This window comes from Argiope bruennichi, chromosome 6 (genome assembly GCF_947563725.1).
Source record: "Argiope bruennichi chromosome 6, qqArgBrue1.1, whole genome shotgun sequence".
In the NCBI taxonomy this organism is placed as follows: Eukaryota; Metazoa; Arthropoda; class Arachnida; order Araneae; family Araneidae; genus Argiope; species Argiope bruennichi.
The window spans coordinates 99636874-99708962 of NC_079156.1; the positions used below are offsets into that span (position 1 = coordinate 99636874).

The 72089-nt window shown below is 30.5% G+C and overlaps 2 protein-coding genes across 3 annotated transcripts; both read right to left on the reverse strand.

Annotated features, from left to right (window-relative positions):
* Nucleotides 1-18018: 18018 nt before the first annotated feature.
* Nucleotides 18019-18736, reverse strand: LOC129972492 (multiple coagulation factor deficiency protein 2 homolog). The gene has a single exon (XM_056086637.1). The coding sequence runs from the start codon at nucleotides 18655-18657 to the stop codon at nucleotides 18205-18207; it is 453 nt and encodes a 150-aa protein (XP_055942612.1). The 5' UTR covers nucleotides 18658-18736; the 3' UTR covers nucleotides 18019-18204.
* Nucleotides 18737-28583: 9847 nt separating this feature from the next.
* Nucleotides 28584-58162, reverse strand: LOC129972294 (uncharacterized). 2 transcript variants are annotated; one of them, XM_056086380.1, is made up of 5 exons: nucleotides 57898-58162; nucleotides 39233-39312; nucleotides 37698-37912; nucleotides 33459-33661; nucleotides 28584-31733 (listed from the first exon to the last, which is right to left on the reverse strand). In XM_056086380.1, exons 2-5 carry the CDS (start codon nucleotides 39296-39298, stop codon nucleotides 28816-28818), a joined length of 3402 nt encoding a protein of 1133 aa, XP_055942355.1. In that variant the 5' UTR covers nucleotides 39299-39312; nucleotides 57898-58162; the 3' UTR covers nucleotides 28584-28815. The 2 variants fall into 2 exon arrangements, with proteins under 2 accessions (XP_055942355.1, XP_055942354.1); XM_056086379.1 differs by lacking the exon at nucleotides 57898-58162 and adding an exon at nucleotides 50502-50596.
* Nucleotides 58163-72089: the final 13927 nt, after the last annotated feature.

Consider the following 72089-nt stretch of genomic DNA (forward strand, 5'->3'; position numbering starts at 1 on the left):
CATATGAAGTAAAAATGAGTGAAAGCAGAACCAATGGCTGGGCTGAATGATTGGTTCCTTTATTTTAAATATATAGATGGTAGAAAAGTTTTCACGATAATTAAGCTGTTATCTTCGAAAGAATTAATTTTAATTAGTGGCTTAAAAATTATAATGTTTTATCATATTTTCCGCTACAATACTTAAGTCATATTTCAAAATGGTAATGTTGTTAGCAGGCTGGCATAATATTATCTATAAATTGTGCCATACTGCAGGGATGGTGGAACAATCTTCCGAAGAGCTCTAAAAGGTATATTATTGTTTCTAAGAGTAAACAAACTCTAAAGGGTAGATTGTTAAAGCTTCTAAATTTAACATATGTGTCTTTTTCTATCATTTCTGTTCTTCATCATTTTAGGACCAGAATACAATATTCTTTGCATTTCCCCATACTCAATGGAAATTTGATCTGGTCTATATGCGTTCGACTATCCTTAAAGTTTGTACTATAAGTTTTGAAATACCCTGTTACATGACTTCTTAAATTGAATAAGCGATGTAAAGAAAATTAAATCATGCATATTAATATTGAGGTTTCGGAAACATTTGAAGTACTTTCTATTCTTAATTTCGTTAACGTACATAGACAACCAGCGGAAGTAAGCCCCTCTTGACTATCTTGTACACTTAGATAATGTAGCACTTTCTTTACTGTTCTTTTTCTCCCCTCTTCTGCATCAAACATATTGCGTGGGTATATGGAAAGCGGAAAATACTCGAAGATTATTGCAATCTTCGTGAGTGCTCTCTTCTTGACTTTGGCATGTAAATAAAGTACAGGGTGGTTATAATTAAACTCCCCCTATAAACAGCATCATACTACGCAAACGGATGAACGGAATGGAGCTAAATTTGGCATATAGACTATATACAGGATGCGCTCACGGAATTTCGAAAAAAAAAGTTTCAAAATGCCTACCAGAGGATGCTTTTTCTGGAAAATCATTAATTTTAACACAATAAATGACCAAAACGGAATACAGAAACACTATTAACATTTATTGACCAGTTTCTGATCACCTTGTCATCGAACCACATTAAGTAAGGGCAAGGAGAAAAATAACAGCACGCTGTTTGATAGAAAAAAACCCGTTCAGTTTGTAGAAACAAGAACATATTAGGACGAAATTGCACAAGAGGAGCAGTTGTTAATAATGTCCACTAGGATGTAAGGTAAGGTGCTCCATGTGATCACCCTCATTCACCTGCAAGTCGACACCTGTAAGTCGATGGACAGCGCTTTCAACAGCAGATCTTAACTGATTAGTTGTGATGCTTCTCACATGGAGTGTTATGGAGTTCTTCAATTCATCCAACGTCGCAACAAGATACCGTCATCATTACAGCTGAAAACCTTGACAGAAAGCATGACAACTTCTGTGAAACGTTTCTTACCCTAACCTGTTTTGCATGCTTTCTCTTTTTCGCAAGCATGCAAATCTCGACATTTTTTTTTCCCCTTGAATTGACAGCTTTTCGCAGTTTTACATTTTGTAATTTATAATTCTTGTTCTGGTTTGTTAATATTGTTTCTGTATTCCGTTTTAGTCGTTTATTGTGTTACATTTAATGTTTTTCTGCAAAAGGCGCCATCTGGTGCATATTTAGAAACTTTCTTTTTTAAAAAAAAATTCTGTGAGCGCATCTCGTGTATAGTCTATATACCAAACTTCACTCAAATCCGTTCATCCGTTTGAGTAGTATGATGCTGTTTATAGAGGAAGCTTAATTATAACCACACTGTATATTAATGCGCGTTTTACATTATTTAATACAATGAAGAAAACTGCGTATATATTTTTTTTTGCCTTCATTTCCAACGATTAGATCCAAAATTTGACATAGAACTGCAGTTTTAGCCATAAAATCTCGTATCAAAATTTATTCATCAAAGTCATTGCGCTTTTGAGCTATCAGTATAGACGCGCCCTCCCATGACAAATTTGATCCAAAATCTTATACACATAAACAATTCCATTTATAAATCTACATACTGAATTCCATCCATATATCTCTAAGAAGTTTTGAATTATCGTATTCACAGAGAAATATACATTTATGTACGGAGTTGCCACCCCAGCACCGTGCGCGAAGCACATCGTTGGTGTGTATGGTGGAACCCGAGTATTTATCTATTTGAAGCTACCACAGAGGTCTTCACCAAGGGACACACCCAACCCACCCGTTTGGCAGAGCAAACATCGGCGGCTAGTTAGAGCCTAGGAATGTGGTTGTTTATCCACGCGATTATTTGGCGGATAATATGCAAGTTGTGAGGATCTTTAATAAGATGATCTTTATCTTGAGCATTTTTTATTTTTTGTCTTAGTGAATGAGTGTGAATGCACTCGTAAATATAGTGGTCTGGTGTTCCAACTTTGCCACAGTCACAGAGTGGATCGTTGGTGATACCAAATTTGTTGAAGTAATAAGGAAATCTCCCATGGCCCTAGAGGAATTGAATCAGGAAAGGATGAAAGGATTTCCTTTTAGTAGAGACAATTGGAAAGTATTTGTGTGTCTGAGGACCTTTTGAGCTATAGGCCCATTCTTTTTGCCATTTTGCAAGAGAAATATACAGACGGGAAAATTGATTTGCCTTCAACACTTTCGTCTGTGACGATTCCATTGAAGACGATTTCAATGTTCATGTGATGTGCAATTTGTCACGTAGGTACTTTAGTGTGGAACGTAATGACACACAGAAGAAGTAGAGCTAAACCAATTTATTAACTCAACTGAGAACACAGTAACTGACAGATCTTCTGCTTTTATACTAACAGGGAAAGTTCCAGAATTCTTTTCTGGAGACAGTAAGAAAAGTCCAGAACACTTGTCTGGTAAACTAAAGAAATGTCCTGCATCTTCTGGAACATGAAATAAAGGGAAACATAAAATCAAGGAATTAAATATTTACACAAACTGTGAACCGCATTGTCTCTAGCGCCATTCGAACTTACGATCTCTTGATTATGAGATCAGTGCTATGACCATTCGGTCATGGAGAGTCGACTACCCGTTTTCAAATGCGGCAATATATACGAATAGGCATATAAACATAGACAGATAGGAAAATTCAAGGTATGATACACATTTGTATTGTACTCGTAAAAAAATGTATCGAAATTCCGAAATGTGCTTCATTAAGTTTTCGAATTATCGTGTTCATATGTATAATGCTGAACACAAACAACTCTTAAATGTATTTCAGCCAAAACTGAAAAAAATGTCCTTCATTTAGATTGCAACGTTTCTGAATTATCGTATTCGTAGACAAACATGATTCAAAACATCTGAAATGTGTGAATAATCAAAATCATTATGTGGGGTTTTTTGACGATTACAATAATCTTTTCTTAGACACTTCTTATATATGATAACTAAAATAGATTTAAATCAAAAATATTTTTTTAAATTAGGTTAATTGTTTCACATTTATTTTTATCATAACCATATACCATTTTCAGTTTGTTTAGTTTAGATACATTAACGTCCCGTTTTAAAGCAACACTAGGACAATTCTGTAATTCTCGTAATTTTGAACCGTGGTCAGATGACCTGAGCTGGCATCCCCCTCTCCACACCACACCACACCAGAGGGAGGGCATTTGGCCTGGACGGTTTTAACGTGTACCAGACCCACTTACACGACTGCTCTTCGGCGGAATCGGGTCAAGCACCTGAAGCCTTCCAGTTCCAAGATCTTACCATTAGGCCACAACGACCATACCCTTGTCAGAGTTTATGTTTTTAATATAGTGGCTAATTTGTCCCATAATTATTTTCTATACAAATAGAAGCATCATTAGAATAAAAAAAATTATGAAATTAAAGAATTATGTAATAATAAATCTTCTTAACTTTTTCAGTTTAATATATATATATATATATATATATATATATAGCTACCTTCGACGATCAAATTGCAATCATCCACCATAATAATTTAATAATTTCAAAAAAATTTAATGAGCTACATTGCAACACACCAGATCAATGAGAATATCATTTTAAAATATAATTACGCACTAAACATCGAACATTTTGATTGCTTAGATAGGCCAAAATTGATCCCATTTTTAAGTTTGGTGATTTTGTCTATTATTTATTTTGAATGGAAGAAAACAGAGGACAGAAAAGGGACGGAGAAACAATCATTGATGACAAAACTTAAAGTCATAAACTTTCATACGAAATAAAAGTGTAGAAATCGGTGTAATGATTAGTGACTATATTTTGTTTTTTCTAATTATTTTGAACATGAATTTTGGGCAATATCATTCACTCCCCTGACATTTTTTTTTTCATTTTTAAGAATTGGATTCATTTTTTCACCCATAGAATTTTGTTATCAATTTTTTCACATATTTTAAAAAGGCAATACAAATCTAGAAATCAATAAAATTGTAATCTCCTTACCACAAAATAATATTTTCTTAATTTGATTTATAATTAATTCCTTAATTTTATTTAGTTTCGATTCAAAATGGGAAGTTAAATCTGTCGAAAACAAATTTGAAAAATATTAGTAAATTGTATTTACTAAGTAAAAAAGTATTCTAAACTAATTATAATAGTAAATTATGAAATGTATTAAAATAAAAATAAGAAAATTTTTAAGAAAGGCGCCTTTATTAATGCATTAAAAGGTAGAAAATTATTTCTTAATAAAAATATGGAAATCTAAATGAAAAGTAAGAAGAGAAAACTGCTGATATAGAACTTAAGAAACTGACAGCTTAAAGAAGATATTAAACCACAATGAATATTAAAAGAAAGAAAGTTCATTAATAATCATAAAAAATCAATTGTATTATGAATGAGAATAAAATTACAATTCATTTAGAATATTTATATTATTGTCTTCACTTCTACTATCTTAGACTTCTATAGAATTTTTTCTTTTTCCAAGAAAATTTTTTTTTATTTTTATTTTTTTCAGTATTGAATAAAAGCAGTGGCAATTTCCTGCTAAACAGCATCTAATTAGTAGATGCTTCGAAAAAGTGTATCTTTATTGTCAAAATTTTATAACTAAATATGTTCTAGTGATATTTCTGACCTCCAGCTATACCTCCCTTTGATTTCTCACATTCTTACTTAACATAATTGCGCTTTATTCTTCGTTGTAATGCGAAGAAAATTTTATATTAATTCTAAAAGTATTTCCTTCAGCAGAAGCGACTCTAATACCTGGTACTAATCTGCAACTTTGGTGTTAAAACTTTATATAAAATTTCATTCAATCACTAGTAAAAAAAAGTATATACTTAAAAATAATATTTAAAATTCATTTAAATTAGAGAAAAGGCACGGAAATGTATTAGAAGAAAATTTAAATTTTTGAATTTTAAAATGGAATCAAAATTACTTTTGGGCTTGCCGGCGTCCTGGCATAGGGGTAGCGCGTCTTCCTCGTGATCTGGGCGTCCTGGGTCCGAGTCCCGATTTGGGCATGGTTGTTCTTTCGTTGTTCTATCTGTGAGATGTGTGAATGTGCTCTCCTGTAAAAAGGGGTTGTGCAAGAGAATGAGTGATGCGTGAGTAGCAAAGTCGTACTCTTGGCCCTAGTTGGCGCTACTATAAAAACAAGAGACGCTTCCCCACAGGCTTAAATCGCTGTCTTCGAAACAGCGGGCTTGTCCATGGCAAGTGCCATAAGAAACAACAACAGCTTTTGTGCTTAATATGCTCTGAAACTATTGAGAAAAAATTTATTAGTTTGGTTAATTTTTAATTAAAGTGTTCAATACCCTAAACTAATGTGTATTTTCCATTCATTAATGAAATAATAAATTTCCCAATATTGTAGCTCTATGACCAACGAGTTTTCTTGTAGGTCATTTTGAAGAAGTTTTGCATCATACAAGATAAATGTCGAATCACACAGTTTACAGTGTTTATAAAGAACTACATGCAAAAAAAGATTTTAAAAAAGCGGAAGTGGTCTCTCCTGAATTTTCTCGAATACTCACCAATAAAAGTCTTATTTCCTTGATTGTATATAAAACTGTGGATCTCGGAAAAGGTCACGGATACCTTGCATAGCGTTGGTGAAAGGTAATTAAGAAATATAGATATAATATTTTTACTGAATCTATACATGAATTTTGAACGCCTTTTCGCCGGTCGATTGACATCAAAATGAAACTACAGTTGTGATCACAAGTGAACACGACGAATTTCAATGATCTAAGTCATTCCTTTTATAAGTTATTGCGTTTACATGTATTCAGAAGACAAATGATTAGCAGTTAGACAAATTTGGTACAAAATTTGAAAAAATATTTATATTTCATATATTAAACCTGTGCATCAAATTTTATTCATTTAGCTCTTTGCATTTTATAGTTATCAAACAAACAGACAGACAGACTTTATGTGTGAAAATTTGTGAAAAATTTATAAATTTTTTCGTAATTTCGTATACCAATTTTCATCCCTCTAACTCAAAGCTCAATAGAGTTATCGTGGAATAGTTACGTATAGACAATATGCTAAAAATGTGTTTCCCAGAATCGGGGAAGTTTGAAACGTGGAAATCTGTGAAAATCGAAAATCTCGAGTTTGAATTTTTTTGATGTTTACAATATTTCCTCTATGCATTGGGTATGATAAAGTAAAAAGGAAATAAATAAACGCTTGCTTGATCCTGACGTGTACGTTGATTTACAATGATTTTAGCCGACATAGCCTTTAGACTCGCGATACAAAATCGACTTGTATATTTAGATATAATTCGTGATTTAAAAATAATCAAAAAATTATCGTCAAAATAATAATAACAGCAATTAATTGCCAATTGCTATTATTATTAACTTTATTTAATTTTAAAATCACGTATTATATCTAATTAATATAATATTAAAGGTCAATTTTAATATAAATGCTATTATTTAAATGTATTAAATATTAACCATAGATACCCATTACTAACTAGTAATTCGGAAGTATGGGGAAAATAGATCATGGTTTCAACTTGAAGGTCAAATTGTGAGTAGCCAAGATATTTGAATTTTTTACTTACTTTTAATTATATAAAATTAATTCCGAATAGGTAATTTAGATTAATTGCATTAACATCGCTTTATAAAACGAAGGCTATTTGTGAAACATAGCTTATTATTCTGTGCGAAAACGAAACTTAAACAAGCTAGGCATCTTGAGAGAGACCGTGTTTCAATCTTGGAAACAAACAATACATAAAGATTTTTTATCTTAAAGCTCTGCCCCTTCAAAACTGTATTATTATACCCAAGAATAAGATAATCCTAAATCTTAGTATTCCTAAATTTCCAAATTTTAATATCATATGGAAGTATTGCTTGATTCTCGTTAACCCTTTAAGGGACCATTTTTTTCTAGTCATGGTATATAAAAATATTTATAAGATTGAGATTGGTTTAAGATAAGTGATTCATTTAACTTAGTAGGTAAATTTAATTTGATTAATTAATTAATTTGGTTCATTAATAATTAAGCAGCAAATCAAAACACGGCATTTTGTGCGAGATAAGGAACTGAAGCATCTAAGTTTCTGTCTAATTGAAAAATGCGTCAGAACTTATTCCAATCTCTATAATTTCATTCAAAGATTGATAAATTTGGTGGGAAGCATACTTCCCATGACCCTGGAAAGGGTTAATTAAAACTTGATAAACGGTTATATGAAAAGCTATAAAATCTTTTTATTGTGAAAATTCTCTCTTTCCAGTCCAATACTTATTTTTAAAAAGAAAAAAATAGGTGGCAAATATACGAATTAATTCACGAACGTACGTATCCATTGCTGCATCCATTCTTGAAAGGTTACCAATTCTTATGACATCACAGTATCACCTACAATTTAACTACATGTTTGTGTCTAATGTCATAATGTGATAACGTTTATAAGCTTTTATGCTAACTATAAACTGCATCCAAATAAATAAAATATCGTTCAAAACTATTTGTAGAGAAAACTTAACCATATTTGGCATTTAATTATAGTAGGTACACACTAAGAATTAATGAAGAACTAATTGAAAATTAATGAAAATGCAGTCATTTCTACTCATTAAGTTTTGAGCATACTAGTGCATTAAAAACTTATTTTACACCACTTTAAACTCTTATTAATTAAAATATTTGCGCATGTATGTTTTACATTGTTATAATAATTTTAAATGCTTGAGTTATTATGTTCATATCCATACAAATTGTCATGACATTAAATATATATTTTTTTATGTATGAAATCATTTCTATATAATTTAGAGTAAATTTTAAAATAAAAAATCGATAAAGAAAAAAAAATTAAACCTCAAATTTTATCATGCAGCAATCTTACGAATTAGAAATTCAAATCATCTTTAATTTAATTTACGACTTTTTTCAAACTTTCAGAATTTTTCAGAAAAATATAAACTAAACAATGCCATTATCACGGAATAATGCATACTTAAACTCGCAATTAAAGAAATTAAAAACTCTCTAATTAATCATAAAGCATTGCTTAAATGACACATCAAATATCTAGACTCTACCGTAAGTTCATGCTTCTGTCGCCATCTATTAGTCATACTTAGAACTACTCTGAAAGTTTTACTTTTATAAGGTTACCTTTTGAATATTTTTCCCCCCATAATGATCCGTTTGCTTGCACTATTTATAAAAAAATATGTTAGAGAAACTGTAATTTGGGAAATTCTTGATTTTGAATTCGTAGAAAACTATGTAAATGTTTGACTGTTAAATTATCATAACTGACAAACTTTATTCTGCTGCCATCTATCGGTTGTTCAGCGTACTATATCATTTTTCGGTTATTTCATATTTAACAAACTTTTATTTTATTTGCTATATTTGATGAAACTTCGTAAACATAATTGAAATAAACAAGGCTATAATTAATACAGAAATTGAATAATACAGGATATAATTTATATTTTTACACTTTTAAAAATCTTATCTGAAATTTCGAAATTACAAAAAAGACTGATTAACATAATATTGACAATAATTAAAATTAAAAAGTCATCTAATTCCTATTCTAATATGCCCTTGTTTGTGAACAGTTTGAGAAATTTACATCTATTTTTACAAATTTGTTTAGGATAAAATAAAAGAAGTATTATTCAATGCATTAAAGAAATATTAAAAAACATAATTAACAATGAAATTAGAGCTGTTGTTTTCGGATATTGGTTGGTAAGATTTACAGAAGAATATTTTCAAACTATATTTTTATTCATCCTTTTAAAATGCCTAAATATGCATTGTTTTAAACTTCATGAAAAGTATACAGCAGTCAAAGTTCATTCTGATCTGTTAAATCATTGCTTAAACTTTTATTTTATCGCATGCTCAAAATTTAAGCATACCAAAAAAGAAATATACTTTAAAAATGAGCGTTTTTGGAAGTCGGTTTTTATTTTTATCTTTATACATGAATAAATTACACGGGCGAAATTGGTCCAAATTATATAGACGATATGGAATGCGCATGGATAAATTAAATTACTGAAGCTGTAAATTAGTACAAACAAAAAATTTTGACATTTCACTTATATATATATATATATAAAGTAATCAATCTAAAGTAAGAAATATTTTGAAAACGAAACTAAAGAGAAAACGAAATATTTTCAGAATCGCAACTAAAAATTATTCCTTATTCAAACTAAAACCAAAAAAGGAACAGGAAAAACATCATAGCATTTAGAGAGCGCATATGCAGCTAATTCGAAAACACAGATGAATAAAGACAAAAGTAATAAAAATCAAGTTAATAAGAAAATCAAATTAAACCAAATAAAAAAGAATCCGGCCGGAAGACTTTTTCAAGGGTCACCCTCAGGCAGGGATTCAAAAAAGGGATTTTTTTCTGTGAAGAAATACAGACTAGATAGTCTAATAATGATTCCTCGTGACCCGAAAATCCCCTGAAATTAGGCCCAAGAGATATACCATTTTAACAAAAAGGAAAATATGTTGTTTATGCATATATATATTAGATTCACCAAGATTCACCAAAATGCTGAATGTTGGTGACTTACATTCCATTTCAAAACAGGGAGGAAAAAACACTTGAAAGTGAAAAAAAAAAAAGAAGTAAAATCAGAGATCACCAGAACGTAGAAACTCAATGTTTTGCAATTTAGAATATAGGAAAACGAGTAACAATAAGAAATTAAAACAGAAAATAAGGAAAGTTTGTAGACTGTTATAATTTGCTGAGCGTTGAATCGCAGTGATCTGCAAATCAGAACTAAGGAAAAAAGAAGACGACGAATTATTAAAAAAAAATAATGCAGAAATAAGTAGCACCAAAACGTTGAATCTCTATGATTTGCAATTCAAAACATCGGAAAATATTTAACAAACCCTAAAGGATTAAAGCAGGGAATAGAAGATTAGTAGTCATAAGAACATTAGAATCTATTATATCCATAGATATAAAAAAAGAATGAAAATAAAAAATATATAATAAGGAATAGAGGTCATTAGTACATACATGACTCAGTCAGAATCGTGATATATATTAACTTCTACATCATTTAAATTCCTAATTAAATGGCTCACATCATTTGCAGAATCTACATTTGTTGCAATCCATAAAACAACATAAAAGACATCTGAGATTACTTATCGAATTTTCGTAGAAAAAATAATCGCTACTTTAAGTTAAATTACAAATTTAAACAAATAAAATTTTGTAATTTGATACATAAATCAGAAACATCAGTGAATAAGAAGGGATTATTTAAAAATATCAACGCTATCAGAATATGATAAGTTTTAACTTAAGTTTTATCATAAATAACCAGATATCAGTTTTTTGATGAATATAAATGAAATTATGCAAACGAATGATATTTAGTCATATTTGAAACATCCAATTTTCTATAATCTGACACCTACAATTCTCGTATGCAACTAAGACTCTGAAGTGTCCTATAAACGGTGATTTAATTTTAAATGATGATTTTAATTCTGAATAAAATAAAGTATTCTGCCTTTCTAAACCTCTATCTTCTATACTTATAATAAAGCTCAATGTGTGTGTGTGTGTGTGTGTGTGAGTGTGTGTGTGTGTGTGTGTGTGTGTGTGTGTGTGTGTGTGTGTGTGTGTGTGTGTGCGTGTGTGTGTGTGTGTGTTGGCGCTCTACAGGTCAGGTCATTTGACATAAAGCTACCAAATTTGGTACATGTATACCTTAGAGGTCGGGAATGTGCACCTAGGGTCCCTTTTTTTGAAATTTTAATTAGAATTTTAATTATTAATTAAAAACTAACTTTCCCGCCAAAAAATTCTTCCATTTTCACCACCGCCAAATGAGTAAGGCTTTAGTTGTTGTTTTTTCTCCCAACAGTAATAAGGCTAGGGTTAACATTTTACGGCGGATTATTTCAAACGATTCTGTTTATTTTCTTAATGTTTTATGCATTTAAAATTAAACATTGTTAATTAATCCATGTTTCAGATTCATTCTGAAGTACTTTTGAATTAAAATAACACAGAATAAAGGAAATTAAAAATGTATAATCTGCATAGCGTTACCCCAACTGGCGTAGAAAAATTCACGCATTTGCGTTACCGTAAAAGGCGAAGAAAATTCACGCATGCGCACTGTGTTCTGATTGTTGGCATGGCAACCATTATGAACGGACGATTTAAATTACTTCTAGGTTAGTTGTATGCTTTTGTAAGTAAATTGTATTTATGTTAGTTATATATTTTTTGTATATGCTTATAGTTTTAAGTACATCGTTTTTTAAGTAGTTTTTTAAACCTGTTTTCAATGATTTAAATTATTTTTAGGTTAGTTGCATGCTTTTGTAATTATATTGTATTTATGTTAGTTATATATTTTTTTATATATGCTTATAGTTTTAAGTACATCGTTTTTTAAGTAGTTTTTTAAACCTGTTTTCGACCGATTATTTTAAACGATTCATTTTATTTTCTTAGTGTTTGATGCATTTAAAATGAAACATTGTTAATGAATCGATCCGTTCATGATGAATCTGAGAAAATTTTGTTGACAAATTCTTGAGATATTACATAAATTAAGAAAGATATTCTTTAGTGGCCATAAAGTTTAAAAGCTCAGTGACTCTATTATCAGTAATCATATTATTAAAAAAATGCTTTGTTTCAGTAAAAAATATTATTATATTAATTGCAGATTAATCCTTTACACTTTAATTTAAAGCATAAATTCTACGAGGGGTAACAGAAAATTAGAGAGATACATATCACGTTATGACTGAAGGCCTTTATAATATTATGAGTGAATTATATGACTATCAAAATTTGAAGTTTTAAAATATTTTGCTGAAGAATCTATTAAAGTTGGAATTGCATAAAATATTTAATTATTAAAATTTTAACGAACATAAAGATTGGCGAACCGGCTGGTCGCCAAAGGCGGCTAGTTAATAATAAAGATGAATGTGTGTATAATGGCGCTCTACTGCCCAGATCGTTAAATCTACATATACCAACTCCGAACTATGGTGCGAATTTTTTGAAATTTTGATTAGAAATTAAGTAAAAATTAAACTGAATTTTGGTATTTTTTTCCACGGAAACTTTCAAAAATATTATTACACAAAAATAAATCTCATGCCTTTTTAAAATTTAAAATATTGTCTTTTTAATGATACTTATTAAATAGTCATGCAAATTTCTTACATTTTGGCAATTTTTAAAAATATTTTTTTGAATGACGAATTAGAAAAGGAAGTCACAGTATCGCGAAATTTCGAAGACAGATAATTGGTACGTTTACGTTTCCAATAATGTTATAAGCCCCATTAGAATGCTTCATATACATAATAGGTCATATGCAAGGCAATTAAAGTAACATGATTTGTATATCTTACAATTTGACGGAATGATGGACATGAAGTAATAACCAAACAATTTTACTGAAGAATATATCCAATACCTCAAGGGAATTAGCTTTTCATCAAAGGCGTCTAAATGTAATAAATGAAAGCTCAAATTATCCAGAAATAATACAAAAATACCTTATTTCGGTGACTTCCTAATTTAAAGGACTTGCTCGGACTTGCAAGCTTTATTTAATTCATAACCCCATATTACTATTATTACTTAAAAGATAAAAGACAAAAATTGAAAATGTAACGTATTCTTAATACCTTATATAAAAGATGCATTCTAAATTATCAAAATTATATATTAAAAAAGTAAATCAATATAATCAAAATAATCAATATAATCAAAATTATATATTTGTCATACAACAATATACGTGCAATTTCTTTCTTTATCTCTATGATTCAGTACACATCTCTTTCGTCAATATTCCTATTGCCTCAACCCCAGGCAAGGAATAAAAGAAAAATCCTGGCCTCTTAAATCAAGTCGTACAAGCGTCGAACACACCGAGGGTAGCATAAACAAGAGGGTCGTGGCGACAATTGACAACTTCCCGCCGACAATAGCCAGAGCTCCGATCGTAATTTTCGCCAAGAGAGCCCATAAACCGATCCACCCCATCTCATCCTGGATGCACGCTTGCCTAAGGAGAAAAGTGGTCCATTACATCTGTGCATACATGAAAATAGTTTTAACATCACTCAGAAATGGACCCTATATTTGTTGGAATAATAAAAATTTTGACCTACTTCTCATGTATTAAAAGTTTTATGTCAACTTTCTTATATATCCGGAACCGAGAATGATAAATAATCGTGATTAATAAATTAATAATTAATTAATTACCTATAATCATTGATCACATTAGAGAAAATAATCAAAAACTTTAGTCTCGAGACTTAAACATTGTTATTATCGCTGAGAATTAAAGAAATATATTTGAATCTCCATATACTTCGCTTCATCCATATTATGGCCAGTTAAGAAAAGATCCATTAGCTTAGTTTAATTTAGTTATATCAAAGTCTTGTTTTAAAACAACATTAGGGCTATTCTGGAACGGACCTCTTAATTCTGAACCGCAATCAGATGACGAGGACAACACCTGGGTTGGCAGCCTCCCTTCTCCAAACTTCCACACCACACCAGTGGGAGGACATTTGACCCCAACGGATTTAATGTGCCCCAGACCCGCTTACACGCCGGTTCTTCAATGAAATCGGGTCTCGAACCCGAAGCCTTCCGGTTCTGAAGCCGAGGCCTTGCCACCAGGTCACCCCTTCCCCTTTGACCTTTGTTTTACTAGAGACGATTATGAGAGTCCTGGAATTTGTCCTGGAGGTGCTTACCTTTGCTACGCCATAGTAAAGAACGCCTAGAGATGATCTACTTCAGAAAGAACAGTATATACGAGATATAATCTGTCTGATGTTGGTCATAAATGGCATATACAGAATGCATCTCGAAGTTTGGCAGGATCTCGGAAATGGACACAAAACAAAAATCACAAATAAAAAAAGTTCCGAGAAATTAGAGTAAATTATAATTTAAGTATGATTAAAATCCAATCTTGCTCAAAATATTTCTTTCAAAGCCAAACTTGTTTAACGAAAAGGCTTTATTTTCTGGCTAAAAAAAAAGCTATTTTCTGCTTTTTAATAATAAATGGAAAGGAAATTAGTTCTTTTTTTCATGATTATATGTATCTGTTTTAGATTTGTTCCTTAATTAAAAAAACAGCTGGTTTATATAACTTTTTATGCACAAAAAGTATGGGGCACATAATGTTAACAATATCCATTCATTCACTCAACTGTTCTATACGTGTTAACAATATTCATTCAAAAGTACTGTGTTGTTCAACTACTCCAGAACCTTTCGCGTCACTATACCTCAGAACGGTTTATCTCTTCTGACCTGAAGAGCCGACTTCTCTTCATAATTTCATTACTTCCTCGCCCCCTTGGGGACGATGCACGTCAGGGGCGTGCAGAGAACGTTTTATGGACGAGCTCATTACCCCCATTTATCTGGAAATGAATTTCCACTTTTGCATCCCCTCCCCGGAAAATGAGTGCCCTCCTCCCCCGCCAAACGATGATCCTGTTACCCGATCGGGAGTCTTGAATAGGCGCTTTATTCAATCCTAACGGACGCCGGAATTGCCTAATTGTTTCTGGGTAAGGTTGCTTTTTGAGGACATTTATCCTGCGCGCTGCGAACTCCGATAGCATCTTTATGGCTAATGGAAAGGCTGGCGTCGACAAAACACGGTGAAATATGCATGGTAAATGGAATTAAACTGGCACTGGAGGACTATCCACTCTAGCACTTCACGTGCATTTTTCACAAGGAGAGGAAATTAGCATTATCTGTGGTGGCCACGTGTTTCTCCGAGAAAGGGCTTTTGGTGCCATCAGGCAGTCGCGACTCGTGGATTACTTTTTAATCATGAAATGCGTGTCGATGCGCTAAATGGTTTAACCCCGATGCGAAGAGAAAGATATCAATCGAGACTCAATGACTCGATACACTTTCACGGCTTATGTTGTTATAAAAGGATTTTAAATAAATTTGTCCATTATCGCGTTGGATTATGGAGTTGTCAAAACTGCATTTTGTCTCATTGAAAATGCATTTAAACATATTGATAAGCGTTGCATCTAAATAGGGATTACAAATAGCTCTTTTGTTAAAGCGTTCAACTGTTACTTGAAACTTATAAGACAAAGCGATATGTAGTTGATGTCTTTTAAACATGAATACTTTCAATGTAGTTGCAACGGCAGATTACAATTGCGAAAATGATAAAGTTAGAATGGTTCCAATTATTTTTTCAGAAAAAAGAATTGGGTCATGATAAATAAATTTGTTTCTCCATTAAAAATGTTAAATGGGCTCTGTTGATATTAGTAATGTTCCAGCTCAATCGTATAATATACGGGGTGGATGGAGGATTTAGAAGGATAGAATTCGCGTATTACTGGTAGAAAAAAAGATCAAATTTTTTTTTAATGCTTCCCAAGTGGTCCATTGGGGATTATACTTTAATCCCATAACGTTCTTCTATTTAATGGTTAAGTCGCCTGTTGCAATCATCCGATATTTTCTTTTGACACGATATCAATAAACTTAATTTTTTAATTGTTATATTTTGAAGGCGTTCTGTACCTAAATATGGTTTTGAGATTCCAACTCTTTGTGGTCATGTTACAAGTTTGATAACCTGAAGATCTCAGATATAGAATTCTTATGTATTTTAGCGCAACATTGACGAGGCGACTTATCTTAGACTAATTCAGTACAAAATCCAGGCCTACATACATGTTGTATTGGTTTGTACAATCTGATCTTGTAAATGAGACCTTGATGTATGAAGTTTCTCCAATAGGTTACAATAGGCCTCGGAGTTTTTTGGGAAGAGAAGAGGGGAAACTGACGACATAATCTCCATGCTCGAGTACAATTTTTAGGCAAGTGTGCGAGATTTTGAAACTCATGAGACGCCAGAGAAAAGTAGATTGTCAGTAAGTGCAGTTTGCTTTTTTGGTCTGAAGAATCAATACTTCAGAGTTGAGAATCAAGACAATTATTTTACTAAATCGAGCTAAACATTACAATGATTATGTAGAACCTCTTTGAAAAATCAGGTACTAGTTTTACCAGTCTTATTCAGTGTTGCATGCTTCATTAAATTATTTGCTTGAATCCCTAAAATATAATGCCCATCATCGATAGTTTAATTTTTAGATTCAGATAAACAATAGAAGTTATCCGACTAGAAAACTCTTTTGGAAATTGTAGTCCTACTCTAGAGCCATGCCTTTTTGATCGTCACAGTAATGAAACGTCAGAACGAAACACCAGCCAAGATGTAACCTAATGTCAAAAGAATATCGATTCAACCCAATTTAAAATATTTCTTTCAGGAGAAGATCTAGCACAAAAAATTGAGAAGTTACTTACACAATCTTCAAACCCTATCGGCTTAAACAGCGTGAATGATCTCTACGAAACTTCCTCGCATGCTCTATAGTGGCATTCTTATACTCCTTCCTCACATAAAAATTGGACCTTGCATCAAGCCGTGAATGTCTTGCACAGCATTGACGAACGATAGTTCGATTCACGCCAAAGAGTTATATTTCCCAGCTCGAGAATATGGGTTTTGGACTCTTTTTTAACCAATCGATTGACACAAGACTAATTGCAGTCAGAAAATAATTTATCATTAAGTCATTGCGTTTACGAAATGTTGCTTTACTTTCAATAGAAAGCACAGGCAAACAAACTTCAGCCGCTCAATGCGTTTAGTTTGAATTTACCTACATTTTAGATGCTAAATTAGAGTACCAAAATTTTATCTTTGTTCTTTGCATTTTGAAGCACTCTAACAGCTAAAACTTCCCGTAGAAGGATTGCATTCAAAATTAGAAATTTATAGATTGTCGCAAGTCCATACAACAAATTTCAACTCTTAATTTAAGCAATTTTATTTAGCATAGTAATAACGCAAGAACATGGATTTCTCGAACTCCGAGAGATCTAAAACGTGGTGATAAAATCTCAATCCGAATGTGACTATAACAATTATAATGCTCGTATATGAAAAATAACGAAGATTCATTCGTTGCAATATAGAATTTGAAATGCCTATAATATCGCAATTAGTGGTCATTTTAGATTGAATACTTTCAAACTGCAATACCATATTAGGCGCTAAACAGCTTACTTTACGAAGAAAAGTAGAAATTGAAAGAATGGTTTTGTAATTTCAAGTTGTATGCTTACAACATGAAACTACAGGCAACTTTTACAGACATCCGAAGGTTACATATTACAAGTCAATTTCCTGTATATGTTGCACCTAATCTTACACCAATGGTGTATCTCGTATAAAGCACCTCCCCTTTAAGAGCTCGCAAGTTAGTATTTGGCAAGGATTTTAAGAGCAAATTGGTGCTTCGTCGAGCTTTTCTCCCTTCACAAGAAACATTCGGTACATTTGCAGGTTGAGGAAGATTTGAACTTTGCAACAATTTGATTACCTTATTAGATCTCGGGAAATAAAGGCACTGAAGACGAGATTATATTTAGGAAGAGAATCTTTAATATAAAAATTAAAAACATTGAGCTTCAAGCTCCATTTAAAATCCAAGTTTTACATCTTGATACATTGATATAAGATTACAAGTCATTTTAATTCTGCTCAGCAGAATCGCGTTAAATATATCAGCAGTTAATAGTTACCAGAATTCAGGAGCTTGAAGTCATTAAAAACCTCTAGACTTTTGAGCTGTAGAGAATTCCACATAGTCAATGAACCCATCGAGATTCTTGTCATCCGTAGATAGGATAGGGTCAATCATCACAGCAAGTTCTTCATGCCCGAAGATTCTCGTGGTCCCTTCAACGGTGAGGTCTGGAACCATATCATTATGCTCCTCGACGTGCCAGTGGAGAAGAGATTTTACCAATTCGCAGCCATCCAGCTTGTCATTGTTGTCGCTGTCGTGCATCTTGAAATACAGAAACTGCAGCTCATCATCAGTCATTTGGTTTACATCTTGATCGGTCACACCATTCATATGATGTTCGATGTGATGTCGTTCGTCCAAGTGAGACTTAGAAGTAATTAAAGTCGGTTCATGATGAGAGTGATTTGCATCACACATAGCATAGCTGAAAAAGCACAGGGCCAAGATGGATACAATTTGAACACACATGATGAAGCAATACTTCTAAGTAATGAATTATTTAAAAATTGGCGTTGAGTAAAGAGGCACTCGAAGATATGATTTCTTCGCTTGTCTTGAAGTTTTTATACCTGTGAGTAGTGCTGAATTACAAGTGACGTAGTGTTTTAATAATTGCAAAATATCAGACAGAAAAATTAGGTAGTCATTATTAATGATGTGAAATTATTTCATATTTATTTATAGCTTACATGTATTTGTTTTAATCTTTGAATATTTTTGGTAATGGAAAATGCTAATTTGCATAAATCTGAAACATTTATTATTTCAGAATGTCTGCCAATTTGGCATAGCGAGGTATGAACTCATATATAGAAACACTGGAAACAAAAGTAAGATTTTAATAACGATAAGGTTAAGTGGATATTGGTTTATTTTATTAGATTGAGATCTTTTTAGAAGCAGATTTAACTGTGTTTTGCCTTTGTCCAAATTTCTACACTGCACTAGTTAAAAAAAGTTTGATCTGGTGAATTGAAGGGTGTGCCAGATTTGTGTTAACATCAGGTTTTTATCGCGGTTTGATCTCGGATCCATGTCTCTCTAGTCTTGAAGCTGAGATTTTCCCGCCAAATCTCGAAATTACAGCTAAAGTCTAGAGTGTTCCAATATATTCTATACTATAAAACTTTTCTATAAAACCAGAAAATCCGAGCCGGCGTCCTGGCATAAGGGTAGCGCGTCTTCCCAGTGATCTGGGTGTCCTGGGTTCGAGTCCTGGTTTGGGCATGGTTGTTCTTCCGTTGTTCTATCTGTGAGATGTGTGAATGTGCCCTCCTGTAAAAAGGGATTGTGCAAGCGATTGAGTAATGCGTGAGTAGCAAAGTCGTACTCTTGGCCATAGTTGGTGCTACTTAAAAAATACAAGAGACGCTCTCCCATCGGCTTAAATCGCTGTCTTCGTAACAGCGGGTTTGTCCAAGGCAAGTGCCAAAAAAAACAACAACAGAAAATCCGAAAACGAATAAGAAAATGAAACAATTATTTATAAATAACAAGAAATAAATTTAATTAAAATGTTCCGATATATTGTCTTTGTTGAAAAAAATCTTTTTCAACTATTTTTAATTGTAAATTTTGAAGAATTCAGTGAAAGAAAACGCAATGAAAATATCCAGGATCGAATCAAATAGCATAGGTTTCTAATCCCTGGTACCAAAATGACGTATCAAGTTCACGCATCGTATTACAAAATTTTTGATATTTAAGTTCGAAAATTAAAGTAACAATTTTTTTAAAGATAAAAAATTATTTGGATATATATTAATGAATCGCATGTATCCTTTCTATTTCTAAATGAATGGATTAATAATAAAGGCCCAAAATAAAATGAAGGATCTAATTAGAAGTTTAAAACAAATTCGCAGGTCAAAGGATTTTTAGGATCTAATGGGTAACTATAATCAGCTACTCCACCCGTCCGAAGGCACACGGAAAATTCTAAACGCCAGGATCACCAGGATCAATACTCGTGGGGAACCATGGATGAGTCCTAGGGGAAATCACCGGTCACGGTACAACCCTTCCTTCGGAAAGTACGTCCCGTCATCGATAGGACGTAACCGACTCCCACCATTTCTGTACTCACCCGGAAAGCGAGAACCAACCACCATACCGAAAGCCCTTCGCCCTCATTTCTGAGGTAGAATCAGTCCTAATGAATTGATATATTCCAAAGATCAGACTTCATTTCCTGTTCGGTAAATAAACTCTACTTTTATAAGGATTGTAAAAAGAACCATTTTTTGTCCATGATTTAAAATTTTAATCATGCAAAAGTTGCTGAAAAGTTTAACTTCTGCTGCTGATTCCATATGAGATAATTTAAAGTTCTCAGATAGTTTAATTGAGTCACGAATATTTCGTAAACATTTGCTTCTTCCAATTTTTTAAATATAAATAATGAAATATTAATATAATTGCAATCTAGACTAATACATATCATAAAATGTATAATGACTAAAACATGTTTCTTTTTCATAATATCAATCAGTAACATCTTGTTCTCGAGTTTTATTCTTTTTCTTAAATTATATTTGTAATCGAAATTCAAACTGGAAATTATTTTCGATTGCATAAAGTGCTGTTAAGTGGGAAATGTTTAACAGGGAAAAGTGATCGCATTAGCGATTTTTTTGAGAATTTTAAATTATCCGGAGCGCTGTTAAAATGTTAAAAAATCTTTTATTTTCTTAATTTTTATTTTTAACAAAGATGAATGTTTGAGTATTTCTATGTGTGTGTGTTGAAGCTATCAAACTTTGAACATATATTCTTTAGAGTGCGGGAATGTTTTTTAAATTTTAATTAATTAAATTAGCGAATTTCGGGATTTTTTTTTCTCTACTACTACCGAAAGTATTACAGAAAAAAAATTTGCTTGAAATTGTTTTAAAATTCAAGAAATTATCTTTTTAATTATATTAATTTTTTGGTATAATTTTTTTTCAATTTTTAATTAATTTTTTCTTTAATTTTGTAGGCATATTTTATAACAATATACTTTTTTGAGACTCAAATCTTTTTTTTATTACTGTTACTAATACTTCGCCTTGGGCTTTTTTCTCCATTGTTAATGATCACAACATGAAGATTCGGCTTATTTTTCCATTTTATATTGGTTTTATAGTTCAGCAACGGATTGTAAAACCCTCCGCGTTTTTGCGCATGCGTTAGGATGGGTTTAATTCTTCAAAATTAGGGTGAAAGGGAAGATGAAAGGAGATGTTTACATTTACATCATTAGTATGTAATAAGGAAAATCCAAGGTCAAAGAGAATACCGGAAATTCACTCATCGTTCCGCGTCTCTCTACCTTAATGAGATGGAATCGTCGAAATGTGGTCGTCTCAGAATCCGTTGACGAACTATATTATAAAATATAACTTCAATAAAATGTTGCAGTACTTACATTAAGGCTCAGCTTCAGAATTAAATAACAGAGGAACACTTTAAAGTATAGATATTATTACTTTTTCGTGTACGTAGTATAGAAAAAGTGTGGTAATCGTCAAAAACTCAACTCACGAACTCACGATTTTGACGAATTTCTAAATTTTAGACCTCGTAGAATTCCAAAAACACATTTTTGGAAATTGTTCGTCTATTTATGACAAAGATAAGTCAAAAACGCTTTGACTTAGACTGAAGAAATTTGGTACACGGACTTTATGACAAATTTGCAGATTTCTATCATTTTTTGAGCAAAAACCACTCTGTCTGTTCGGCTGTTCCAACATACGTTAACACGATAATTACAAAACGAAGTGAGCTAGATAGATGAAATTCGGTACACAGATTTAACATCTATAATGAAGACACTTGGCGAATTTTGAGTCAAATCTATGCACGGATTGACTGTCTGTTTGTCTGTACTTTCAGAAAATGTGAACTCGATCATTCAAAGTTTCAATGACTTAATTACATCAAATTTAGTATGTGATTCTTAACTAATAAATGTAGTTTTGTGCCAAATTTTGATTTCAATCGGTTGGAAAAAGCTTGTCTAAAGCAGAAATTAGATTTCCTGCTACTATTAACCGCACACCAGGTATTAATCGTCAAATAGCTTGCCAAAGATGACGTTGCAGATTCATTAAAAATGCTAAATTCCCTCCAAATGTTTATATTTCGTAACTATTGTACGCCAATGCTATGCAAAGCGTTCTTTGGGATAACACCTTGTTAGAGAGTATGCGGGAAAGTTTTTTTTGGGGGGGGGGTGAGAGCAACTCCTGCTGCATATACATTGCTCCTCTTTCTTGTGATATTAATTGATATATGATTATTGTAGGGGTCTCACTCCTTGCCCTGGCCTGTATATCTTGTTACTTTTTGTTAACTCTTTAAAGGGCCATTTTTTTCTAGTCATATTAAAATATTTTTAGGCTTGAAATTAGAATAAGAAAAGGGATTCATTTAGCTTATTAGATAAATTTAATTTGATTCATTAATTAATTTGGTTCATTAATAATTAAGTATCAAATCAAGACACATCATTTTGTCTGAGATGAAGGACTGAAGCATCTAAGTTTCTGACTTACTAAAAAAATTTGTCAGAACTTATGCCAACCTACATAATTTCATACAAAGATTGATAAATTTGGTGGGAAGCATACTTCCCACGGCCTTAGAAAGGGTTAAGGCTCAACTTCAGAATTAAATAACAGAGGAAAATTTTAAAGTATAGTCATTTTTACTTTTTCGTGTACGTAGTATAGAGAAAGTATGGTAATCGTCAAAAAAATTCGAACTCACGATTTTGACGAATTTCCCAAATTTTAGACCTTGTAGAATTCCAAAAACACATTTTTGGAAAATGTTCAGCTATCTGTGACAAGGATAAGTCAAAAACGCTTTGAGCTAGACTGAAGAAATTTGGTACACGGACTTTATGACAAAGTTGCATATTTCTATCATATTTTGAGCAAAAACCGTTCAGAGAAAGTATGTTTGTTCGGTTGTTCCAACATACGTTAACACGATAATTACAAAATGAAGTGAGCTAGATTGATGAAATTCGGCACTCATATTTAACATCTATAATGAAGACACTTGACGAATTTTGAGTCAAATCTACGCTTGGATTGACTGTCTGTTTGTCTGTACTTTCAGAAAATGTAAACTCGATAATTCAAAGTCTGAATGACTTAATTAAATCAAATTTGGTATGTGATTCTTAACTAATAAATGTAGTTTAATGTCAAATTTTGATTTCAATCGATTGGAAAAAACGCGTCTATAGCAGAAATTCGATTTCCTGCTACTATTAACCGCACACCAGATATTAATCGCCAAATAGCTTGCCAAAGATGAGGCTGCAGATTCATTAAAAATGCTAAATTCCCGCCAAATGTTTATATTTCGTAACTATTGTACTCCAATGATATGCAAAGCGTTCTTTGGGATAACACCTTTGTTCAAGAGCATGCTAGAACGGTTTTTTAGGGGGGGCAGAGCGCAATTCCTGCTGATTATGCATTGTTACTCTTTTTTTGTGATATTAATTGATATATGATTATTGTAGAGGACTCACACCCTGCCCTGGCCTGTATATCTTGTTAATCTTTGTTAACCCTTTAAGGGGCCATTTTTTCTAGTCATATTAAAATATTTTTAGGCTTGAAATTAGAATAAGAAAAGGGATTCATTTATCTTATTAGATAAATTTAATTTGATTAATTAATTAATTTGGTTAATTAATAATTAAGTAACAAATCAAAACACATCATTTTGTATAAGATAAAGAACTGAAGCATCTAAGTTTCTGACTTACTAAAAATATTTGTCAGAACTTATGCCAACCTACATAATTTCATACAAAGATTGATAAATTTGGTGGGAAGCATACTTCCCACGGCCCTAGAAAGGGTTAAAAGATATCAGAAGTCTCAAATACACATGCTTATTTCACGTGGTATTTACAGAAGCAAGCTATGAACAAGAATGAATATGTAATACATACAAATGAAAGTCAATATACGCAGCGCTACCTACTCCTTAGACACTGTAATTCGTAACAAAGATAGATATTGGTAGAAAATCGGAGAAATGCATAGCAAAGTGATCAGAAAAGTGTATGTCTTCTAAAATAATATAAATATACGTGTATCAAAATTTGGAGTTAAATTTATTTTATTTTACCAAGTTACAGAAAATATTTAACTCAAAATTTCAACAACTATTAATTAGGACTGGTCGCCAAAGGCTGCTAGGAGAGAATAATATTTCTTTGCTTGAGATACCAAATGCAAAAAACATTTATTTATAACTCTATATTACTTGCAACGATCCGAAACCGGTTTTGTATTTATTTAGATACGTTTATTCCTTCCTCTTATTAATTCTTCTGCTGCGCAAATCGCATACGTAGACTACGCAGCTGCAACAACATGACATTTTCATAACCTAGTCACCAAAACACCGTGTCCGATCGCCAACAAAACGCCTACTCAAAGCAAATCTACCCCCACATGTTTTATGAGGCCGATAAATCATCTTCATCTATGCCTGTGGGTGGAATCTGCCAATAGTTGGGAAAGGGAGGATGGTATGTAAAATGGAATGGAATGCGACACAAATTGGTTTGGAAGGGAAAGAAAAAAAAGTACGGATATTACGAATTGTTCATAGTGCAATCTGCCTGTCCTAAATAACACCTATTAATCAAATTGATTACAAAAGTGAAAGGGAAATTGAATAATTATTTGTAGACTGATGCAAGCAAAGCATAAGGGGGACGTTATTAATTGATAGATAAACACAGCTGTATCAAGTTTTGATGTAGGTTGGAAATTCTGTAGGTGAAAGTTGTATCATTCAATATGCAATTAAATGTTGAGGGAGGTATATCTCAACCAAGTTTCAAGGAAAAAAGTAAAACCTGCATCCTAATCAATGATTGTTATCATAAATGCATACATCTTAGATGTACAATCCGTTGATAAACGTATTATATAAAGTTAACCAGAAAAGGATCTGAATGATAAGGATCATAAGGGTGACTCAAATTCGTGATCACGTGAAACGCATATATTGTACCTTATCAATTGAAATTTTAAATCTTTTTTTTCCATCGTGCAGTTGCTGATGATAACATTAATAACAGTTATTTATTATTTGTGTTATTTGGAAACTTTTTTGCGATGTAATTCATTCAGTATTATAATGTTAGTCTCTACATTAGAAATATTTTTTTATTAATCTTTAAATTTTGTCTGATTTATTTGATATTACTTTCTGTTTACAATAAATTAAAGTTAGCAAAATAAATGGAAGCTAAATAATATTGACGTTTTTTAAAAAATTACAGTATTATCATTAATTTTGATTAAATTTTTATAACTTTATTTATTTTTAATAGCTTTGCAAGGTTGTCAATAAATATGTACAGTAGTATGTTACTTTCTAAAATACCCTTTACCTTATAAATAAATTAAAACTTACCTTTACAGATCTTTACTTCTAACAGAATAAAAATCTTTAAAACAGATATATCTTTACTTAAAAATTAATTTTCTTCTTATTCTCTTTGTATTTTATTCTTTAAAAAATCACAACATAGTAAATGTTTAAAACTAGTGTCGAATCTTCAGTATTTTACTTCCTAAAATAACCTTTACCTTATAAATAAATTAAATTTTGCCTTTATTAATTTTTACTTCAAACACAGTAAAAATTTATAAAGTATTTAGATGAATCTTTATTTAAAAGTTAGCTTTTCTTATTATTATCTTTGTATTTTATTCTTTGAACAATCACAACATATTAAAAATTTAAAACCTAATGACGAATTTTCATTGTTTGTATTCTCAATATCTAAGGATTGTTAAGTAATTACAAGACAAACTGACTTGATTTTTTATAAGATATCATCGTTTGGTTTTTTCAGTATAGCAGTCAAGAAATGAATAGAAATCATATCTTCTATTCCAAAAGACTGTATAAAACGTATACAAGTTATTGGGAAAAATTTCGGTTGATATATATATCTAAAGCAAAGTGCAATATCTAAAGCAAAGTGCAGTTTCATATTGCCGGCGTCCTGGCATAGGGGTAGCGCGTCTTTCCCGTGATCTGGGCGTCCTGGGTTCGAGTCCCGGTTTGGGCATGGTTGTTCTTCAGTTCTTCCATCTGTGAGATGTGTGAATGTGCCCTACTGTAAAAAGGGGTTGTGCAAGCGAATGACTGACGTGTGAGTAGCAAAGTCGTACTCTTGGCCCTAGTTGGCTCCACTATAAAAACAAGAGACACTTCTCCACCGGCTTAAATCGCTGTCTTGGTAACAGCGGGCTTGTCCATGGCAAGTACCATAAGAAACAACAACAGCTTCATATTAGGTGACATGCGCAGTTATGTTTATTTTGTGACGCTAGAATTGACTCTATCCAAGAAGATCAGCATTTCTACCTTCCCTCTCCTCCCAGAAATGCACAAAAATGATATTCAAAAAGAACGACCTGAAGAAATTTAGTCCAGATTTAGATATGGTTTGAAGTTTGAGAAGTTCATGCCAACAAATTCATAGTTAAAACTATTCAGAGGGAATGATCTGAACGATACTTTCTTGCTTACTCTCTAATAAAGGTCTTATAACTCACCTCACTCCCGCGCAAAATTATGGATCTTAGTAAAGCCGAGAATGTCTTTCTTAGTGTTGAAAAATAACGGTTACAAAATATAGATATTTGGCGTGGATCTGGTATTTTTACTGAATCTATCAAGCGAAGATGTGTTTTAAAGTCTTTTTGCTGATCGATTTAGTAAGGCCATGGATTTAGTTAGTCATAGAATGCTGACAGCATTCCATGAGATTTAAATTTTCAAACTGATCCAAATGTTTCAGAATGAATGGCATATAAATGGGATAGCAAATTCGATCATAATGCTAAAATATGGAGTTATTTTTTTAAAACATTGTTCAATATTATATACGTTACTGACTGATACATTCTCATAGTTTACAACTCCAATAAAGAATTTTAATTATAATTTTGGGCAATCTTTTAGAATTCTTATACGTCATTGTTTGTATATAGTAGAACAATAGTCCATGAGGCGTTTAATATTGAATTCTCAGGTTGACCTGTTGGTGTTTATTTGTTAATCATAATGTGAAAATATGAATGACTGTTTGATTCTAAAGAAAGAGGTATTAATTGCTTACTTGCTATCTTTTAAGTTTAATATTGTGGTAAAAACCATAGTTACAATAGTTATTTAAAATTCCTACTATAATACAAATTTCTAATTAGAATTATTTCGATTCATAGAACTATGGGTATGCACTTGCTGACAGACGCTCGTGATTTTCTTATGTCTGCTTGAAAGAGACACACACACAAAAAATATATATATCAAGAACCATTGTTACTGAAATAGGAGGATTCAAAACTTCGAGATTAATTAAATTAACAAGACTGAATTTTATAGTACTTATTTGTTTTATTCTTTTTTGTATAATACAAAGTAGAAGCGTAAGATAAAATGAGATTATTTTCATTGTCAACATGTGAGATATACCGAGAACGTGATGCATGTGAGAGCTAAATTTTTTTTTAATGTTTCCATGAGTTTTTTAGTAAGTATTTCCAATCAGCAGAAAAGATATTTCAAATAAAAAAATCTGTTTCATAATTTCATGTTGCAGCACCGAATAAAAAGGTTCAACCACGCTTTAATTTCATGCAATTTCGTGTAGTAAAATTTTAATATAAACTGAAAAAAAATACTGGATGCAAAAAAAAACAAGAAAAAGAAAGAGTTATAAATAATAAATTAAGGCAGAATAAATATAAAGCAAATTTGTACGGTAAAAACTAACAAATGAAAGAAAAAATAAATAAAGATAAGTGTAAAAAAACTTTGATTATGCTAATTTAAATAATGATGGCATTAAAAAAAAGTCAAATTTAAAGTATTTGTGCAAAAATACATTTTAACTATCTGCTTATCCTTTCTAAATTTTTACCATATTTATGAAAAATTTCTATAAATATAAATTTTAATTAAAAATTTTTAATATTAGTTCATGAACCGAAGAATAATGAGTTAATTCTCTCAAGCTAAATTTCATAATGTTTCATGAGCAATAATACCGTTCCGAAAGATATTTACAACATATTTTATGAAAATTTTTTTGTTGTTCTTTAACACATTCGCTGCCACTGACGCGCTGGAGCGTCGCAGATAATATATAATTGTACCAAGCCATCTATATTATTAGATGACACCTTCTCTGCTGCAGTTAAAAGATAGCAAAGAAGGGATCATCTAATTAGACAGAAGGCCCGGATATCAGGCTTGAACCGTGGCAGTGCACGTGTTAATGTAATAAATACATAAAGCTTCAAGACAAACATTTTATCTCATTTCTATATACACTAACGTTTATTGAACATACTGGTTCCATTTCCTTTCAGTCCAAAGTAGGAATCAAAGTAATAGTTATTCAATGTGCACATACTAAATAACACTTAAAGATTTGGCAAAAAATAAACATACATTGTGCATAAGATGAAAATTGTTAAATTAAAAAGGCAGCCCGCTGCCATTAAGTACCAATAAAATATTGCATTTTTCACAACAGAATTACTTAATAGTAATTAGGAAGTGTTTATTTTAACTTATTTATCTAACACTCGAATTAGGATGTGAGCGTGAAACCCTATACAAAGGTTCCAAATTCCCATTAAAAGTTCTCGACAACAAGGATAAATGAGCTGTCTTATTCCCAAGTCTCCAGCTGTGTTCGTAGAATATCAGAGAAGCTATTAAAGCACACAGTGTGAGAATAAGAATGAATCCCACACCAGCACTCATGCTTGCTGGAGACATGCAGATTCCATAAATTATTTCTTCCCTTCTACCTCTGAAAACAGCCGTGCTGTCTCTGGTGAAATTCAAGTCAAAAGCTAAATCAGACAATGCAATAGCTTGGAATTTCTGCTTGACACCGAACACTGGTTCTGAGGATCGCCTCTTGCGATTCAAAGCTCTAGGATTATGAGCAGATCTATCCTTGGACTCAGGCTTGTTCAGCTCATCGATATCTAAAGCTGGCCGCACAAAACCAGAAATGGGTGGACGAATAGCTCCAGAATTAGAAGAAAAATCTAGACTTTCGCTCATATGAGACCTCATTGCTGTTTGACCTTCTGTGACCTTTGCTGGTTTAGTGTGATCACTCAACGTTGCCATTTGTTGATCGGATGATTCTTCTTTGTTGTCATCAGTCATCTGAGTTGTAGCAATACCTTCATCATCAAGTTTCACAGTTTCAGAATTATCTGAATGAGGCCATTTTTCGCCAATTTTTATTGTTGAATTTAACTCATCTGAACTAACATGAGATCTAGGATCCATTTCGAACTGCAAATCATCTTCATCTCCATCCATTCTCCTGTCAGCGATGACACTCATCATCATCTGTTGTCTGTGAGTAAACTGAGGTATTGGATATGGATAATTTCTTTTATCAGTCTTCAAGTGCCTAGCGGTTGTTTTCTGTGGCCATCTGGCTGTTTGGTATGTAAATGGCAATAATGTAGGCATCGACATCATCATTTTCATCATCATCGGTCCAGTCATATTCATATTTGCTGGGGCAGGTGTATACTTTGGAATATAAACAGGAATTGGACTTGGTGGCTTGGGTACATCAGGTTGTACTGATTCTTTATATGTTGGTAAGGAATGTGGTTGGTGAGAATGAGATTTGAGTTTATAATTTAAGGAATGTACTTTTAAATCTTCTTTAGTTAATGGTTTCACCTGGTCAAAGGTCCATGGACCTGGTTCTGGTTTTGGTTCTTCAACTTTTTTTTGTTGTAAATGTTTGTGAATCAAACCTGGTGTATGCATTGGTCCTACTTCATCAAAGGTCCATGGTGCGGGTTCAGGTTTAGGTTCTTCAACAAGTACAATGTGATGTTTGTGATCGTCAAAGATTTCCTTTGATACGGCCAAACGACCAAGCTCTTCTTTGAAATGAGCAATGTGATGATCAGAAATATGAGGACGGACTATATCTTGTTTTGTCAATCCAGTAACTTCATCAGCCGACCATGCTGATGGCTCTGGCTGAGGAGCAGTCACAGGTAACTTTTGCTGCTTGATTTTGAATGGTGTTTGATGATTATTAGGAATGTTAACTCCTGGAAAAGGAGGAAATGCTTCATCTTTTGTTAATGCTTTTACTTCATCAGCAGACCATGCAGCAGGTTCTGGTTGAGGACCCCGAGGTAATTTTTCTGGTTCTTTCTTAAAAGGAATGTGATGATTATTAGGGATTTTCGATCCTGGGTGAGGATGGAGAACCTTCTCATTGGTTAGAATTTTTATTTCTTCGCCAGACCATACAGAAGGGTGTTGATGTCCCACAGGTAATATTTCCGGTTCTTTCTGAAAAGGAATATGATGATTATTGGGGATTTTTGATCCTGGATAAGGGTGGAGAACTTTCTCATTTATTAGAGTTTTTTCTCCGTCAGCAAACCAAGCTGTATTTCCTGGTTGTGGTACTGCTTGCAGGGATTCTTTCAGCGGTGGTATGAAATGTTTGAGATTTTGCTCATCTAATAATTTCACTTCTTCAGAATTCCAATGGGCGTCATGACCAATTATTCGATGATAATGTCCTATTGGTACAGGTTTCACATCTGAATGGCCGTGATGAATATGGCTATGTTCTTCTTCAGATATCTCATGAATGTTACTGGCGGAGTTCTTTATTTCGGATTTGGTTTGCTTATTCTTGTTTTCATCGTTTATTTGACCTCTTAAATTTGTTCCAATTTCAATGTGTTTTGTATGGGGTGTATCTTTATCATGTAATGCGGCTGAATTATTCTTGGAAAACGTTCGATGGGCTTTCTGCTCTGCCGACAGTAAAGTGTCCAAGGATATTTCAACGCCAGATTTCGATTGCTGTAAAATATGCGCTGGTATTTGAGTTAGATACTGAGGACGTCCTCGCTGATGTGAAGTCTCAGGTTTGTGAGCAGGAACTGTCTTTGCTGGGTGTGGTGGCTGTGGAAACTGTGGTTGTGGTTGTGGATGAGGAACGGATGGTTTTGACTTCGTTAATTCGATCAATTTTTGGTGTTTCTTCGATTCCAAAGTATGTAAGTTTTCTCTAAGATGAGGATGGTAATCTGTGAGCAGCCTGCCAACACAAGACTCAGGACAGCCATGTCTACAGACCTCGACAAGGCAGTGCACAAACACATCTAGATTATCAGGGAATTTGAAAGCAAAAAGATGAGAATAAGCGACAAGTGTTGCTTTCCCTCCAAAATCTCTAATTTTGGCGAAAGGAGTAAGCAATGACGGTCGAAGAACGCAACCACTTGGATCGGTGAGCTGGATTTCAGAACCAGATCCATCACTAGCTGTGCATTGTTTAACTCGCATATCAAACTCACGGCTGTTATCGTTAATAGCTATGACAAGTGTCAAAGGACTGCCAATCGGCACAATTCCTCCAACAGGTCGCGCCCACGGTCCTTTACCCTCTTGTACCTCCATCCAACAATCGATATCGTCACCTAAAATGAAAATAGCACAATATAAATTTTTAAATTTTCCTCTCTTTTCATAAAAATGTAATAACAGTTATTTTTAAAAATATTTTATTTTTTAAAGACCATATTTATGTATTTGTTATTATTCTATTCAAAATTTATCCAACCTAAATATAAAAATTTCTAGAGTTTTAAAATAGTATTGTAGTATAAATTATAAACTAAAACTTTAAATTATAACAGAACTTCTTATCTATAAATGGTAAAAAATTCTAATTAAATATATTACTTAATTTCAACTGATTTCAGTTGTGAAGTTTGTTTTATCTTTATTTTATATTTATATTGATTTACAAATGTATTTTGAAATTGAATTTTGATAGTCTGATTAAAAAAGAATCCTCACACAATGCTGATTTCATTTGCATCTATGAGCAAAAATTATCTCTTTATTTAATTGAATAACAATCCTACTATAAAAGATGACTATCACAAATATGGAATTCAACCTTGTCCAAGTACTAGGATTTGTATTTTTAAAAAATCATTATGCTTTTAATTTCATCTACTAAATTATGAATGTCAGTCGAAAAACTTCTTTTTTTTTTCGGGTTTAATCGGTGTTTGTATCTTTTACAACGATTAAAGAAAATATCATTCTACTGCTATGAATAAGAATATATTTTGTGATTTTTGCATGCATTCTCATTTTAAATGCGAATAACACGAATTTAAAATGGGGTAAGGAATAAAAAAAAATTGAAATCGGATTTGAAATTCTTTTTATTTTCTCTAATCCAAAATATCCTGATTTGTAAAATGAAAATTCATTAAATTTTTCATTTAATTACATAGTTAGGTTGTTAATCAATTAATTGCATGACTGTGGACGTTTATAAACTGGATGGTACAATGGTTGAAACTTATATCTATTCTCATTAAAAGAATTAAAAAAAACAATGGACAAAAAAACAGTGACAAAACAAGGAACAAAAACACACAAAAAATAAAGTAACCAGAGACAAAGTACCGCCACAAATGAAGAATAACATTAAAAAAGACTTTTCAGAAATTTGAATCCAAAAAAATTCAAGGCTAAGTCCATATATAGATGCAAAATATCCGGGAAGAGACTGAAAAAAAATATAAACATGAAAACATTTATATAAAAAAACACAATCTACCGTAAAAGGAACGATTTCTGAAAGTGTAACGAAGTTTCTAATGGAAAGGTCAGGCGATCTTTTAAGATCCACTTTTAATGAAGGCGGTTGCTTTGTTGAAGAAAACGACATTAGATGTTCCGGAGTTTTTTTCCTTTTTATAAAGCTCCAAAACAAAGACAATATCAACTTTCTGAGTTTTTATTCTGGTTGCAGCTATTTTCTATTTTGTGAGATTAATTTGAATGATTGTTAGGTTTTGTTTGATTATGACATCTCTTGTTCAAAACTAAATTTTATTTTAGGTACAATATTTGCTTGCAAAAATTCTTTTTATTTATGACCCGATATTCAAATACCTTTTTTTTTCTGACAAAATGTCGCAATTTCCTCAAAAATGGTATAATTTAAAGAAATTATTTGAAAATATGAATGTATACCATAAAAACAAAGGCAATATTTAAAATTGAATGATTTTTGTTCCTTATTTTTGGATATTTTATACGAAATCACAATAACCTCGGACTATTTTACGAATCTCATTTCTCTATTCACGATATCACGAAGTATTGACGATTCAACTTACCTTGAAAATTCAATTCAACAACCTCAATATCCGATATCGCAAGATTTTGTTTTGAAGATTCTTTATTGAAGGATTCTAACCATTCACATCTGAGTCGCTTCGCTTCGTCCCAAGCTTCCAGAATGTCCTCTCCGTACTGTATGATGATTGTATTTTCGTGAAATTGGCCGCTTAAATCTTCAACAGTTCCACAACTGTCATATCTATAGAAGAAAAAATGGAGAGTATTTTAAAAAAGGTAAAAGTAAAGTAGGCATTAAAGATTAAAAAGTGGATATTTTATGGTACAAAAGACACTTGGAAATTTCTGGTAAGAGTACAAAGGATGTGGAGGAAGGGTTAAATCAACTTAATTATATTACATTATAACGTATATTTTTGAATTTTTTTTATCTGTGGTTTTGACTTAACTTGAATTCTTGTTGTATTCTATGTAATGATATTTAAGGTACTAAATTCCACCAAAATTCCTTTTAATGTACAAAAAAAATTTTAAAAAAAATGAAACTTTAGCATTTGGAAAGAAAGGGAAAATAAACATTAATATTTTCATTTTTTTTTAATTGCTGATTTAAATTATTCCTATTGGAAGATCCAATAATTTGGCAGTTGTCTATATCATATTAGAATCCATAAAAAATCAATCATAAAAATTTCGAAATCTTTTCTTTAAAATGATAAATATGGCTTCAAAAGTGCTACTTTAATGTTTCCCCATGTTTTAGTTTAACAAGACCTAATGAAATGTTTCTGTATCAAGCTATGTCGTGGCGCCATCTTTATGTCATATCAGTAAATAAAGTTTTGTCATTTGAAAGTTTCCCTCCCCCACTTCAAAAAAATGGAAAATCATTTACTGATGAAAATGAATGTTTATGTAAATTTTTATCGCGTTAAATTATGGTTTCATTCAAAAATACAAATAAACAGTATCTTGAAAATTCTTCAAAAAAATTGGTTTAAAGAAGTCTAAGATTTCTCTTCTTTCAAATTAAATATATTCAATTTTTTTTGAGATTTTATTTAAAACTTTAGGAAATATCTGCTATTTTAAGTATAATTATTCAAGCAATAATAAATTTGAAATAATTTTATATTGTTTAATCATTTATTTCCTTGAATCTACGCTTTACACGCTCGTGATCGAGCTATTAATTTATAAAAAGAAGACTATTTTGTTTTAAATTTTTTTTAATAAAAGAAGTCCATTCTAAGCTGAAGAAAAAAAAATACTTCAAATTAAGAAAAGTATAATATTGTGAGTCATTATATGCACTACTGAGAAAATTACTAATTTTGCTTTTTGATACAGTGCATCAGTTTTTTTATTTGTCATATTTTGTAAAATATCTGTTTGTGTCTTAAAATCAAATTTTGAAACTTTAACTACCATTGCTTTATATGATTTTATATAATTTCAATAACCTTTCCCAGGAAGAATGAAAATTCCTAGAGGCGATCGTTTCTGGGTCTAAAATAATGAAATTTAAAGCTTCATAAAGAGGTTAATCTTGGTTGCAAAACACTTGGATTTTTTTGTTAAAAATGTTAGTGTGTAGCATTTACAATGTAACACACTAATATTAGTAAATTTTTAAAAGATATGTGAATATTTATTGTGAACTTTTTTGTTTAAATGTGTAATGTTTGTGTATAATGTCAGTTCAAGGATATTTTATTAAATAAAGCTTTAAAAAAAACCAAATTAAATATATGCATACTGTTATAAATCTGTGGTATTACTTTTCTGCTTAGTTAGTTTCATATTAAGAAAGAGAGTTTTATTAATAATTTTATGGATGTTGAATGTTTGCCAGTTTAATAAATTCCGTCTTTATTTATATAAATTTAAATAAGTAATTTGGAAAACTTTATCGAAAGAAAAAAGTTATGATTTAGTATTAACCATGATTAAATTCTTTTTCACTATCCGAGTTCATCACATTCAACTAGAATAATAGATGTTCTATTGCACGGTTGAAGAACTTACAATTCACTTCCTTAAGTATTATAAAATACACGAGAACTCAACTCTCTGCTGCCATCTAGTAACAGAAATATAAACTTTTAAAATCATTCCAATTATCGTATCCATTTTAATTATATGAACTCATAAAAATTAATTATTTAAAAAATGCAAGTAAACTCTTAGAGAATTTTTTTTCTAAATATTAATTTGTCAATCATTATACGTGAAAACATAAAAAAAAATAATATTATTAAATACTACAAATAACCTTTAATTAAATTTTTAATAACCTTTTTTTCAAATAACCTTTAATTGATTGCTGGCCAGAACCGGCCATTTGAAGGGGAGGGAGGCTTTAGAAGGACACCCCATGACCATCAAGAATAAAACAGCCCCCTTTTCTTTCTTTCAGTTTTTAAAACAAAAATTATATTAAAAAATGGTTTTTTTTAAGGATGATCGTGAAAGTTTATAACACAAATTCTAGTATGGTGAATGGATATAAGATAATGCTATTGCGAGAGGATGCGACAAAACACAAACACCAGTCTTGTACTCTACTGACTCTTTCGATGAAAATCGGTAAACTTCTATGGAATTTTTTTCTCGCATTTGGAGTAGCCCTGCTGAATTACTATGACCGCGGCTGGAAAGAAAATTTTTGAGAGACTTATCGTTGAAAAAAATGGCAGCAGACTGTCATCCACTGTTCGATAGCTTTAAATTCTACATATTCTTAACATCAATCAATCTATAACTATAAAAAAATATCATTCTTAAATGTATGAGAAGCATTTTGTGCACTTGGCAACTGTGTAACAGATGCGATTTTCTTTAACAAAATGTTTTCAAAAAACAATTCCACTTACCGATTTACATTTTTTTCAAATATTTATTACATTGAAATATTTTTTTCTCAGATTCTTTCTAGACGATTTTTTATAACAAAGAACCCATAATTAAAACAATTTCTAAGACAGATGAAATATCATCGAATTAAAAATATCTAGTTAAATAAACAGATTCAGAAAAGAGAAGTACGAAGCTGAGCTACAGCTGTGCTGCTCATTCGCAAGTCTTTTTGATATGATTCATATTAATTCTACTCAAAACATTCAACAAGAGCAAAAAAAAAATTGGAAGTCATCTTGCCATTTGTCGAAAATGGGCGTAGTAGAGGAAATTTCAGCTTGCACTTCATCGGTGTTAATTTAATTTTTTTCCCCTAAATAACTCTGGAAATTTTGATAGTACCGTTAAAATTCTGGTACCAAAATTTTCAAAAAATATGGGACTCTAACATATTTGTTTTTCAAGAAATCTCAAAATTTGACATTTAAAAGTCCTGAGATACTTTAAACTTTTCTAATTATGATATTACACACACAAATACTTCAAAAGCTTCATGTCCTATTCTGCAAAAGTCATCCAACCTGAAGACATGTATATTTAAATAAATAAATTTTTAACCAAGTTGTTTTAAAATTTATTTTAAATCCTGTTGTTTTTATATTTGAAAAAGATTATAGGACTTCTTTACTCTTTTTTTTTTATTTTGTATCTGGGCTTCTTTATAAGGAGGGCCGTTTCCCAATGAATTTAAAAATGAATATAATTTTAGAATGATAAAAAATATTTATTAGTTACTGATTTTTAATATAATCTTTTTACTAGAATGATATGAAATCCCTATCTGACGTAGGCATTTTATTTCCCCATTTCTTTTAACTCCAAAACAATTCAACGTTCAGTGCAGTAAAAATTTTCTATGTAATTATAAGGGAAGAGAGTAGATTTAAGAATTAACTATTTAAATGCGCGATAAGTAAAAAATTATGCTAAAAACTACATATATGTGAGGTTTATATTTTCATTCGAAAGATTATTGAAATCAGATGAAAAAAAAATAGCTTCCATTATTTAGGCTATTTTGGCAATAGATCATGTGCTTACTTAGATAAAGTTTTATTGAAATAAAAATAAATTTTTAACTAAAATTTTTCTTCTAACTTTATTTTAAAAAAAATAAATCTTAAATATTGCTGAAAGCAGTTCGAATACTACCTGAAGATTAAAAAAAATATTCCTGATAATAGCACTGCATGTAAGATTTCCTTTTCACAGTAATTAAAACGCTTTTTTTTTTCAAAAAAATTATAACTTTATTTTTGAGAAGACTAAATGCCATTGATTATGGGATTTTTCAAGACGATTCACGGAATTCGATTTCCTGAATCATCTTGAAAGCCGCAAAAATTTTGTAATTCTACCTGATTTGGAATGATGCATCCTTCGCCCCTTCTCTAGGACCAACATGTGTGCACCGTTCATGATGGGAATTAGAATGAGAGAAGACAACTCCATAAAAGGGTTCTTCGAAGGACATGTGAACTGTCATGTGATCTTTACTGCACACCACATCCAGGCGACTCACATGGGACTTAGGCGCCCTCTCTTCCACAAAATTATCGTGAAGGTGTTGTTCCTGGAAATAAAAATGAAAGAATACAGAAACTGGTAGCATGTGTTAAAGAATCGAGACACTTTTGAAAAAAATTATTTTTCTTAATTCAGCTATACATCAGTGTCAAGTAAAGTTAAAACATAGGAGCAACTAAACATGCATCATTACTCTTGGTTGATTATGATTAGATAGCATATGATTCTACTTTATTTAAGAAAACAGAGTGTTTCAAAAGTCCTGAGCGAATTTAAAAGAAGATACTAAGCAAAAGAATAACTATAAAAGAAAATAATTTATGCAGTGAGAATGGAAAGAAAACCGGATTTTTTTCATGAAATTAAAATTTATTTCTTATATAATTTAAAATTTAAACTACTTAATGCTTCTGTAGCTATTGGTGAGATGCGCTCTTAAATGATATGTGAAGTCAAAAAAAAACATATAAAAATATTCAGTATATCATCCTCCGCTTAGGAATACAATTGTCAGGCACTCATGCATTTCTCACATTGTAAAGAACCAGTTCTAATGGTATGACAGAACAAGCGAAAGGAAAATTTTGCTTGATAAGTTGTGAAAAAGTGTAGGTCGTCACTTAACAGCTCAGCTCTAGAATGGAGAATGGCAAATTGAACATTAATAATAGTTACTCTACTTAGTATCTTATCCTATATAAAGCACTATTTTGTCAATTATAAAAACGTCTGATGGCTTAAATTGTAACTTACATAACTAATAAACTCTGATTTCATAACAAAAAATGTCGATTTATAACCATTGTTTCTGCTTAAATGACTTACTTCTATCTTCAGACATATGGACTTTTAAATTCTCTTCGTACTTTTGTATCCCCTGTAATTTATATGTAAAAAAAAGCCTGATTCCTATTCTTTAAGCAATAATGATAGTACAGTGAAAATTCACATCTGAATGAATCACATAAATGTTTAATTTCATGAAGACATTGTTATTTATAATGACACTTGCCATGGACAAGCTCGCTGACTAAGTCAGCGATTTTAAGCCAAGGGAGCGTCTCTTGTTTTAGTAGCGCCAACTAGGGCCAAGAGTGCGTCTTAAATACTCACGCATCACATTAGTTTGCACAACCCCCTTTTACAGGGGGGGGGGCACATTCACACATCTCACAGATAGAACAGATGAAGAACAACCATGCACGAACCGGGACTCAGATCACGGGGAAGACGCGCTACCCCTATGCCAGGACGCCGGCAGAAATACGTATAATTTCATTTAATGATGATGCAGCAAATATCACGCTATTTTGATATTTAGTATGGATTTTAGTAGTCATTGACCAAAATTTGCAATTCTACCCACCTGATTGTGCCAGTGTTTTCCTGCTGTTACCAATCCCGAAGTCATTGCGAGAAGTAGAAGAATCATCTCCTGGCTAAAGACTGAAAAAATAAAAAAGAAGATACATTAAATCAGTTTGGTTGACTGTGACAATTTTATTTCATAATGAAAGCATAGAAATCAAATGATCAGGCCTTACATTCTAATTGTTTTGGATTATTAAAAATATTTATTTGCTCAATAGTCGGTTTCAGAAAATTAAAATTAATTCTAAGTTTTCTAATGCATTTAAGTTTTCCGATAAAAAAAAACGTGGTACAGTTGCAACCCACACAGAGTAGAAAAATAAATGAATCTATTTCCGGTAATTCAGTCACATGATCTTATGAGTTTATGCGGGTGATAAAAAAGATTAATTGTTTCGAGAAAAAAGCAATGAGATTTAAATAATAGTCAATTAAATTTGTTTAAGGATTGATCATATTGTTAATAGTTTATTCAATACATAACATTAAAAAAAAAAGAGGCAAACAAAAACAGCTGATTGTATAAAAATTGAAAAAAAAATGTTCGCAAGGTTTGTTTGTTCATATTTGTCTCTTTTTATTACAGACATGGATCACATAGAGCATTCCTGGCAGTTTGCCAGCTTAAATCTTCTTTCTTTGTTGAGTCTAGCATAAAAACTTCTGAGAGCAGAAATCTGACATCTAACTCATATGAGGATGACACACACACTAGCTTGCACAACCTCTTTTTACAGGGGGGCTCTTTCACACACCTCACAGATAGAACACAAGGGGAAGAACAAATATACCCCCGAACCAGGACTCTAACCCAGGGATCCCAGATGACGGAGAAAATTCGCTCCACCCCTAGGCCAGGTCTTATAGATACTGCAGCATTAATTAGATAATCAATTAACTTATAATTATAGCCTGAAGATTTTATTTCAAGTCATAATTCACATTGTATTTGACAATGCATTTAAAACGCATTATTATTTATACAATATTTCAACGGCCTAGTATAATAAGACGCAAAATAAAAATCAATAATCGAATTTCATCTTTACAAACAGAAAGTAGGTCAACTTGAATGAAAATATTTTTTCAAAAATACAATTTTATATTTTATGACTTAACATTTCTTTTAAAATTTTGTTCATGTACTTTTTATTTATTTATTTATTTAACTTGGCTTATCACTTATTTAGAACTTTATAAACATTGAATTGAAAGCTTATTCTCCTAAGCTTCTAAAACAATGATTTCAGACATTTTCAACACTGAAGCAGTGATTTGGTGAATTGATATAGCCGCTATTCAGCATATAAATATATATATTGCTAAATATACATATTTGCTTGTATTATTATTTTTTTTTTGAAAAATTCTTGAGTAAATCTTTTGAAATAAATTTAATTTAAATGGATAAATTAAAACACATACTCTATTTGTGTTGTCTTCTTTTCCCCAACTTTTGTTAAATATTTTTATTTAACTTGATTTAATTCATATTTGCAAAGAAGGAATTTTATATTCAATTTTTTATCACTTCCTGATGCGCTAGAATTCTGACATTCTCTGTATACTTACATATTTCAAATGATTTTAATGCATAATTTTAATATTATATTTTCAGAAATTTAATTACCAGTCGATCACAATCTAAATTAAATTTTAGTTCCATGCTTTTCAGCGCCATCTTGTAGCGGGTTTAAGAAACAATAAAGATTAAAATGCTGAAAATAAAATAAGAGAATTTTTTATTATTTATTACACCATTGAAAAAAAATGTTTTTATTTAATTTATTTAATAAGTATAGCTAATATATTTTTAAATAAACATAGATAAAAATCAGATCACGATATAGCTATTCGATTAGATAAATGTATTAAACCATATGTATAGTGATAAAATGAACACTAGTTAAGCGATTTGCTCAAAGGAAGAATTGAAAGTCTTTTTTCCAGATTCATTTTCTTGTAACTTGAAAGCGGTAACGTGCAAAAATGAAGCATTAGTGATTTTCGTGAAAGCATTTCGTGATTCGCATGAGTACTCAATAAACTTTCAATTTGCAGCATTGCAAGATATTTTTAATGCCATATTCAAATTAGCTTTGAGCTTTCTCTTTCGTGTGAATCCTGTGAGTCGAGCCTTAAGTCACGTAACAAATTAAACAGAGAATACGTATTTTTCTTTTCTCGTATTCCAAATACACAAAAGGGAAGGTAAGATTTGAAGAGTTTAAATAAGGAGAATTTACTCGCCAAGCATATCAAAATCATGCCAACTGACCAAAAACTCGCCAAGCATATCAAAATCATGCCAACTGACCCCAAACTCGCCAAGCATATCAAAATCATGCCAACTGACCAAAAACTCGCCAAGCATATCAAAATCATGCCAACTGACTACAAACTCGCCAAGCATATCAAAATCATGCCAACTGACCAAAAACTGACCAAACATTTGTCATTTGAAATGTGTCCGGATTGCCACATTTAGTGAAAAATCGTTAAAAACATTTGGATTTTGATGATCGCACCATATTTTAAAACCAGTCAGAAAAAACACCATAATCATCAAAATATGCTCACATTTTTATGAATTTCCAAGTTGTAGATTCCCTGAATCAAAAAAATAAAATTTTGAAATTATATCTTTTTGTCTGAGAATATGATTAAATATGAATGAGCTAAAGAGTGAAATCCGTCTTTGCTCAAAAGTCATTAATGTGTATCAAATTTTGAATAAAACAAATGAGCAGGAAATTTGTTTGACCTGTGTACATGTGATCTGTGTTATTCGTGTGATGTGATTAAGGTAACTCAAACTCATAACAAGCTATATGGATGAAATCAGGTAAGTGACTTTATCATTAGAAATGTTGATCAACCTCAAATTTTAGTCTAAATCCGTTCAAAAGTTGATTGTTTGTTCACTTGTACACTTGTGAAAGAGAGGAGAAAAACAATCTATATACATTCTTTTCAATTGTTCCAATTTTACTTAGTTCATATTAAACGAAACCATTTGAATTTATCTTTTTTGAACTCGTGAAATCCTATAATGCAATTAACCTTTTTAGTGCCATTTTACAGTACATCATCTTAAAGGGTGTCCCAAAATTAACTCAGGATTTGAATTTGCCACCATTTGTACAGTACATTGTTGGCAACCCTATTAAAAAAACCATTTGACAGATGATAGTTTAGATTAGTAAAAATAGAGCGTTATACGACAGAACAACAAGCTAACGTAAGATTTGAATTAAATTTTTAAAAAAAACAGTATTTTTTCCCCTTAAATTGTTCGATTTTTATTGAATTGTAAAGTACACAGGATAGGGTTATGTATGGAATAATACATAGGGCAAATGTCTTCCATGGCTTTGCTGGAACATACACACTCTTTTGTCGAAATTTTCCAAGACCATTTTGCATAAATATGGCGGAATTTCGTTGATACAGCATTGAATTTCCTCCTTAAATGCACGCGTGCTTGTTGGCATAGGCATGTGACTTCAAATAACCCCATAAAAAGAAATCCAATGGTGCTATATCACATGATCTAGATTGCTAATTCTCGAATTTTCAAACTGAAAACTGCGATTTTCATTATTTTTTGAAATTTTGTTTACCAATGAAAACACGTTATTCCACGCTCAATTCTTATTAACTCTGAACTATCAATTATAAAATGTTTTTTAATAGGGTTGCCAACACTTTACTGCACGAATGGTGGAAAATTCAAATCTTGAGTTAATTTTGGGATACTCTTTATATGTTTTTTTTCTAAATTTTTAAAGAAATGCTTATTATCCATATTACAAAAACTATTAACTTAAACATCATTTCTTAAATACTCTCTCGCAATGAAATTGGGAGCCATCAAATCAAATTAGTAAGAAGTGTCTTGGCTTCTATTTATTATTTTATTATGAATCATTTATGCTACCTTTTTTGTTTTCTTGAATCAAAAATTTTTATGAACAAATTGATGGCCAACATGATACCTGTGATTCTTTCATTTTTTGACGTGTGACATAATTCGCACAGGGGTACATTAGGTATAGGTATTCGCATTAATAGGTACATTTAATGAACAATTGAAATTGAGTCTATTGAGGCATACTGCGAAATGAGTTTATCCACTGCTTTTATAACATTTACACATATATAAAGTGTCTCAAAAAGTCCTTTAAAGTATTTTAAGAATATAGAAAACGCTATTTTTTTTCAATAAAATCTTGTGATTCGAAACTAAAACGGAGAACTGTAAGAAGCCCCTTTGCTTGAAAAGGATGCATTGGATGCAGTTAGTGTACTGTCTGTTTACATACATAATAACGGAAACATATAACGCATAATAACAGAAACAATAACAATGCCTGCAACAAATCGTTGGTGCAATTAAAATAAGGGTTCAAAGGACTTGCCGTCCAAAGTAACACCTGCTTTGTATTGTGTTTTGTACGTCTTTATTCTTGTGTTATGTACTTTATCTGGTACATCATTTTATTTTATTCTATTTTATCCCCTGATAAAGAGCCCCTTCTCCTCATTTGAATTTATGATCTCATGTTTTGTTTTAAAAATGACGTATTTTTTACTCCCGAATTACGTTCAAATTTTGTCTCAATCCATTCCTTTTGAATTAACCGCATGTTTTCACTTGCAAGAAAGCAGAAAAAATTTAAGTTCGAAATTTTACGATGTATTCCCTAATACTAATTAATATTTTATCTTGTTTTGAGATCATTTAATTAATATTTACTATTCGGGTCATATTGTTCTAAAATATAAGCATTCTTGTATCTTCATATTAATAGTTGCAAAATACTAAGATATAATACGTCAAAGCTAAGACCTTAAAAGAAAATACCATAAAAAATTTAATTTCTATAAAATTTAAAAAAAAATACAAAGTATAGCCTATTATAATCATAATAGATAACACAATAACATAAATTAAAAAAAAAAAAACAAGATGGAAAAAGTTTTCCTTAAAGAACATTCTGCCCATTATATTTTTAAAATGCTCTGAATGTATATTCAGTTAATAAGTATTTAACTAAGATCAGTTATAGGCATGGCGCCTTAAACTTAACAAAACGATAAGATTATAACCACGTTATAAAGATAAATTAATTAAAATCCCTTTATTAAAATGCCTATTAAATGCCTTTATTAAAATACCTTTATTACCTATTTACCAAATAACTGATTTTTCAATGCAATCTATAGACTAAAAATTTTCCTATGAGAACATTTGATATCGAAAAATAGTGTGAGAATTCCAACGTCACACTTGGTGAGAAACAGGTGGCCTAAAATGATAACACTTCGTTCAGTAGTAATTTAATCACAAATTTTTTTTCAAAATTTGTATTTGCTCTATAGAATTCTTTATAGAATATTATTTCGAAAGCCAGCAGAAGTATTTCTCTCTCAAAATACAAATGTTTCCATATTACGGCGAGTTCGGTTTTAGCTTCTTCTTATGAGGAAGAATAATTATTAACATTTTGGGGATCCATCCGTACATGAATAAATAAGAAAACTTTACACAGTTCTTTAGTTTTTAAGCTAAAGTCTACGCCAAATATTAATTTTTGGGCTTGTTCTCTCTCTCTCTTTTTTTTCCTTGAAATATCGGAATCGAATTTTATTGATAAACAGGTAGATAGCCAGATGGTCCAGTTCGCAAATAATGAGTCTGCTTATTAGTAGATCTAATTCTAAATAAGAAACAGATCCAAAATTGTGTTGTAAAATTCGTGTGTTAAAATTCACCTATCTAATATTTAAGTAGTAAAAAAATTCTTAGATTTTAATTGTTTCGTATATTTTTAAAAATCGAGCCAAGTTCTTCATTGCAACAGTCTATTTTTATAACATCTTTTAATATATCACAAGTAACCGAATATTCAACAAAAATACTACAAAAATTATTTTCAGTGTACCCAATGTAAGAATCCCCGGGAGGGCACCTCATAATTGAGTATGAGAAGCTCCCGGCATGGTGGTTGGTTCTCGTCACCTTGGTGGATGCAAAACAAATGGGAGTCTGGCTCCTCCCATCGATGGTGGGACTACTTCTCAAAGGAAGGCTTATACTATGGCCGGTGAGGCTCCTTGGGACTGAACCACAGTTTCTGCCAGCAATGCTGTTGCGGTGATCCGATCATTCAGATGTTGCCTTCCGGTGGGTCGGAGTAACCAGTTTAAGGTAACCAACGTAAGAAGTCCCAAATAATCATACCATTGACGTCACTCATAATAAAATTACTAGTTACACCATTCACTTGCTCCAAGACACCAAGTGCTCTTGCTCGATTAGTGTTTAAAAGCAGAAAAAGAAATTCAACTAACACACATCCCAAATCCAAGTATTGAAGATAAGAAATCAACAATTAAATTTGCATGGTTAAGGAACCTGTTTAATAATTTGGTTTAATAATCTGTTTAATAATCAACTACAGCGTATTGATCCAATATTAATTAATAGCCATAATATAACTCCCTAAAAGTAGTATTATAGTGGGTGTGTTGTGATTTTATAAGGAACTGCCTGGTTTTAAATACACTATTTTAATTTCCAACACTATTTTAATTTCCACACTATTTTAATTTGCTACACTACAAAATTTACAAACACTTATTATTACAGACACACATAGAGAATTAGGTTAAAGTAAACAGTATGGTGGAGGGATACTACGGTTTCCAGAAGAGCGCATTCGGCATTAGCGCAAGGGTTGTGCATAGGGAAAAAGTCGACCTTAGGGTGCAGGTCTGCCGTTCAACTGCTTGTCTTCTGTAAAACGCCACAAGGGGGCGTTCTCTGCTCAAGGGGAAAAAGAGGTGTTACAGTATGAACTGAAGAATTAATTGTGACAATTCAGTGGCCCGTTTATAGCTATACTAAACTATTTTGGGATGAACTGCATAATATGAATTGTATCAAACACAATAACAACATCCACAAGTTCTTTTCCAACTTCCACACTACAAGCCAGCCTAAGGAAGTTTGATATACACCGGTTGATTTAATATACGCCAGAGCCACATTCCAAAAGATCTTTGGATATAAGGTCATGTAAAGGCCTTAATCCAAAATCACATCACGGTAATCACAGTCATCTCAATTTTTCAATTTATAAATTAAATATTAATTTAATTTTGTACAGATTATTTAATACTATCAAAAATCCAAAGAGATTCTTCTTTTGCAACTTTCAATCCTGAAACCTAACAGGAGACAGAAAGTATCCAAAAGGACTACCTATTAATCCAGTTTCGAATTCTTACTGCTGCATACGTTGCAAAGCTTGTAGTGAAATGGATATTGTGAAAAAGATGTTAGAAATGAGGTTTCAGATATTTTTCTAATGGATAAATATTCCCAAAAAATGAATAAGAAAATGAAAAATAATTAATGGAAAATAAAATCAAATTACAAAATACTGTACAGTCAAATTTTTCTTGAAAAAAAATTTCAAAATAGCTTAACTATAAATGTTTTTATTTTGACCACAAATTCATGATATTTTTTGCTCAATAGCATTTCATAAATTTTAAACACGAGAGAAAAGGCTACAGAAAAAATAACTGAAAAAAGGTTGAATTTAAAATTTTTTTTAATTCAATTTACTTAACATTTAATAATTGTTCAATTATAATTTTTCCATAAAATATCATTAAATAAATTAAATAATCTATGTCTTATATTTTTAAAAGATAATCACTCAAAATATATTAAAAGTAGCAAAACTTTACTGCGCATTGTAGTTTTATAAACGTATTTCCACAATCATAATGTACATCTAGCCACTTTTCTTTGTTGGATTTGAATCTCGAATGCATAATGTAAAAGCAAAAACTTAATTACGAACTTCTTAACTCGAGCAGTAAAGAAGAATTTAATATAATTATAATTAAAATATTTTCATAACTCCGAGATATAATTAAATATTTTTGATAAAAAGAAGCCTATAACGTTTTCATTTCAACAATTTTGTTATAAACTAGCCGGCTTTGGCGACCAACCGGTTAGCCAGTATTAATGGTCGCTGAAATTTTCAATTAATTATTTTATGTAACTTGATCTCTTAATAGATTTTTCTGTAAAATATTTTTAAGTTTCAGATTTTGATAGTTATATAATTCAGTCATACTATTACATAGGATTTAAACAGTTTTGTGCATTGTAATACTTATCTTTAATTTTCTGTCAGCGCCCATAAAATTTCAACTTTAAATTAGAGTGAAAATATTAAACTGCAATTAATAAAAAAAAATTACTGAAACCAACCATGTTTTTTTTTTTTTTTAAACAGGAAAACTGGAAGCAGAGTCATTCGTCTTTGAATCTGTATCTGCACTGCAGAATAATTTTTGTAATTTACATCAAATCTTAAAGAATTATTCAACAAAAATTTCTCTGAATCATCGTAAAATTCAGTTTTTAGTTTTAATTTCAAAATATAGAAATGACCTAAATAAAACTGTTTTATTTTATTTCAATCAGTAAATGTACTTACGAAAAAAATTATGAAGTTTAAATTTTACATAGTCTTTTTTGCCCCGAGGAATAAAATTCTGTGACATACTTTTGACGCTTCAACTTTTAAATAAATAAATGAAAGTTTCTATCTTCTGCAATCAAATCGGATCAATTTATGAAGTTTCTAAATATCAATTTTAGAACTATTAACGATTTATCATAGGCCAATCACGGTCGAGAAACCCTGGCAGAAGATTGGCGTATCTTTGAGACGGTCGATGAAGGGGTCTAAACTTGCCTTTTTTTAATAGAATAATTAGATTCAAATTTCATAAATTAGTCGGTTAATTGAAGTTTAATAATTTTTATTTAAAATATTGGTGTCTCAAGAATATTTTGTTAAATGTGATTCAAAGGGCGGAGGACCTACGTAAAAATTTAAAATTCGTAATTCATCAGTGTATTTATTGACTTAAGCTACCTAAAATATAATTATTTACTTCATTTACGCCATTTTAACAGAATTAAATAGTATGCATGCCTTTTACTGAAGATTTACAAATAAGCCATTGGGCCCGTATTTGAATGGATATCCTATATATTAAACCATGTTTACCTTAAATAAAGCAGATTTATTGAATTTATAATATAGATATTGCAAACGATCATAGAAACCTTTGTCTTTCATATATTTTTTAGAAAATATTACATTTCTTATTTATTTCATTTCATACAGTCAAGTGCTGAAAATTACATTTTTCTAGATTTAATTTGCAGTAGTAATTAATTTATTTTTAATCACAGGTTTTGTAAATGTGATGGGAACACGTGGATAAAATCTGATTTTTTCCCATTGACGTGCTCGTACAGATTAAATTTTATTTTTATTCCGTACAAATATATTAGTGAAAAATATAGTTAAAATTCATTTAAAATCTAAACTTAATTTATAGGTTACAGCATTGGTATCATTAAAAAAATAATTTTTTGAGCTTTAATTTGAAGCAAAAATCAGTTTTGTGCTGTAATATTTTCGGAAGTTAAAACGGAAAAATGCTGAAATTTCGTTTAATTTTTAATTAATTAAAATTCTAATTCAGAATTTTAAAAAAATCGCTCCGAAGTGCACATTTCCGAACTTCAAGGTATACACATGCCAAATTCGGTAGCTATAGGTCGAACGTTCTGTAGAGCGTCAACACACACGCACACATAGAGCTTTATTATAAGCATAGATAAAAGTCATTCTGAATCTAATTTTTTTTTTTTTTTTTTTTTCACATTTTTAAGCTGAAGGACACATTTTAACGAAATTTGGGAAAATTATTTAAATAAATTTAAGAAAATTAATTAAAAATTTATGCGTTTGAAAATCAAAAAATTATCACCTTTCAGTATTATTAATCCCATTTTCTTGTATATTGTCTTATAATTTTCAAAATTATTTTTCAGTTCAAAATTAATTTTCTAAATTATTATTCTTTAATTTATAATAATCTTTTATTGAAATTTAAATCTACTTCTTATTTTTTCCTTTTTTAATGCAGCATACATTTAAAGTATAAATTTCTAAAGTCACTTTCAGCTTGAGTTCATTAAAATGAAATTCTTTTTTATTTCACTTGATTATTTTCAATAATCATCGAAAATAATTTTTAAGTTAAACTTTATAATAAATGTGAAAACACTATTATTAACTTTAGAAGTGTTCATTGCAGAGCAGTAGTTATTTAAAAAGCCTAATCAATCAATCAATTGAAATGTGAGCTGCAATAGTCACGGACAATTTTAAAAGATAGAAATACATTGATACTGATATCGTCTTTGTCATATCAGTAATGACAAAGACGATAATGAAGTAATTAATTATATTAATTAAAATAATTAATAATATGAATGATTATATAAACTGTACGATTAAATAAAGAATCGAATAGTGACAATTTTTGAAAAATAAATTGTTTAGGTCTCAAGAAAAAATTGAGCAATACCAGATGCATAAACTACTTTACAGTAAAATTCCAAGATAAACAGAAAACAAATCATAATTAAAGTGTTCAGAATTTTTTTAATTGATGAATTTTATTTGGATTTTTTTTTCAAAAGAAATTGTAAGAATCGGTGAAATTTTTGAGTACATTGAAAAAAATCGTTTACGATCCTTGAGAACACAAATTAAGGACAAATTTAATCAACCAAAGCAACTAAAATTTTTTTAAAAAATGCTGCCATTCTTAATTTTTTCTTAAAATAAATTCAAAAATTTTAAAATTTATTTTGCTTTAATATATTTTGACACTTTTTAATAGAAAAAGGAAGGAATAAAAATAAATTCGATTTAAAAATGTTGCGACTTTGCTAATTCACTGAAATAAGACATAATATTGGTTAAATATAGAAATACTCTGATTCAGTTTAAATTGTGTAAATTCCTCTGAAGCCACTTTCAAATGGCGAATGTTACAACGCATATCATCTGAAGTCGAATTACATAATGTCTTACCCTTTTCATCGTGCAAAACGCTAATTGGATTTCAAAATTAAACTGAAGCGGCACATTTAATGAATCGGATAAGCATAATTTTGTTCTATTAACGAAATCATTTTCTTTTTTAAATTCCACCGAATGGTTTTATAAATTCACAAATTAGTTATTAAACCACAATCTAAATTAAATCTAAACACAGAAGAAAATATAACCACCGAAAACAGAAATGATATTATATATGCATTTTCTAAACCATTTAAATTAGCCAAACATAATAAAACGTACCTTTGACATCACTCATATTGGTTTAACAGTTATCCCATTACCCGCAGCAGCACACCTCACTGACTCGACCACTGTGTCAACACTAACGGCATCAAGCGAACTCAAACCCATACTCATCCCATACCCAAACCTAAATATTGAGTAAAAGGAACCGCCAATAATATTTAACGGATGTTTCCAAAATTCACACCTACAAGTGCATACCCAAGAGACCTGTTGAACGATTTTTTTTTTTTTTCTCGTCAAGTGTCACTTGCACCAACGCGAATGTTCCCCATTTAAGTGTTTACCGGAGTTACTCGGAAGAAGAGGTTTGGAACCCCACGCAGAAAATACGTTATCCTTCTGACCCAGACATTGACTCTTCGTTCCAAGAGTAGGCCTTTTTCTACCACCTTGTTACTAATGAAAACCGCCCGGTGGTTGATTTCGAGAGCACCGCTGGGAAAGAGTGCATACAATTGTTAATTACTTCGAATATATTAGTTTGAGGAAGAGAGTTGTTAGTTATGTGTAGGAGGACTTGAATAAAGGAATTTTATTAGTATTTAACGCACCAAATGCAGTGACATTAGAAAATAACAGCTCTATAACATCTAGATGTAATTAACAGTTATTAAAATTGAATAGTTTTAATGAAATGCACCTGATAGTGATTGTATGATTATTATGATGAAAAGTAAAATGAAAATTGGTGAAAAAATGCATATACAGTACACTCCCGATTATCCGCGGAATTGGGTGGCGCGGCCGCCGCGGATAACAAAAATCGCGGATAATCCGAAAAAAGCTAAAAACGGGTATAGCAAAAGAGAAAACAGTCATTCCAGCTTTGAAAAATCGTTTTATGTACAATAAAACGTAAAATAAACAGCAGGAAATGTTTCACTAACGCTTACTATTTTAGTATATCACTCAAAACTAACCTAAAATGCATTTTGTTAATGAAAACAGAAAAGTGCTTTGTACTTACGAGGGACGTCAAGGATGCACAGAAAAATGAATACATATGTACTGTTTTAATGCTGTAATGTATTATGTAATTACAAAAGCATAACTGTAAAACTACACCTTTTTGAAGAAATCAGTCATTTGTGTTTGCTTCTTGCTTTGAAAGCATTTTCTCTTTGCTTGGAAGCAAAAAAAAAAAAAAAAAAACTTAGTGCGATAGGCGCGGATAAACCGCCCGCGGATAATCGGGAGTCTACTGTATAGTTAAATTCGAGAGGTGAAACAATTGTTTGTTACTTATCGAATATATTATTTTGTGAAAGAGAGAAGTTCATAGTGGTTTAAAAGGGTAAATTCTGTAATTTGGAATATCATGATTAGAAATAAAATTAAAATAAGTAAAAAAATGAATGTATTGTTAAATTCGGGAATATCGTTCAAAAAGAGTCATTACAACTGTTTGTTGCTTATCGAATATATTATTTTGAGGAGAGAATTTCAGAGCGATTAAAAGAGTAGATTCTGTGATTACGAATATCATGATGAGAAATAAAATTAAAATAAGAAAAAAATTGCATACATAGTTATATTCGAGAATATTATTAATAGAGAATTATTACAACTGTTAAATACTTTTAAAATATATTAATTATTTAGAGAAAGAGAAACGCTAGCAATCGTTAAGAGAGTGGATTCCACTGTTATGATTACCATACCGGGAAACGCTATGAAAATAAATAAAAAAAAGGAATACATAAATATAAGTAAAAAAAGAAAGTACGCATGAACATTTTGTATTATTCACCATGAAGTAAAAATTTTATATGAAGAACGTTGCCTGTTTTACGCCGCGTTTGAATACTCCTGAGAAAAATACGATAGAAACTACACTTTTGAATATTTTTAAAAATAATCATTTTATTATTATTTGAGAGCATGATGTTATTTTGGTAAGGGAGTTTTGAAGCTCAAAATCGCGAAGGCAATAAATACTAAAGCTCGAAATCGCGGAGACAATGAATATAGAAGCTTGAAATCGCGCAGGCAATGAATAAAGCATAAATGGCAATTTTCATCATCATCTTTTAATCACATATATTTTTTTACCTGCTTTTACCAGTATTGCATTATGATTATGTATGCTTCTTTGAAAGCAGATGCGTTTTTAAAAGGTTAATTTGCTTTTACCAGTATTGCTTTATTATTGACAGCAGATGCGTTTTTAAAAGGTTGACGTAGAACTATGACATAATGGCTGTTATTACATCTCAAAATTGACCGAGCTCCATAACTCTGTTTGCCAGCTAGAAAAATTAAAAATGAAAGTTTAAAAAAATTATATATATATATATATATATATATATATATATATATATATATATATAGAGAGAGAGAGAGAGAGAGAGAGAGAGAAGGATAGAGACCGATAGAGAAGTCTCGTGATTGTTTCAAACCGGTTTAAACTGGTTAATGACTTAAATTAGTTAAGATAAATAATGACTTAAAAATAATAATGTTCTCACATGATAACTTGAAATTTGCGATCGTAGATTTCATTTTAATTTTTCTTTCTTTTTTGATTTAAAATTGAATTTAATAACTTCTCATTAGTTCCAATTTATTATGAAAGTCGTATGCAGACCGGACTTTCCGCTGGATTAATATTGAACTCTTGGCACTCCGATCTCGAAATCAATCCTTGTTCGGTATAAAAGGCTAGAATGGGCTTATGCTATAACATTTGTTTAGAATTAAATCTTAACATTTTAGTTATGATTTATAAGTGGTTATTTTTCATATACCAAGTTCCATTTAGGCATACATGATATATTTTTATAGGAATGTAATAAATAATTTACTATTAGAAAGCAATTGATATTTAATTTTTCAAACTGCTCAATATACTTAGAGCAAGAAAATACGTAAAAAAATGGCAAGAGAGCAAATGTATAATATATAAATGTAAATCATAGTACAAATGTAAATATGTAGTTTTTAAGTAAAAGAGCTTTCCATAAATTTTTTTCTTTGTTAGAAGTATCAGTGATCCATATTCAATTATGCAGTAAAACTTTGAAGTAATGCTTTGTAAATGCTTTGATAGTTGATAAGTAATAAAAGTTCAGATTTGAAACGTTGAATAAAATCCACGACCTGAAAATATTTTAGACTTTTTTTAAATTTAAAATCATGAGCTATAATCAATATGAAAACTAAAATCTTCTTGTTATAAGTAATAGGAGTCCGGTCCAATCATAAAATTCTGGGTTCCAGTCCTCTAATTCAAGTTTCCTTAAACTATCAGTTATTATCTCAAATGGGAGAAAAATATGAGTTTATTCGGATTATAAAAAATTTCACACCATGTTTTTTAAAATGCTTAAATACTAACAATCAAAAAATTGTAAAGAAATTGATCTTAATTCGATTTGTACATTGCTAAGAAAATTATCTTGATAAAAAATTTCGTCAAAATAAGTTCGAATAGCGATTTAAAATTAAATTTTCTGTCATTTATGCTACTTATCTTTCATTTACAGGATCATTAAAAGGTAATTCTAAAGAAAATGAAATCAAAAAAATATATTCCACTCAAAATGATTTTTGATTTTTAAAGAATTAAATAAAGAAAATTTGATTTCTTTTTTACATTTGTTTATTTAGAAATTAAATTACATTCATACAATTCCGTTTGAATTACATTGGATTTTTAAGGAATTAAATAAAGAAAAATTAAAGATCTGTTTAAAGAAAAAGAAACAAGTTTAAAAATACTGATCCAATTTCAAATATACATTTCATCTAAACATTTTATGCTGTATTTTACCTCACAAAATTATTGAAAAATTCCATAACCTAATTTACTTAATGTGTAATAAGTATGGAATCAGCGGACCATGACATAAATTTACAGCTAATGACATAAGTATCGACAGATGATGTATTCATCACTATAATAAAAACTTCAATAATGAGAATAATAACAAAAGCAGCTTATCAAAGTCATTTCAAGGTCGTGAACGTGAGAATTCAACTGAGCCCTAAATTGCATGTTCATCTGATTGTTCTCACTTCTATAAGGTAGTAATTAAGAAAATCTGGATTTTTCACAATTTTTATTTCTGAAATAATATTCGGTGTTAAAACTTTTAAAGAAAATGAGTTCTAGAAAATGGAATTGGAAATGCTCAAGGCATAAATGGAGCTAAATTCTTCCAATTTCGTATGAAATGGTGCAACAGTTTGGAGTTGGTGGAGCGTAACATATTCTCTTGATTAAACCATTGATATGCTTACAGAGGTGAATTTTATATCCGGTAGAAACATTTTTTTTTTTCTTCTTTTACATTGAAACTAATGCCTGCTGACCTAGTTAAGTGAATTTGTTTTATTTTTTCTTGCATAAAGCTATTCAAGAGAAGAAAAACATGTTTATACATCACTCTTTAGATGTACTGAAATGTCTGAGATTTAAGTTAAGTAAAAGCGATTTGTTGTCATGTCAAAATTTAGAAAATAAAAAATAAAAAAATAATGGGATTCTAGTTCTTGTCTGAAGCATTGCAAATGATGTTTCAGACTTGATTCGTTCATTTATATTTTAATTTTAAAATAATTAATAATGTTCTAAAAATTATCTAAATAATAAAAACCATCTAAATAATAATGTTCTGAAACTAACTCTAAACTATAATAACGTTCACACAAAAAATTTATTTCGGATCGTCACAACGCAATTGGATAGAAATTCTGTAACCAAAATTATAAAAAAGTATATCTTAAAAATATTTTTAAAAATTTATAAAAATTAGTTTAAAAATGTATTGATATAAAACTAACATCACTGAAAATCTAATATTTTGAATTTTAAAGTAATATGAAAATTATTTTTCTGCAATAATGTGCTTAGAAATTACTATGGAAAATCATTAGACTCTCAGAATTTATTTAGATAAAAATGTTATTAAAGCTTTTAAAAAACCCTTCTTCAATGATTACCAATCAACCAAGAAGTAATCAATTAGATGCCAAATTTGTATCTGTATTTCCAATACTCTAGAGCATTGTTTTCCAAAGTCCTGTGTCCAATAGCTATAGAGCTTTTTGAAAGATTTTTCATTGCGCAGTTTGAAGATAGTATAAATTGTAACATTAAAAGCATTATAAACATTATCTTGTTTATTTGTTTTATTTCCTTTTTTTTCTTAGTATGTGCATTGTTAATAATAAAATATTGTTAATTTTCAATTCTAAGAGAGTCCATTTTATTGGGAGAAATATTAGATTTTGATATATAAAGGATGGAATGTATTAGTTTTTTTTCTTAGTAATATGGAACTTTTTGCCTCTACATCTAAGAATTTTTTAGAATATATAGTTATTATTTATTTTTATTATTATACAGTCTTTCGAAATTGCTAAAAATGAAGTATTTTTTTTTATTAAATTCATGAAAATAGTGGCAAACTCAAAAGTAAAGAAAATTTACAGATAAAAAAATTAATCTAATTACTTTCCTTCACAATAAAAAAAATTACTTTAATATTTCTGCATGAACTGCTGTGATTTGGTTTGGTTATATTAACGTCCCGTTTGAAGCAACACTAGGGCTATTTTGGGACGGACCTCGTAATTTTGAACCACGGTCAGATGACGAGGACGACACCTGAGCTGGCACCCCCCTCTCCACACCACACCACACCAACGGGAGGACGTTTGGTCATGACGGATTTAACGTGCAACAGACCCCCTTACACGACGGTTCTTCGGTGGAATCGGGTCACGAACCTGAAACCCTCCGGTTCCGAAGCCGAGACCTTACCACCAGGCCACCGCGGCCCGAACTGCTGTGATTATTTGCTTATAAAAAAAGGTATTTTGCTTCAGTATATCAAAGTGTAATTATTTTTTTTCAATATGCTGAAATATTAATTGAATTTTAAGTAATCATTTTATAAATTTGTAGATAATTTCAAAATGGCTTTTAGATCTTTTTTATATCAACTTTATATGGATATAAATTTAAAAACTTATTTATAATGTGTTTTGGGCCAAATTAACTAAAACGTTCAAGATCTTTAACTTCTAAATCTTTTTAAAATTTCTTTACTCAGAAGAAACTTACAAAGTAGAAAAACGAAAGAGAACATATACACGTATTAATTCTTATTTAACTTTAGGTACAAACTGTAACATTTTTTGGAATCGTTTTCATATTGAAGGAGCATTACGATACAGAATTTTAATTTCTTGTTATAAAAAAAAATAATTTTTAATTCTAGTTGAATTTACTTAATACTATTAACATATTCGTAATTTGAAAACATATTAATTCTAATAATATATTTTTAATTCTAACAGAATATTTTTAATTTCAAAAGAATATAATTCATTTGTTTTGTTTTTTTATCTTTTGACAGAAAGAAATAAGGATTTTAATCAAATTAAAGTTTAGTTTAAATGATATATTTAAAAAATTTATCTATAATGTCTACAACAATAAGAATAAATTAGCGTTCATGTTATATGACTGAAATTAACTTGAACTATAAACAGAAACTGAAATACAATTCCTGTTAATTTTTCAATTACTCTCGTCTTACAAATTTCAGCTTAAATTGTGTTTACACTAAATGTCATATCTATAACCAGAAAATAACATATTAATATTTTATAATTCTTTGATAAAATTTGTAATCAATTTAACCTCTTTTTTAAAAAAAAAAGTATAGATATTAAAACTGCTGATATTATTAAAAATTTCATGACTGTATTTACACGAATCAAGTCTTTTTTAACATAAAATCTATTTAATTAATAAATAAGTAATGGTACATCATGACCAAATCTTGATCTTGCGCTATAATATAGAATCTCACTCATAAATGAATAAAATATGCCACATTAATAAGATAAGATAATATGCCACACTGATAAGACAAAAGAATAGCAATGCTATTGCTGCATAATTAATCTTGTTGAAATTTAAAAAAAAAACATTTTCTTACATTATGCAAATAAATGATTAATCCATATAATTATTTTTTTATTGAAAATTCTTGATACCATTACATTAAATACAAATATTGATATACAGTTAACCTTCTTTTTTTTAGAACTTTAATACTTCCCAACAATATATTGGCAACTGAGTGGTTAATTACATGACTACATCAATGGTAAATTTAAAATTATTTTGCGAAATTTTTGCCTACTAAATGTAAGGAAGCTTTATATTATATAGCCTGACTCGATAGCAATATACCTTCACCCTAACAATGCATAGATGTTTTAGAAATGTTTCCACAATGCACTACAAAATTCAAGACAATCAAATATTTTCATAACAATATTCTACAATATCTCATATAGAGGAAGAATTTAAATTAAAACATGGCTCAAATAATCTTAATATATAAATATAAAAGAAAATATTTTAACGTACTTAGCTCAGATATCCATTTTTTTCAAAAATATTCTGTAGAGATCCTATACATTGGAAACGCCAAATCTTCTGCATTCCAAACACAAAAGTCATCTGAATATTTGTGAAAAACATTCCATGGCCACATACAATTTAACTAATTTACGCGCTTGACCAAAGATCCTGCCCCAGATGCTAGAGATAAGTGTTTACAAAAATAGATTTCTTGCACTCGAAATAGACAGCCGGCATAACAAAAATCAGTTAATACAAATCCAAAAGTTAGGAAGCTTCTTTGGCAGTAGCATACTCTCACAATAAATCGTTTGGAACAAACTGATTCGCAGAGCAGCTGTCGAATTTTTCCAGGTGATTTTTGTTTAGTTTCGGAAGAATCCAACAAAGCGGAACTTATGCCTAAGCAGTGCATCATCCACCCCGGATGGTAATGAGACCGAAACATAAGAATATCGTTTGTTTAACCGGCGCAACTGAAGTGAAGTGCTTAAGCTGTTTAAAATTATAGAGACGGCAATAAGTACTGTAACCGTGATTCTAAGTAACTTCAGTTATTATCTAAAAAAAAATCGATACATATGCAAGAAATATGCTAGTCGGGTAATATGAAACTCATTTTATAAATCAGATTAAAGATTATTTGAGTAATGCAACAAATGTATTTGCGATCTAATTTAACCATAATAACATGAACACTTCGTATAAAATTCGTATAGATTTTTCAAATTTCTGATTATTAGGAAGAGACATTCCATGAAAAATTAATAGCTTTAAAATAAAATTATATTTTATTCACAACTTTTCAGCCTTGGATATATATTATTAGATTTTTAAGATAAATATTAAAATATAATACTGTATGAATGTAGTAACATAGAGTAAATTATCCTTTTGTTAAGATAAAATTTATTGAACTTGGAGTATAAGTTTGTGGAGCTTACGCTGCGATTTTTCAAATCAAATCTATTCCATATACGTTTGATATTAAATTTAATATCATCGGAGTTCATTATAATATAACCATTCATAATAATCAAAGATTACAATATTATATAAAATAGATGTTATTAAAAATAATATTGTAATTCCTATTTTTATTAATATTATATTCGTTCTAAAAAGAAAACAATTTTCAAATCTGAATAATATGCTGTATCTTAAGAAATTTTAGTTGTAAAAATTTAATACTTTACAGAAAATTTTGGTGAGAAAACAGATACATGTAACTTTACTCTAACTAACAATATATTTTTTAACTTTTAGTATTTTTTTATGTTTAATATAGTTCTGTGTCAAAAAATTTAATTGAATTTCAGCATAATATTATATCATTGGGAAAACGCTGAGGTATATCAAAACGTGAAGCCTGGTGGCGTAGTGGTAGCGCTTCCAACGCACATGTACGAAGTTCGATCCTCGGACTGGGCAAGATCGACTCCGCCTTTCATCCCTTCAGTGGGTCGAAAAACTGAGGACCAAGCATGCTTGGGGACTAAACGCTGAGGAAACCGGGCCGTTTGCCTCACACCCCAGGACCCAAGAAAGCAGATATGGACACTGTAGGCCTTGGCCCACATAGGGCTGTCGTGCCACTGAATTTAGTTTATATAGAAACGTAATTGTATTTGTTTCATAACCATTTTTAAAAAAATAAGTCCATACGTCTATTTGTATGCAAATGAGAAAATATAAATGAAAACGAACATAGTTCTCGGTCAGTTTTCTTCATTTTACTACGAAACTATACTAAAAAATTAGATATTTATTAAGATTTTTTAATATTTGTAATGCATATCACATTGAGTGAAAGAAAGTAGATAATTATTGTATTTATCTATCAGGGCATTGCCTTTTATATTCCAAGGAATTATTGTGGCATTTATCAGTTTGACTGCAGACACTATATATAATTATTTTAGTGCAAATTATCCCGGCTGTAACTAAAAATAATTTTTTTTTAACCAATGTGAAAATCAGAGAAGATGGTAATTAAACTGGCAACAGTGAATAAAGATTTCTTGTAAATTTTATTGTAGAATAAAAATCAATATCTTTGATAATGATATAATAATTTTCCAAATTATATCCAAAAAATGTCATAATTACGATTTTAAAAGTAAACAATGTCAAAATATTATTGGAAAAATAATATATGATGTTTTTTAAATGCATTGTGTAAAACATCAAACAAATTTTCCCCTTGGTATTTTACACGAAGTAAAAAAAAAAAAAAAAAAAGTTTTGAAAAACAATTTTCGAAATGATATTAGATCTCAAACGGCAAAAGTATAAAAATATTATTAAAAAAATTAATCTTGGATTCTTTTTCAATATATAGAACAATTTTTTCTGCAAAAGACTTGTATTATATTTATCACATAGTTTATGCTGCGATATAATTACATGCATCCAATCAGATAAATATTGATATTTTACAACAATCTCAAATAATCATAGATTTACATAGTTTGAACTGAATAAGAACGAATAAGTGCGGCACTTCAAAGCGACATGCAATCTAAAAGAACAAATGAAACTAAATCATTCCACTTAATAGGAACAGTTCAATATGTTGATCTTCTTACGGAACATCATTTCTTTCAAGAGCGAATGAATCATGCACTTATTTTACCTACGATTGCCCACACAGATTCTGTGCATTAAAAAAAAAACCTGTTTCCAAAGTAGCTTATTTCCCTCATTAACGGCTGATGATTTGAACGATTACCTCATAAAATCACAAGGCAGAAGCGCGGAACTTAAAATCCGCTTAAAATGTCCCGGAGATCGTCTTCAATATGTTCTATACTGATTGAAATCAGTGACCTTGACACTGAATCCGTTTGCTGAAAACAAAACGCACAGTTAATCTTTTTTCGATGCGTGTTAACAATTTCTTGTTATTTTTTTTTTCTTTCTTCTTACTATCATTAGTCATTAATTACATTTTTTTCTTTCTTTTTATTTATTTATTTGCTTTGTTTATATACTTTTTTTATTTTAATTTATTTTAATTTATTATTTTTTTTATTTATTCTTATTTTATTTATTTATTTGTTTCATTTATTTTTTAATTTAATTTAATTTATTTGTCTTATTTATTTTTTATTTTATTTATTTATTTGTCGTATTTATTTATTTATTCATTTATTATTATTATTTAAAACAGCAATTCATTGAAACTTTTCCGATTCGAATAAAAGAGATAAGAAGATCGCACGATAATAAGATAACAATAAAAAATTTCATTTATCCAAAAATTTGAATGAAATAAATCAACATTTTTAATGGCGCTATTATATTATGGGACTAGTCCCCATTAGAAAGATTCATATACAAAATAAACAGACAATTAAAATAACACTGCTTTAATGTTTGACAATTCGACTGTATCTTGAACTTGAAATACAACTAAATTATATAACTAAAATTAAATATGATAAATATCTTTTGCAGGTCAACTTGTCATCAAAGGAAAATAGTCAATAATAAAAATAAACTATGAACACAAATGTTTAATAATATTTGGACTAAAAAAGCTTCTACTTAAATAGAGAAATATCACCTGCTTTCGATTATAGTATTTATATTTTATTCACAATATTTATTTAATTCAATGTTTGAAAAATTTCTATTTGTAATCTTTTCTCTATCTGTTGGTTTTATTTTTTCTCTGAGTTTATTTGAAAAAGATATACGTATTCTGCAGTTGGATAGATTAAATGAAGATAGGAATATTTATTCTTTTTGTTACTTTAATTTGAGTACTTTTTTTTTAAATTTAGAAGAATATGATTAAAGCTTATTTTATTAAATCATATAAATAGTTTTCACGAGAAAAAGAAATGTTTGTCATGTTCTTCTCTAAATATATTGCTATGGATAATAAAATATTCGGTGTCTTTTAACATGTATATGTTAAAAATTCTTTTATTGAATATGACGTCCTAAGTTGGTAACATGAAATTTTGATTACTTTTCTCTAGGCATGTTTTAGATATGTGGTTATTATCATTAGAAAATATTCAGATTTCAGATTTTTTTTTTCTTATTATCATTCTTTTTTTAATCGAACATCATCTTATGAGAAAATTTACAATATTCTCCATATTTAGAAAAATATGCATAAAATGGACTACTACTTTGCAACCTTATGTTTAAAACTACGATGCAATGGTCAAAAACTCTCTAACTTCCTGTTACTAGCTTTAGTGGAACAATTTGTATAGATATAATATGCATGCATGTTTAGCATTTCAATTTCTACGTAAAACGTTCAACTATGAATACTTTACTTTGACATATTTATGTAAATTGGTATAGTCGGATTAAGTATATTCAAACTGCAGTTAAATGAAAAGTAATTCTCATTCAATATAACATTTTTACTTTCTCGTACACGAAGTACAAAAAAAAAAAAAAAAAAAAAAAAAAAAAAAAATCTGTAATCACAAAAAATTCGAGTTCGAGATTTTCATAAATCTCCACGTTTCAGGCTGACTGAAAAGTGGAAACGTTCCAACTACGTTCGAAAAACAATATTTTAATCAATATGTCTATCTATCTGAGATTACAATAATATAAAAACGTTTCAGCTAGACAGATTAAATTTGGTATATGGATTTAAGACCAAATTTTTAGATTTCTATCAAATTTTGAACGATATCCATTCGGAGAAAGTTTGTATGTTTCATTGATCTAGTAATTTCATTTGTAGAAAATTGTATACAAAAGTATGCATTTTCAGAGAAAATTGTATCAATTTCATTTTACTTTCAACCCCCCTATTTTAAATTTGTTCCAAATGGCGTCTAAACATTATAATCCCCCCTCCCGGATTTTACCACAGTGCTTTTTTGTATTACGCTCATTTCTGAAAACGAAGACGTAACCAGTATAACTGTAACCCATGTAGTAAAAAGATTCTTTCGATTTTCAGTATTGTCTAAAACTGTTATAAATGTTTAAAGTCGGCAACGGAAGTCTGGAGTCCAATCGGTTAGGCGCACGTTTTGGCATTTTTGTTTCCAGTTTCATTCTATTTTTGACAAAATATTCTGAAGATCTATTTTTTTGAAAAAAATTAAAAAAGAATTTCACATTTATAACTCTCATAAACCATTTTTAACCCCCATTAATCCTTTTGTGCAGCATTTTACAATTGCAGAAATAAGTTAAAATCATACACTATCCAGGGATATCATAAAATTGTTATACAAGTAATTATTCGATGCTGAAATAATTATTTGATTTGCTCTATAGGCATTGCGCAAATCACTGAAAATCAATATTATATCATTTGAGGTTGAAGATTATCAATCATTTAAAAAATATATCTTATAAAACCAAACTTACTAAATCCTCAATAATAACTCTTATTTTGCATTTTCAAAACACACATAAACGTGTGTGTGTGTGTGTGTGTGTGTTTAATTAATAATAATAATTTAAAATGTTGTATTTCCTGATCATATTTCCTCCTATTTTATTAATCATTTCTACCAGAATTTTCTAGAAAACTGATGACTATTGCGTTTTCTCACACTCCGAGTGAAGGGAAAATCCCTTTCACCCAGATACCTAAGATTCCTTTTCCTAGTCTATACATGTCAAAGAAATCCCTGTCATATTCTCTTAGTAAAATCACTGAAGGGTAAAATTTCTGCCATTTTATTCTTATATCGCAATGTAAGCAGGAGTCTTTTTATCATCGCCGTCGATGTACAAACTATGACTCTATGTAAAGTAAATTGAAGTTAATTTCAAAAGTTTCTGCTTTCCGGCCGCGCATCTGCAAAAATATGTATGGATGCATTACATAGGGAGAAAGATATATATAATAATAGAAGTGATCGAAACATCTGCTCCCTGAGCAGATGTCTCAGAAAATTTATAGGCTAATTATAGATAATTATTAAACTTTATGGGCACTAAAGAATATCTTTCTTAATTTGTATAATATCTCAAGAATTTGTCAACAAAATTTTCTCAGATTCATCATGAACGGATCGATTCATTAACAATGTTTCATTTTAAATGCATCAAACACTAAGAAAATAAAATGAATCGTGTGAAATAATCGGTCGAAAACAGATTTAAAAAAACTACTTAAAAAACGATGTACTTAAAACTATAAGCATATACAAAAAATATATAACTAACATAAATACAATTTACTTACAAAAGCATGCAACTAACCCAAAAATAATTTAAATCATTGAAAACAGGTTAAAAAAAACTACTTAAAAAACGATGTACTTAAAACTATAAGCATATACAAAAAAATATATAACTAACATAAATACAATTTACTTACAAAAGCATACAACTAACCTAAAAGTAATTTAAATCGTCCGTTGTTAATGGTTGCCATGCCAACAATCAGAACACAGTGCGCATGCGTGAATTTTCTTCGCCACTTACGGTAACGCAAATGCGTGAATTTTTCTACGCCAGTTGGGGTAACGCTATGCAGATTATACATTTTTAATTTCCTTTATTCTGTGTTATTTTAATTCAAAAGTACTTCAGAATGAATCTGAAACATGGATTAATTAACAATGTTTAATTTTAAATGCATAAAACATTAAGAAAATAAACAGAATCGTTTGAAATAATCCGCCGAAAAATCTTAACCCTAGCCTCATTACTGTTGGGAGAAAAAAAGAACTAAAGCCTAAATCATTTGGCGTTGGGGAAAATGGAAGATTTTTTTGGCGGAAAAGTTGGCGGTGGGGAAAATGGAAGATTTTTTTGGCGGGAAAGTTAGTTTTTAATTAATAATTAAAATTATAATTAAAAATTCGAAAAAAGAAACCTCAGGTGCACATTCCCGACCTCCAAGGTATACATGTACCAAATTTGGTAGCTGTATGTCAAACGGTCTGGCCTGTAGAGCGCCAACACACACACACACACACATTGAGCTTTATTATAAGTATAGATATAGATATATATATAGATAGATTGGGATAAATATGGTCTTTGTGTTAATGAACTCCACCAGAATAAGATCAGAACTTAATTGTCTTAAGAATTTATCCATGTCCGACTTAAATCCAAAGCTTTGAAACTTTCCAAGAGACTCTGTGCTCCTTCATCAAGTGCCGTTAATTGTTTTAGTATCATTTTTAATCTGTTTCTGCAACTGTCTTTTTTAGAAAGTCAGAAATAGCATTGGGGCAGAAGTGAAGTTTATAGGAACACCTTTGATAGCTTGATCATCGATATTATATGCTAAAGATAGCCTTTTTCAAAAAGATTTTCCTTTAAAGATCTTAAATATGAAAGAAAATCATGTAATTTTTAATGGAATAAGTTGCTTTGGTAATAGCAATGAAAAGCAATGCACATTTCGCCTTTTATCTGCAATATGCTATAAAAATGTCAAATTAGATGACTTTTTCTTCTAAATACACGTAGAAAGTTATATATATTCGTTTGTAAATGAATATTAATATTAATATATTTGGTTTTCTATTCATATAAAAAAAAACTATTTCCAAATAAAATTTGCATTCGACATCTAACATTAAAAAAATAATTATCATCATTTAGTCATAATCATAATTTAAAAATCGACTATTCGTCTTTTTTTAGAGTATAAAGTACAGATTTCTCACATCTCAATTAGAACATTAAAATTCGTTTCTTACCCGAATACATACTCATAATGTTAACCTACAGGGTGTTTATAAAGTCTCGGACCCATTTTGATGTTTAATAACTCATAAAATAATGAAGATTTAAACAAACTTATGGCATTTATTGATGGAATAACTCGTATATTTTCCTTTTCATGTTTGAATATTTTTACTTTTGTAAATATCGTCTGCACGTGTGGTTAACTTCAGATAATTTCATTTTCCAGTCTAAATATCTGTACTTTTCTAAATATCGTCTGCTTATTAATTGCATTTTTCTCTTTTGTTTTTGGCAACTATTGCAATGTTATGTTTACTTTTGATGTGTTTGTTCTATGTAGTACTTTTGTATGTGATGTTTTATTCTAGCGGATATTAAGGAGAATGCATACACCACAAGAGAAACACAGATTTTATTGGTATAATTGGTTCATAGAAACGAAATCGATAGTGCAAGCACAGAGAAATTTCAGAAGAATATACCAAAAAGATCCTCCATCCAGATCCTCCATCTTGCGGTGGAAAAAGAATTTTCTAGAAATTGGAAGTATCGCAGATAAGAAACGTTCCGGAAATCCTTACACAAGTGATTTTGATGTTGAGCGTGTCAAAGAGACATTTTTACACAATCCTAGAATATCTGCGAGATCAGCGGCAACATAATTGGATATGCCAAATTCGACGGTGTGCAAGGTTATTAAGAAAAAATTAAGACTGCGTGCATACAAAGTTCAAATTGTTCAAGTTTTGGAACCGAACGATAGGCCTAGGAGGATGGCCTTTGCAACAGATATGCTAAGGAGGATAGAAGATGCTACCTGGCGTGAAATTGACTATCGACTTGATATTCTCCGTGCGACGAAGGGGGCACACGTGGAAGTTCATTGACAAGGGTCATGAAACTTTTTGAGTCTATTTAACCATTTATGTTATTAATTTTAATCTATCTTTATTATTTTATGAGTTATTAAACATCAAAATGGGTCCGGGACTAAATAAACACCCTGTATATTTAAACTGTTCTCTAAACGAGTGCCCCCTCTATATGTCTATTTTCTATCACGACTTTTACTAATCTGTAAATATTATATACTAGTAACCTTTGGTGATCATTGCTTCGCAGGAGATATTGCTTATATTTATTTTCAATTAAATTATTTGCATATAACTTCATGTCCATGATTCCGCCAATTCTTCAGACATTAAAGCCGTGTAAAAGTTTAATTGTTTTACATTTGTTCTATTTTTTGTGTATACGAACTTTTCTAATGGAGAGAAGCTCCATAGCGTTACTATACCCGGTTCATCTATCTTCTACATTTAACGGTATTGTAAACATTCAGTTTTTTTATTGGTCCTGTTAGCTACCGGTTCATCTATCTTCTACATTTAACGGTATTGTAAACATTCAATTTTTTTATTGGTCCTGTTAGCTACCGGTTCATCTATCTTCTACATTTAACGGTATTGTAAACATTCAGTTTTTTTATTGGTCCTGTTAGCTACCGGTTCATCTATCTTCTACATTTAACGGTATTGTAAACATTCAATTTTTTTATTGGTCCTGTTAGCTACAGAGATATTAACACAATTCTTTAACTTTCAACAATGAGAAGAAAAAAAAATCAATTACATATTTGCTGAAACATTGAAAGAGGATTTCAGTTCTATTTACAACAATGAAAATATTGTTGTGAAATATACTTGGGAAAAATATGCTTAAAAAATAATTAAATCTAGGTTAAAGAATTTTACAGCAACTAATTTGTCATCATTGAAAATAAGATTTTTGGACTTAAAAACAGTGTAAAAGTTAATTTTTGGGGGAAATATTTTCGGAAGTTAGGGCGAAAAAACATCAAAATGTAGCACACTTTTTAAACTTGGTTAAAATTCTCAGAAAAATTTCAGAAAAAACGCTCCGAGGTGCATATTCCCACCTTTCAAAGTGTACCTGGACAATTCTGGAAGCTCTAGGTCAAATGATCTATCTTGTAGAGCGCCAAGAAAGATAGACAGATTGATTGACACACACACACATATACATTTATCCTTATACGAATGAACCAAAAAAATGCTTTGTAGTAATTAAATAATAAATGAATTTAAGAACAATATACATTTTTAATTAAATAAAGCATCTTTATTCGATTACACTCAATACAATAGACATTAGATATTGCTACAAACGAGAAATTTAGAATAATGTTTCTCCCGTTTTTGGATTTCCTTTGTTTGTTGATCCCAAAAGAAAACCTGAAAGGTGAAAATAGATCAAATATATTATTATAAAACTCTCTGGAAAAGAATGAATCTTCCATCTGAATGACTAAGAAAATTTGTTAACTATAAAACATCACGTTGCTTGCCTGCAATATGTCTTACACTTAATATACAGAGTGATTCAAAACTAATCGTTCAAATTTCGTGGGAAGGCAGGATATACGTCAGGAAATCGACTTGACATAGGAAAGCATGTCCGCAAATGTACGCATGCGTATGTAGAGGGCTTTGTATGTACCCAAACCGATCGCGTGGTTGCCACCCAGGTTACCTGATTTATCGACCATGGATTTCTTTTTGTGGAGGGTCATGAAAGACCATGTATGGTAGACCCTCGTCGACAGTGAAATGGACTTTATTGCATGAATAATGACCGCCGAAGGTATTGTCCATGATATGCCTGGCGTTTTTGAAAACGTTCGGCATTCAATGCAAAGGCGCCGTGAATCATGTGTGAATTTTGAGCATCTACTCTGAACCTGTATTTACATTGTTGTAATAAAAGGCACATTCGTTACCACTAAACTGTACTGTTTCCTTGTGTTGACTTCATTTATCCATGTAGATGATATTTTCGGACATGCTTTTCAATGTGAAATCAGTTTCCTCACGTATTCCTTGCCTTTCCATGAAATTTGAGCGATTAATTTTGAATCACCCTGTAGATTAAAGATTACAAAAACAAATTAAATGCAAAGCAAATACAGAGATTTACTGGCAAAGAATGACTAAGACAATAAGGCAAAAGCGGCATAATGTAAAAACTTGACAGTATCAATTTACTCATATAACAACAGAGTGGAGCATCAGAAGAAAAATATCCAAGTTCCCTTTTGATGATTTCTTTTATACCAATTGGGTATTCTATATTATTATTTTGGGTACAAGCATAATCCACCGATGTAATATTGAAAATCTCTTTTTTGTTATTTTCTTCAACAATGTCAGGCTATCGCCTTGCTAATAGTAAGCCCTTAATGCAATTCCAATCATTTATGGATGATTACTGTGACACTGACTTCGATTTATGGACAGACAACCATTTCAAGATCAATCACAGCGGAACTTCTGCAAAGATCTCGATTTCGGACAGATTTGATTACGGTTATCGTGTTATTGGAAGAAATAGAGCCTGAAAATGGTTTTGAAAGAGCCACATAGTTTCGATGACAGTCAAATGTCATCGAAATTTTAATACATTTTTATCACATTTTAAAGATAAGATATAATAGTGTGCCATGGATAACTGTTTTATTTTGTAAGCCTTAAAAAAAGATTGGTGCCATATTATGCCTTAGATGCCACTTACTATTACAAGGCGGGCCGCGGTGGCCTGGTGGTAAGGTCTCGGCTTCGGAACCGGAGGGTTTCAGGTTCGAGACACGATTCTGCCGAAGAACCGTCCTGTAAGGGGGTCTGTTGCACGTTAAATCATTCCTGGCCAAACGTCCTCCCGCTGGTGTAGAGAAGGGGGTGCCAGCTCAGGTGTCGTCCTCGTCATCTGACCACGGTTCAAAATTACGAGGTCCGTCCCAAAATAGCCCCAGTGTTGCTTGAAACGGGACGTTAATATAACTAAACTAAACTACTGTTACAAGGCTACTGTTTTGGGACGAAGTGAAGCTTACCACTTCAGTCTCAACTTTCGTTTCATCCTGTTACCATCCTACTACATGAGCACTATATAATGACAGACCTTATTAGGAAATTATAGTCAAGGTGCAATCCACTTTTTTCTTTTATATAATGTTCCAACAATAAAATATTTTTTTCTTAAAAATTGAACAAAAGCATAGAGTAAGATTTTTGAAATTAAACTACATAGCCACACAGAGCAAAAATTCAGTTACTTATTTTGATAATATTTCTTATGTGACATAATCTTCACATGAGTAATATCTCTTAAGATTATTATAGACGACTGTAGTGTGACTTTTTGTCCTCGCTTTCTGTCCTCGATATTAAAATAATATTAAACATTTATTGCAGTAAAACCTACCATATTTCATTTTCAAACTCCCTTGCAAACTCTCATGCAATCTTTGTAAGTTTTGAAATTGTTTCCGTTCGAACTGCAGCCACCGTATATGAAGTGACGGCAATCCTTGAGAAGTACGTTGTAGTAAAATCTGTCAAAGGCCGCCCGACAAGGGCCTACCTTTTTCTTCAAGAGACAAACTGCACAATTAAAAGAAAGAAACAACTCATTAGTCAGGACATAATACATAGATACAGTCAGGTAAAACTATTGTTTGATATTTATAACATATTTGGAAACTCATCATGTTTTTCATGCAGCATGGTTATAGATAAAATACAAATTCACATGATTGTTTGTCAAGCCACGCAAAACAGTTTTTATTTTCAAGAATACAAAAAAAGAGAAGATATTTTGAACATTCAAAAATTAGACTTTAAGATTTTGACAGTGAAGCTTCTAGGATTTTTTTCTTTGTCTGTCTTTTAGTCTGTCTGTAAACATGTGGATAGGTCAGCGCTATTTATACGTGAAAGGTCGTATGGCACACGACGGTGCCGAGTAAAAAAGACTTTGATCACTATCCTTTAAAAATCCTTACGGAAAAAGATTTATCTTCAAAAACTGCGCTGTTCGGGAAGAAAAGATAAAATATAAAATATCTAATAAAATATAAAATTATTTTTAGATAAAAAAATATTGCAATGGCAAAATTTTCTAACTTCGGAATTAATATATTATAGCGAAACTTGTTCTAACTTGGCGCGGGTTGAATGGCTCAGTGTTAGAATGCTATAAACTAAAACCGGTATTTCGCAAGTTCGTATCTGATTGTAGGCAACTTACCTAAATGTTGTTGATTTACTTTCCTTTATTTCTCGTTTGTTCTAAAATGTTCTTATAATTTCTGTATCTTTCTAAATCTGGACGATTCGAGTTATTTCGTCTTGTGGTTAAAAAAAGACGTAAGATTTTGTTCCTTGAATAAAGTCCCGAGTTGAAATTAACGAATATTTTCTTAGGCTTTAGTTAACACACGGTTTATCTACGCGGCAATATTTTTAACAGCTTTTCTATTGATTTCGATATTTTTTTTCGCATACTTTAAAGTAATTTTCCTTGATTATTTTTTCCTAATCGTATATGCAAATCTCCGCCATTCCAGCCTTTTTTGTCTTTCTCATTTCGATGGGAGAAAAGAAGGGGGGGGGGAAACTAATTGTCTGAAATTGATGAGATCATTGCAAGAATAATTTAAAGCTGGAACACTACACAAAAGAAATTCGTTTCATATTCCATAGATTCATTACTTTTGCCAAAAACTCGAGATCAAACTTTTTGACAATAACAATTCTTTAATCGATTTGTTCCTGAAAAAGCACTACTGATTAGTCAATTTCATGAGAAACTGTTTCAATTATTTAACTGACTATCAATTTCATAAGAATTACTAAACAATAGTTCTAACTAAATATGTTTTCTTTTTAAAAATTCCAATTTGAACGTCAACTAACCATCTCTGTCAAAATTCCGTGGGTTAGATGTAACTGTAGCTGCGCATAAACACAAAAAAATACAGTAGAATAGGAGTGATTTCAAGTTCCCTGACTTCATCTGAAAGAAATTTAGGAAAAACAGTTTTTAAAGACATGCTAAAAGAAAGATTCTTTATTTCATTCATTTTCAAAAACAAGCTAAAAGAAAGATTATTTATTTCATTTATTTCCAAAAACACGCTAAAAGGAGGATTCTTCATTTCATTTATTAAAAATAACACGGTAAAAGGAAGATTCTTTATTTCATTTATTTCCAAAAATACGCTAAAAGGAGTACTCTTTATTTTATTTATTTCCAAAAATACGCTAAAAGGAATAATCTTTATTTCATTTATTTCCAATAATAATGCTAAAAGAAGAACTCTTTATTTTATTTATTTCCAAAAATACACTAAAAGGAATATTCTTTGTTTTATTTATTTCCTATTACCATTATAAATTTAAATAATCATTATTATAAATTTTATAGAATCGTTCAATAATTTATTTTTAATAAAAATTCATTTTTAATTAAATATTTTATTAATCACTGCAAGATGTGCCACTCGTACAGATTCAATATTTTACTACATTAATTCATCAGTGCATATGTTAATTAGAAACGTGTCTTTAAATTTCCTGTAAAGTGTTTTTTAAATATTAATTTTAAAAGTTTGACCAATTTCATGTTGCAGAAAAAAATTTAAAAAATAGTATAAATTAAGAAGGTTTTTAAAATCCTCTTATTACTGTACT

What these genes read in the sequence shown, in the direction of transcription:
- LOC129972492 (XM_056086637.1), bottom strand. Translation starts at nt 18,657, where the DNA reads ATGTGTGTTCAAATTGTATCCATCTTGGCCCTGTGCTTTTTCAGCTAT.
- LOC129972294 (XM_056086379.1), bottom strand. An exon ending in GAAAACACTGGCACAATCAG is followed by an intron (nt 37,913 to 39,232) that starts GTGGGTAGAATT and finishes TTTTATTTCCAG; the next exon opens with GAACAACACCTTCACGATAA. An exon ending in GATGCATCATTCCAAATCAG is followed by an intron (nt 33,662 to 37,697) that starts GTAGAATTACAA and finishes TTTCTTCTATAG; the next exon opens with ATATGACAGTTGTGGAACTG.